The 70,504-nt window shown below is 37.4% G+C and overlaps 1 long non-coding RNA gene across 1 annotated transcript; it reads left to right on the top strand.

The window, feature by feature from the left end:
• Positions 1-55,907: 55,907 nt before the first annotated feature.
• Positions 55,908-56,593, top strand: LOC134744768 (uncharacterized). The gene is made up of 2 exons (XR_010128116.1): positions 55,908-56,177; positions 56,476-56,593. It is a non-coding gene; the product is annotated as an uncharacterized LOC134744768 (long non-coding RNA).
• Positions 56,594-70,504: the final 13,911 nt, after the last annotated feature.

The following is a 70,504-nucleotide window of genomic DNA, read 5'->3' as shown; positions in this document are numbered from 1 at the left end:
TATTCTCTCTTTCTAGCGGCTGTATCTCTCTGCCTTTTCACGTGGGAGGTAGGTGATAAATAGGGCGTACGTGGGGTATAGTAGATGCCGAACTTTATTTTATGACAGGGGAACGGCCTCCAAGAAGTATTAGTTTTATACCTTCACCTACTTATATCATATTTGGACATTCAGTCGCACTATGGAATAGAACATTATATTAAAAGTCATTTTAAATAGGGAATTCAAAAAATCCACCGGTGGTAAAATTAATGACAAAAATAATAATCGCTATATTTGCTACATTTATGCTCCAGGGGCGGATGTGAACCCCGACCTTTAGGCTCACATTCTTGCGTAGGTTCACCGCTACAGAGCTGGGAGAAGAGCGGCGGCAGAGTTCTCAGATGGAGAAGAAGTCCGAAATATCCGGGCATCAGCACAAGTGGAAACACTTCGCCGATGGAAGGGCAGAGCTCGAAGATGCAAAATATGGGCTGATAACGGTAGACGCAGTACTGCCGCATCTGGAACGCTAGGTGGAAAGGAGGCATGATACGCTAACTTTCCATATGCATATAGTGCAGATAATTACTGAGTACCTGCGCCGCATAGAAAGCTACTCATTCTCGAGTAATAACTAAATATCTAAATACCGCCAAAACCAGCAGTACAAAGTTTCTGCATTTTTCGACATTTAATATGTAAACATATCTCAAAAAGAAAATACTGTTATGATATCGATACGACTATTTGTTTAGGCGCGAGCTATCATGACTCCGCCATTTTGGAAAATTTCCAAAAACCGGACCGACAAAAAAAATCTATTTAATCATAGAATATGGTCACAAAATTTCACGAGAATCGGTTGAGAATTGCGACCTGCAGAGGAGAACATCCGGACATACAAAAGCAAAATGCCCGAGTCAAACCGTAGACCTTCGCTACGCTTCGGTCAATAACATCAATTTTGTCTTATAGGGCCTCTGCTCTGTCGGCCCCACGCACGCCTCCTGAAGGTCTGGAACTACAGGGTTCCGGACCATAGGGTCCCAAGATATGGCAAGACAATTCATTATTCAAATAATGGTGGTAAAATTTGATTTGTTCCCTAGTTGTAAGTTGTTAGGTAACAACTACCTAACAACTAGTAGGTACTCTACGAAACTAACCTCATTAAAAAGTAATATTTGCCTTCGGTTACCGCGATACTTACTCATGAAATAAAACTATGAAAACGGATTATTTCGCGTAGCCCATAGCGATAGCGCGTAGCGATTGTAGCGTAATCCGTTTTCAGTTTTATCTCATTAAAAAGTGCCATAGAAGCTCAAATAGATATCATACACTAAAGAAAAAGTGACCAAGTGCACCGGTGGTAAAATTAATAATATCCGGTTTTTGATCCCATAGCTCAGTACTTAGTCCATCGTTTTCACCCAATAACCTAGTTCATTTTAGATTCCATTAACTCTCAATACCCTTACACCCTGACGGGTGCTGCCTCTGCGTGCGTCCCATGACACGGGCATGGGCAGCATCCGCTTGGTGTACCCCTTACATTTCATTAAAGTGTCAAAAGGGCCACTACGTGTTGGCTTCAGATCCGCGTACGCCTCCCAAAGGTGCGGAACACCATTGTTCCGTGATGAAAAAGACGTATAAATAATAATGTGGTTATAATTTTATTTGTTTCCTAGTTGCAAATTATTACATATTCGACGAAACTAACCTTATTAAAAAGTGTCATAGAAGCTGTCGCCTTTAGGATTCAACTGAATGAAAATCGAATTGAAAATCTAACAGATTACGATTTATTCCAGAATTTTACCGTAAGTTTGCCGTGACCCTTTCGGTTAGTGGCAGCCAAGAGATCAAAAGACGCCAAATAGTTTCCCTGTCAGCAATGCAGGGGCAGTTTCGTTCATACCTGACAAGCGTGAAAAATAGGCCCATGGGTAAACAATAGTTATTTGTTATACAAGGGTGCAAAGTTGTATTTTACCCGCGAGTGTAGAATTGAAACACGAGCAAGCGAAAGGATTCTATAGGTGAACCACGAGCGAAGCGAGTGGTTCTAAAATAGAATCCTGAGCGTAGCGAGTGTTTCAACACACGAGAAGTAAAATACATTTGCGCCCGTGTATAACACAAAACTTTTCACCTCACTATAGCGAGGAAAATGCAACATCCACAGGCGTTAGATCATCTTCATCACTGGAATCACTCATTTCTCTACGATATTATAACAGAAAACTCTGGAAGTTGTGTATTTTTACGCGAGTTGGTGAGAAAAGATTTTTAGTAAAAAAATTGTTGACAATGTTGACATTTTTGACGTATGAAATGTCAACGATGCGTTTTGAAATTGCATCGACTCAACTTGTGCGTTCAGAATTATATTTAACATCATTATAAAAAAAACAAACGTTTCTTATGGAATTTTAAGGTTTATGACTTAAAATCATTAAATAAAGCTAAATTTGGTATTTTTCATTAGATTCTCAAACCATTTATTTAATGATAATTAATATCGAACGAATTATTACCATAAACGATTTACGTTTTGTTATCTGTCAAGCTACTTAAACACGCTACATCCAAGGTCAAATTACTTTCCCCACTAGTGGATAAAACGCGTTTTTCCCCGCTTGTATTGAAGGATAAAAGACAACTTTCCGAGCTAGTGAGGGGAAAAAGCATTTTTTTGCAAACAAAAACTTTTAAATTTGTCCAGGTTTCATATTTTTTACGTAAATAGTTTTGCGTCCATAAACTGAATGATGGTTTACTAAATTTTCAATAAAAACATAGGAAACCGTAAAAACCCTTTTCCTGCTTAATACTTCTAAAATAACTTAAATAACCTTTCCACATTTTCTGGCGAAAGATGGCGGATGGCTTTGTATGTTTATTCCAGCAGCCGCGTTAGCAACACATATCTCTTTATAAACGTAACAGTTTGCTTGACGAAGACATATTACAGTTACAAGATGACTGCATGACAGGTATTTTCTAATGCTTAGGATGTTGTAGTGTTATTTTATTGCTTTGGAATTTTAACTTACATATTGAAATTACAACCATTTCATAGTAATTGTCATTTAAATAAAGATAAATCACTTCCTCACTATAGTTCTATTCATAGTCGTCATGGACCTTTTGTCAACCGACCCTCCATTTTGTATTAAAAATAATAGTTGCATTTAAATTCCTTATTTCGTTAATTTACTTCGCCTTTTTGTAATCTCCGTATCTGAATTGTGAACTTCCACGGCAACACAAATACTATAGTGATTTCCTTCTTGCCGCTGGTGTTCACAAAGGCAAAGCTGAGGGTTATTTTCTAACCCTCATTTTTGTTGAAATTTTCCTTTCACATAAGAGAAAACCTGTTAGGCAAGAAAAATGTATAGGATACATATGTATGTTTTGGAAAGTTGTCTGACGTTCCATTTCAAAAACTTTCAAACGATTTGAGATGCAGACATGTTAGATGTAAAATACTTTGTACTTAACGAAAACTTGATAAATAAATACCTATACCGAAAAACCAATAGCAATGTTATATTAGTTTCATTATATTGCCTTGATAACTAATTGCAGTCTTTTCCTAGAATGTTTTTTCGCGGTTAAGGTAGGCGGATATGAGTAATGGATAGCCAGGACAGTCTTTTGCTCGGGAAATTGATTATTCTTCCAACAACGAGTAAGGTCTAGTGGCCGAGGAATAAAGTTATATATAAGACAAACTGTTATAGTTCTATTACTCGCCACCATCTTATCATCATTTACATAAATGTATGCGGCCACGATATGTTTTTAAAGTCTTCGTCGAAGGAATTTGATTTAGTTATCAGAACCCTTCACTACTTTATGGGCACTATTGTCATCGTGGATTACGGTTGGATTTATGTACCCTTTTCAATGGAGGCTTAAGCACTCGAGTTAAGAAGCTCAGCGATGGCTTAAAAACAAATTTACTGTTTACTTTGTGTAACGAAATTTATTTATTTATTACGCATGTCCAGTTATAATAATAAAAAAACCTGGACTTACGTAATAAATAAATTTTTTTGCTCAATATCCTAAAACAGATTCTGTTACAGGTAACACGTGGTTCGCATGTCCGATTTTTTATATATGTAGTAACAAAATATTTTGTGAATGAAATGCAAACATTTGAAATGAAATAAATTTCTTCGCGTTTTCAGGGTTGGCCCTGAAGTAAAAGCAGTGTTACTTTTTAGTTTCCCGTTGTTGCCACGGCGTAGAAACCGCGCATCGGCTTTGCGATTATCGAGCGACGATCTTTATTTATATATGTAACCACTTTATCAAGGCCCTATAGGTTGGGTGAGATCTGACGTAGCGATCTTTGAAACGATAATGTTATATAGAGATTTAAGATTTCGTGAAGCAATCTGTTTAGAATTCCGTACCTGTACCAAGACTGCGTTATATCTGTGCGACCGCCCGTCCAACCTTTACGAGGCTGTATCTTGGAAACCATAGTACCTCCTCGGATGGAGCAAACTCTGATTACACGCATTTAGGACCAAATAAAGGTATTAAAACGATTTACCGCTTGCTGGGAATAAATCTTCGAAAAAATCTAATTTATCTAAATATAGATATAGAAGTGTCAGAGGAACACAGACACCTGGGGCCCTATTCGAGATGCACAACTGTCAGTTTCGGCTTCAACATCAGTTCAACAGTGGAATGAATCATTTGTTCATCAACCGTGGAAAGTATCATTTGGTACAACCAAAACTCATTCATTGAAAAAATTATTCAACAAAAATCAACTTTGTTTTCTTACTACTATACGGTTTAAAATGGCTCTGAACTCGTCGTGGTTCGGTTTGGTTTCGTTGTCACCTAACTGTGGATTGCTAATGTCAAATTTACCTATTCGACAACACACGATTTCTTCCATTCAACTGAAGTTCAACACGTAACGTCACTTAACGCATGTCGAATACCGCTCCTGATGTATATGTCGGCGGCAGATCGTAAAATCGGGCATATCGAGATATTCCTAGGCATATCATGAAACACCGTCATTTCATCCCTTGAGGTGTGCACGATATGGCTGGTGGTCGCTAGGCAGATCATGAAACGCCGGCATTTCATGATCTGGCTGTTAGCAACCACTAGGCATATCGTGCAAACTTCAAAGGGTTTCAAGTGGAAAGATAAATATTAATTATAAATTAGAATTACATTGTATTAGGCGGCTATATTTTACGATTTTACAACAAAACAAAATGCGAAATCACGTATGATGCCGTAGATAACTAACAGTTAAACTCAATCAGCTGACTCTTTTCCGCCATCTTGCCGCAAACCAAACTTACAACGACTAATTTGGTCCTATCGATCTGCCGCCTCTTTTATAAGGCATATCGTGATATGCCTGGGTTAATCTTAGTGAGATCATGAAATGGCGGCGTTTCATGATATGCCTAGGCATATCTCGATCAAGTTATTTACGATATGCCCGATTTTACGATCTGCCGCCGACATATACATACATAATTTTGTACCAATGTGACCGCCTGAAAATTTAATTATATACCAATACCAATTAATCTCCGAATTAATATATGTATGATTTTCCACCTGGAAACGTTCGTAAATATTATAGGCCACTAGAGAATTAATTTCACTTGAGTGTAGAAGACCCATGACATGACCTTGACACAACTCACAGTGCATCTCACGCGCACTAACAAGTGCGAGCGAAATGCTTATGATATGACACAACTAGAGGCGCGCGCGCGTGGGGACCAATTACGCGAGCGATTGCCAAGTTCGTGTCAAAAGTTCAAAACTTCAATAAATTGTTAAATCAGAAACGGCTTCCAGGTGGCTGATTTTGATTTAACACAATTTGATAAGATTTTGATTTTTTTTAGATTCGACCTTGTGTCGTCAGGCAACTCACGCACATAAAAAAGTGCGAGCGAGATGCCTTTTGCGACGACACCTGATTGCATTTCATGAGCACCAATCAGATTACATCACGATTACTGTAATATTGCATTACTGCCAACTGCATTGCTGCCGCCAATGTCAAAAACCCGGATATGCACATCGATTTTGAAATTTGCGGCAACATTCATGTAGTCTGAAGTAATATCGCGTTGCATTACTACAGCCGTAATATGCAGGCGTAAGCTGCATTCGAACGGTACTTGCTCGGTAGCGGCTCACTCTAATTAGTACAGCGATGCACGCTGACTCAAAGTCGAATCAAATTCACTAAATTTGTAAGGAAACAGCCCTGCTTTATACATAATCATAAACAAAAGAAAATTATCTTTCAAATAAAATATATAAATATGGACAATAACAAAAATATCCACAATTTCATCATGTGGAGATTTAAAAGTTGATTCACTCTTACTCACTTTGAAAGAGTGATATAGGTATTCTAGAATTTAAAATATATAATTGCTGTGCGCAAAATTAAAATCATGCAAAATATCACAACGTAAAATTACCTACTTACAAAAGTCAATCACGTTAAGTCGATTTCAAGAAAAAGTATCTCATTATAGATTGTTAATGTACCTAACGTTTATTGAACAACCGACAATTTATATAATTTAAATCAGCTAACATCTATTTATCAAACCAAAGATAGATATAACTCCGTAATAGATGGATACAGTCTAAGGAAAAAACGTGCCTCGAAAATCAAGAAAATTTGATTCTAGTTCAGAGGGCGCTACTAGTTTTGGCCTACATTCGTATAGATGGCGTTGACGGTTTCGTTTGTTATTTAACAATTTTAACGCATATCAGTGAAAGAACATGGGTCAAAATCATCAAAATAATTAATGCAAATAAAAAAAATCATTTATCTATACTATTTAAATACATTTTATCGTATTTTTACAAATCTTCAATTTTAGTTTTAAAGTGTGTCGACAGATGGCAGTGAATTTACTGGGGTTACAAAATTTACTATGACAGTACCGCTCTAGTATAAGTTACTCTATGATCAAACCAAAGCGCTGTAAAGGTAACTAGCCGGGTATTTACCAACCTAATTACCTACCCCTGAAATCTGTACGCAGCCAAAGTTTGCGCTCAACCTACAAAAAGTCCGCAAACATCGATATGCGGGAAGTTTCACTCGAAGAACATGGCTTGCAGATAAAGTTAGAGATGCGCGGCGTTTTGCGGAGTCATCGTAACTCGCTTCCCCACAGCTGCGCCCGTATGTACGATTACAACTCGCATACTTAGACACATTGTACTAGAGTTAGTGATGTGCTGTTTTCGGTATCATTCCCATGATGGAAATATTGACGACAAGATAATAAACATGACATTCCGTTGACGTTAACGACTGCAGGAATGACACTGCACAACGTTACTGTAGCAGCATTGACGCGGGCGATGTTGCTGTTGTTGCTGCAGTTATGATCCTAAGTGTGTAATTTTTCATGTTTTTAATGTGTACATAATTTTAACTTTGTTTTGCTGTTCTCATTATTTTCTCTTTATCTAACTTCTTTCATCGTATTGTCCTGTGTACATATTATGTGTGCTTTATGGAATAAATGTCTTTCTTCTTCTTCTCAATATCACCTTTTTAATAAATTTAGATTTGAAATAAAACTATGAAAACGGATTATATCGCGTATATTGAATTTATAATACATCCCGACGTTTCGACGGTTCGTGTGGGTACCTTATGAACCGATTTTGCATGTACAACTAGCCTTAAAGTTTGTAGTCTATGATTGTTCATTATTTTAGTATGTGGGTATTTTTGCACTTTGTAATTTTTCCTCAGTCACCCGTTGACCACGAACGCTGTAAAGGGTTCGAAACGTCGGGATGTATTATAAATTCAATATACGCGATATAATCGGTTTTCATAGTTTTATTTCATGAGTAACTATCGCTGTAACCGAAGACAATATTAAATTTAGATTTTTCATATGTAAGGTTTTTAAAAATTCAATGTATCCATATGTATCCTTAAAACTTAATGTCAAGTGAATGTATCTAGGGAGTATATTTATTGCGATAAAATTGACAAAGTTTTACAACGCCTAATTTTCAAATTACATTATCTAAAATAAATAATGTAATAAAAACATAAAAATAAATATCTATTATATACCGATAGTATTACCATCATATTTTGATTATATACATGTAACTTATTTTACCTAAAATTCAATGTTATGTTTAGTATTGGTTTAGTACTTATTAAACGCTAAAGCTATGCTATCTCATTTTTAAATAGCGTGGATACCAACTAGCCGCGCGGATTCTGACATGAAAGGAAATTCAGCTGACAACTAACAGTTTCATTACGTCCTCTCGAAGATACTATGTAACTAATTGTATAAATCAAATATAAGTTTTCGACAAATCGTAAGAATTAAGTTTTATATCATTGAACTCAAAGTGAAAATTAGGTGTTTATTAGTTTTACCTAAACCGCACTAAGTCTTGCCAAACGGTTATAAATTCTTTAAAAAAGTCGCTTCGCCATATGATACGAAACGTCCCCTATAATCTCTATTAGTTTTTTATTTGTTTTATATTGTGAAGTAGAGATGCACCGGATATTCGGTTACTATCCGGTATCCGGCCTATCCGGTATCCGGCCTATCCGGCCTTTATTTGAATATCCGACCGGATACCAGATAGTAACTGCTTGATTTTGGGGTAAACAAATTGAATCTACAAACAGTCACGGTCATAATTGAAGTGATTATACTTTAAAAATTCACACGTAACGTAACATTTGCGTAACACATCTAACGTATTATTTGTTTATAGCAAAATACGCGAGCGCACGTGTACTAATAAACGAAGTAAACGAAGAAAACTTTTTTCATTGTTTCAAACCTAGAAATGAGTCCGCGCGAACGTTCACTACGAAATAAGTCTAAACCTGCACGACGCGCACCTGCACAACTCAAAACTCAAACTCGGCTGGATAACGAATATTCGGCCGACGATCAGGCCGAATATCCGGGTCCGGTATCCGGCCAAACAACTTGGTATCCGTTGCATCTCTATTGTGAAATATAAAAGAAAACAGGTAAGTAACTAGCGAACGTATCTGCACTTCGGCAGCTAATCGCCACTACGGTAAGCCTAAATATTTACCCGTATTCTGGTACTGCATGGATTCTTCCTTATTAGCAATAAAGATATTGAATATTGAGTATAGCATAGTAATTCCAGAGTAACTTCCGATTTCACCTCGAGTAGGTAAAATACAGGTTTTCTCCACTCTGGTCGGAATTCGTACAAGTCACGCACGTCACTAGTTGTGGTCGTGGAGTCGAATTAATTAGAAATAGAGGTTTAGTGGCGAGCTTTTTACACCATCGTGAAATCGAAGATGTAACCCGGATGCAATTTAACTTGATAATTTAATAAATCATTGTTACACTATGTTTTTTAAATTAAAGTGTAGGGAGTAACGTAAACAGAGGATATTGTTAGCTGAGCCCCTTCTCAGATTTGAGAATTTTAGGTCTAATCTAATCTTATAATCATAGAACCTACGGCCAACTTACCACACAAATATATAGAGGTAATACGAGTACTTAGGCTACCAAAATTCAAACGCAACTTAGTAGACAAATAGGTAGAAATAGAGTCTAGCAAATTAAATAAGTCCCAAACAAAGTCATTCATAGCATAATTAATTACCTGGAGGTATCTAATGGATGCTCCTGAATCACTTTTTAAATTAATGAATTCAATTTTAATTAATGTAGGTAAGATGACGTATCTGATAGGCTCACCTCACGAACCGCACCCAGGAAAGTAGCGATAAGGAATGTGCCAGTCATATTTAAAAATAAAAGCAAAAAAATGGCTCTAATCTCTATTTAGGCGACCGCGACCCTAAATTTACTCGACAGACGTACAAAAATGTAATCAGACTTTAATAATCGACGTCGTATCATTAAGGGTCATCTATCAAGAACATTGACCAAATTAATTCTGCTTTTACATTGCACTGTGAGACTCGGGTTCAGCATATTCTTTGCCATTGTAATAAGACTTAGTATTGTCTGAACAAATCAAGTGGCATTAGACGCTGAGCTCGTGCTTCGAGGTGCTATTGTCATGGATCTTACGGCAAATTGGATGTGCCAAGCCTTGAGACGTGACGAAGACAAGTGTTTCTTAGTCCAAAACACGTTATCACGGTAATAGACTGTACTGGACTGTACCTATTGCTCTTTAGAAGCTCAAATATTTTTCTCATAATAAAGTTTGTTGAGCAGTCTGAGTAGGTACATGTAGGACTAACCAACTGTAAAGTGCGGATGAATGGCCATTTAATAATAATAATGGAATGAGTGCCGGGGGGGGGATATGATGACATAGTAGGTATGAAATAAAACTATGAAAACGGATTATATCGCGTATATTGAATTTATAATACATCCCGACGTTTCGAACTCTTTACAGCGTTCGTGGTCAACGGGTGACTGAGGAAAAATTACAAAGTGCAAAAATACCGACATACTAAAATAATGAACAATCATAGACTACAAACTTTAAGGCTGGTTGTACACGCAAAATCGGTTCATAAGGCTAGTTATACACAACAATTATTTTAAGTAAATATATATATATATATATATATACGCGATCAAAAAACTACGCCGGCTCCAACCCACACCACGGACCCGACATTACGTGGCATTACGTGGTAACACTAGCACGCATACAAAGGATTCTTACCATTTCATCGGTGAGATTAAAGACCTAACATTGACTGATGATGAGATCATGGTCAGTTTTGACGTTCAGTCGCTATTTACAAGCCTACCGGTACAAGACTGCATTGAAATTGTCAAGAAGAGGTTATGTGAGCAGAACATGTCAGAGGAATATGTTAAGCTGTTGGAACATTGCCTTACATCTGGCTACTTGCTATGGAATGGTGAATTCTACCTTCAAGTCGACGGCGTGGCCATGGGGTCTCCGGTGTCTCCAGTAGTCGCTGACATTTTTATGGAGGACTTCGAGGAGAGGGCACTCTCATTGGCTCCTGTGCGACCGAAGATATTTAAAAGATACGTAGATGACACTTTTACGATACTTCCAAAAAGTAGTGTTTCAACTTTCTTGGATCACCTAAATTCCATCCATAGCAAAATAAAATTTACTATGGAGTTGGAAAAAGACTGTTCTCTCCCCTTCTTAGATGTATTGTTAAAAAGAAATCCTGATAACACCCTAGGTCGCACTGTGTATAGGAAACCTACTCATACTGATAGGTACTTAAATGGCAAATCGCATCACCATCCCAGTCAACTTGTTACAGTAGGCAAATCTTTGTTTCAGAGAGCCCAGAGGATATGTGATGACCAGCATCTGGCCGTGAAGCTCCAGCATGCCAGGCGCGCGCTCCAGGCAAACGAGCTCAGGATACCGCGGGTCAACCAGAGGTCCCACATTAAGATCCCCACAGTCGAGCGCAGGCCTGCCATTCTGCCTTTTGTCAGGGGGGTCACGGACAGGATCAGCCACATCTTGAAGCGTGCTTCTATAAAAACATATTTCAAGCCAATGAAGAAGATGTCACAATTCCTGAGGCCTGTAAAATGCAATACCCCTCTACAGACTGCAGGAGTGTACAGGCTGGACTGTGAGGGTGGCCTATCATATGTCGGGCAGACGACACGGAGCATTTCCACTCGGGTGAAGGAACACATAGCTGATGTCAAGCACCGTCGACCTAGGTCTGCTGTCTGTGAGCATGTCATGGATAAAGCCAATCACTCAATCAAGTTTGATAAGCCTCTGGTTCTTGCCAAGGAGAAGCGTTACATACCCAGAATGCTGCGCGAGGCCATTGAGATTAAGAAATATCCAAACTTTAATAGGGAAGATGGCTTTTCTCTACCACCAGCTTGGGATCCTGTAGTCCATCTGATAAAGGAGCAAGCGAGACATAGACTGTGAGACCTTAGTGTTGGATGATGCTGGACATTCTGATGTTTTGAAAAGATGTGTCCCGCCGAGTTTGTTGCCGGTCCCATATTGGGATACCCTCCTACAATTTAGGAGGGAATTAAATCTTCTCGGGTCCGTGGTGTAGGGTTGGAGCCGGCGTAGTTTTTTGATCGCGTATATATATATATATATATCTTTACTTAAAATAATTGTTGTGTATAACTAGCCTTATGAACCGATTTTGCGTGTACAACCAGCCTTAAAGTTTGTAGTCTATGATTGTTCATTATTTTAGTATGTGGGTATTTTTGCACTTTGTAATTTTTCCTCAGTCACCCGTTGACCACGAACGCTGTAAAGAGTTCGAAACGTCGGGATGTATTATAAATTCAATATACGCGATATAATCCGTTTTCATAGTTTTATTTCATGAGTAACTATCGCGGTAACCGAAGACAATATGACATAGTAGGTACTTAAACGAGAAACACCAAACGTTAAACTTTATTGCAGAAATTTACACAAAAAGATTACAAAATGGCGGGCATAACGCCTTGAACCAGTGTTGGCCGAAACGTTAATGCAATCAACAATTAACCGGTATAAATTGAACCGTAAACTGTAACCGTCCGTTACGGTTTACGGTTCAATTTGTACTGGTTAATGGTTAATTGCAATTAACGTTCGGCCAACACTGCTTGAGGCATTATTTACCTGTCAACCATTGGGCTAAACAGAGAGCTAAACAGAAAGGCAGAATGCTCAAGGTCACAATATGTTTTTTAAACTTCAACCGCCGTATATTGTTCAACTGTCATAGGTATATTTTTGAAATTTTTAGGGTTACCCAAACGGTAAAAACGGGACCCTATTACTAGTGGCTCTGTGAGCTGTAGACCTCGCGAGCATAGCTTAAGATGGATGTGTGATTGTGCACAATTTGCGAATTTTCACCATCGTTTCCAAAACTCGAACATTTTCTAAGACGTGTTGATATTTACGTATTATGCAACAAAAATATGACGTCTAAATCGAAATATATTTACACTCAACAGTAGAGACTGTCACACTTCATCAAAATTGTGTAAATACTCCAAAATACAGCAATAACTTGCATTCACATACACATACGTACTTAAAGACAAATGTCAGTAAATTCGTAATGTTAGTAAAGTAACCTAGAGGGCGCAGCGGATGGAATGTTTATTGCTAAAAAAAAACAGAAATTTCGAGTTATTTTAAGCGTATGTTATTCTTATTATCAATTGAGTGTCGCGAATTCTTCTACCGATAACTACAAAAACGCTAATAATTGATAGCCTAGTGCTGTTGGCGTGCGAGTCACATTTTTGATTAGGTAATAAAAGTTTACATTTACTAATGGAGAAAACGTAAAATTTTATTCACATTTTTCTATCTCTCCAATCAGTCCTGTTACGTTTAAGAGGGTAGAATAGCTACAGACAACAGGTACTTTTTTCATACAATTTCCATTTAGGGAGAAAACGGTTTCCACTAACTAAATCTTAACAAATCACTTTGATTTTGATGTTGATCGTTTTAGCATAATATATTCTAGGTTTGTAAATTTCGCTTTAAAAATAATTGTGGCTTTTTAGTAGGTACCCTATGAAACTATTGATACTGGATAGGATTGGAATCGATTGCCATAAAAAATAGCATGTAAAAAATTTAAGTTTTTATTTTCATACAAACCGTATGGGAAAAGTTTTCCTCGATTTGTGGCTTTTCTAGGCGGAAGTTTTTTTGGTACCATACAAGCTTTTGATCGTGGATAGGAATGGGATCGATTGGCATAAAAAAAAACATGGTGATAGGCTGTGTCAGGGATACAGCCGCAGTGGTTGATGTGAAACGTGGCGTGGAAGTTATTGCGAAGACCGCATAGGGACCTCATAGCGTAAAGCAAGCGCCCTGTATGTAAGACTTGAATGTTGGGCTTTGCCCTACCCTACAGTGAAAAGGTTGAAGGTAAGGAAAAAAGGCGCCGCAAGCGCCCTGTACGTAATCTTTACAGTGTAAAAGGCGCGGCAGGCGCCCTTTGCGTAAGGCGCGCTTCGCGCGCTTGAATCGCCCGACTCTACTGTGTAAAGCCTGTGTATAAGAGCGCGCTTTGCACGCTTGAATGTCGACCTTACAGTGTAAAGGGCGCCCCAGGAGCCATGTATATCGTTTGAATATCGGGCTTTACCCGACCCTATATTATAAAGCCATTATTATTATATTTAGGTATGAGCGCATTTAAGCGTTTTATGCCTTAATTTTCGCACACGGTGGCCTCAAACACACGTAGTCGTGAAATTTCTGTAAAAATGCCACATTTTAACTTTTCCAGCTTTTTATAATACCGCGTATTTTATTTTAATAATATTTCACTTCACCATCTTGTTTGACATCGATAGTGTTAAGGTCACTCACACAAACAGGCGTTGAGTAAAATTTTCTCAATTTTTTATTGAATTTTTCAATAATATTATTGAATAATTGGCTCCATAAACCCGCTCAGACAAACGAAGTTTATGGTGCAAGAAATCTACGTATTTTAAAAGAAAAACTGTAAATAAAATTGTATGTAAATATAATTAATTAATCGATTGCTTTTTCAAATGGTTTTTAAATTTTGTATTGTTTTTGTATAATTATATTAATTATAATCAATTGTTATTTTCCACTTGACGATCATAATATAAATTCGTATAGATTAGTGTAAAAATAATTTATATTTAAATTTAATATTATGAAATAAATAAATCTTAATTTTAAAAATGTAAATCTAAATCTATGAAATTCGGAATAAGGAGAACCACTTAAAGCTAACTAAACGTATGGCTCCGCCGTTCAGAACACTTTAGAAAATTATAATAACGTAAAAAAAAAACATATTTTTAGGGCTAGTTAAATAAAAGCTTGTAAAAATGAAACGAATACGCTTAGCCCGCGCTTGATCAATCAATTTAGAATTAGAAAAAAAAAACAATATGAAATTTAAGTGTAAAAAAATATAAAAATTAATGTAGCAGCGTGTTTCTGGGATCGAACCAGGGACCACCCGGTGCAATCGAAAAAAGCGAATGTTTGCAAAACACGCCATTATAGTGCTTACCTAAGCTGACGAAATTCAGCTACTCATTCTCGAGTAATAACTAAATATCTAAATACCGCCAAAACCAGCAGTACAAAGTTTCTGCATTTTTCGACATTTAATCTGTAAACATATCTCAAAAAGAAAATACTGTTATGATATTGATACGACTATTTGTTTAGGCGCGAGCTATCACGACTCCGCCATTTTGGAAAATTTCCAAAAACCGGATCGACAAAAAATTCTATTTAATCATGGAATTTGGTCACAAAATTTCACGAGAATTGGTTGAGAATTGCGACCCGTAGAGGAGAACATCCGGACATACAAAAGCAAAATGCCCGAGTCAAACCGTAGACCTTCGCTACGCTTCGGTCAACTAAGACTCCGCTGTCCGTCTGTCTGTCCGTCTGTCTGTCACCAAGCTGAATCTCATGAACCTTGATAGCTAATAGACAATTGAAATTTTCACAGATGATGTATTGTATTTCAACAAATACTAAAAAGTACGGAACCCTCGGTGGGCGAGTCCGACTTGCACTTGTCCGGTTTTTGCTTTAATTCCATAACCTTTAATTTTTTATACAACACGGAAGTATTTCCTAAAATGTGAACGAATCGCGAGAGGTGAATTCTTGTTGGGACATGGGTTGATTGTTTTTTTACTTTTTACAAGCTTATTTCTATTAATTAATACAAGCGTGCGTGCAAGTTACACACTTTTAATTAAAACTTTGCAGTCTTCACCGGTAGCTTGTGCATAAAGCGTCTTCTATCATACGGACTTTATAATTAACTGTTGTAAATTTCTAATTAGATAGGTAAAGTATACAGCAAACTTTTTATTTATAAAATAAGTCCACCTGTATATTTTTTCAATCTTTACTAAAGGTCTAGTGACAATCATTAAACGTTATTTACGAAGATATCCTACATGCATGTTGCAGATAAATTCTTCATTTGAATAAAAAAAAAACATTCCTCACACTTATTTATTAACCGCCTTCATTTTATTCTTAAACTTAAATATAGGTTACCTACACAATATTTTTAAGTAGGTAATTTATTTGCTTATTTTCATTTTAACAAAATAATATATTGCGAAACATACTAGTCGCTCCTAGCATGTTTCTGAAAATAATTCAGCTTTTAACAAAGGACGAAACTCTTGAGAAGTGAAGCGTCGTCGGCTAGCCTGCCCGCAATAACGTGCCTCAACAAGTTTCGACGCTGACATAACGGGAACGTGTCGAACGACGCCTCTTTGTGATACACTAGGCTACAATAGGTCAGAATTGCGGCAAACATACGTCGAGAAACTTGCTTTATGCAATCTCAAATATGCACTACTTACCAATTTTACCCGTCGGCTTAAATATGACGTGGGGTTTTATTAGGGCCCTATTTCTCGGAACGTATTTATTGATCTGATAATAATATTACACCATGAGAATATTTTTTACAAGTTTACAAATCTGGGTTTCTATTACCTATGTTTGTTGATTAAATTAGTTATTTAACTAATAAATATTATCTAATAATTACAATTGTAAACCACACGCATAAAGCTATTTTAGTCTCAGAAAGCTAGTAAATAATAGTTCCCATAAAAATATATTGTTGAAAATTATTAATAAAAAGTAATAAAATGAGGTCATATTCGAATAGTACCATCGTGATCATGATTATTTAATAAACACACAAAAAATAAGATAACAACAACTCAAACAGCCAGGTAGCGTAGCATCTTGAAAATCAGAAATCAAAACTGAAATTAAAAGATAAAAAGAAAATTGTAGATATAAGAAACAGAACAAGTCAGACACCTTACAATAAACTAAAGTCGAAATGGGCCGGCCGGCCATATTTCACGTATGAAAAACGATAGGTGGACCAAAAAGATAACCGCATGGACCGGCCCAACCGGCAAGAGAGAGCAAGGGAAGCCACTGAAGCCAGCGCAGAGATGGGCTGACGAAAATGTAAATAGAGCGGGAAACAATTGGATGGAAAAGGCCTGATGAGACCTGTGGAGAAAAATGGAGGCCTTTACTCTGTAGAGACTGTAGAAAGGTCCTTAATAATGGTTATAAATACTCGTAATAATGTTTGCATGCATAATAAATTAACTTTTATTAATTAAATTATGTAAAATATGATTATAATTGAAATGTCTTTTTTTATTATTAAAGAATAAACAAGGCTTAATTATTATTATTATAATCTGTTTTCGTCGTTTACCCGGACACATCTATGTCTACCCAACACTGGCTGGGTAATGTTAGGTATTGCATCATCACTTCTGACATTACCCTTCCAGTTTCGCCAGTATAAACTTGAGTTTAATTAACTTTCTAACATTACCCGTAGTAATAGAAAATGATAAATATGAATTGGAGCGGCGTTAATAATAGCGTAAGCGCCGACCGCCATAAGGTACATTTACCCGTGGGACGTCACATATCTTTACTATTTCATATCTAGTGAATCTCTAATTCATTTTCCGAATCGCGCCGTTAGTAACAAATATTGAAAAAAATTAAAATAAAAACTTACTTGATAATTGAAGCCATGCAATTTTATTCTTATTGTTAGCCTGCTGATATTTTCACAGAAATCGCGGGGAACGTGGAGACAAAAAACAAGCAACATCTCGAGGGCTATTGTTGCCAGAATAGTGATGCGTAATGAAAAAGTACGCAGAATGACTGGCAGGATCATACTTCACGCTTACTTTCATATGCGCGAATGAAAAATTCTTGGCAGATTGAAGCGGCTTCTAGAAAATAGGACTTTTATCCATAAAAAAATTTTCGTAACTAAAATATAAACTTTACCTATCGTTGTGACTCAAATTCTATGGTTTGGTTACTTGCCCTTCGGGTAAGTTTTATGCTATAAATATAGGTAAACGCATGTCTGTGAGGTTTAAAACTGACACTATGGATCTGCCCAGAAATACTTATCCATTTAAACGAGTTATACGAATATTAAACACAAAATTTTCATCAAATAAAAGTCTACCAATCTCCATTACAAAGTATCTAAAGACTGAGCAACTACTTAACTCCATTTAAAACACTGGGAGCAGACTGCAAGTGTTTTGCAAATTAAGGCAAATCGTACATAGGTGTCAACATCGCGAGTTAAATAAAAACTTTCCTTGTATTATTTGCACTTAAAATTTACCTCTTTCCTGTAAAAATACCGAAAGTTATGGGGTTAAGCTTGATTTTCTGGTTAAACTCTAATGAAGGTTTCCTTTTATATTAACTTATGTCATAAAATCATTACTTATATAAGGTATGCTAACGTCCAAGTCGATAGAGGTAACAGTAGATGACACCCTGCTGTTACCTCTATCGACAGATAACATTACCTACTAAGGCAGTGACTAGCACTCGGACATTTACCTTTCCAATACATATAAAAAAGAATGAAGAGAAAATCGGTTAATATTTTAAAATTAATATTTTAAAACATATTTTATATGCACTGTACACAGCTCACAGTATTTTGAACCGTGAGTTTAACGAACAAAAGAACTAAATCGCCTGAGGAGTGTTTCTACTAGACACGTTGCTAGGTACGAGTATGTACTACATCACTGCGGCGTGAACTAGTAGAGTAGTCCCATGCGGCTGACGGCAATTTTCTATATGGTAGATATAGAACACAGTGTCAGTAACAGGTATCGAAGTTTATTATAACTTTGTTTGTGACGACAGTAACGATACATACACTGAATAATGACTCGTGCTAGAATGATCCGGGTCGGGGCCGAGGCGTCAAACACTTCGTTTTCTATAGAAATCATCACGTGATCACTGATCACCCGTCACTTCGTTTTCTATGACACATCCGTAACTGTGGCAATACATTTCACATAAATAAAAATAGATATGAACGCATGGGAGATAAGGTCCCGTAGCTATTTCTATCGAGTATGAATGGAAAAATGGTGAAGGGTCGGAAGGGGTTACAGCGAGCTGAGGAAACAGAAGGTGGATAGTCATAGCATATACCCGCACCTCGAAGACATCTATTTTATCCGCACCAAATATGGGAAAGACTAAGGACTGAACTACTCAGATCTTTTTATATTGTCTTCGAATGTGATATTGCAGATATTGCCTTGCCTTTGTAAAAACTTGTTGAATGCGGAACTCTAAAAACTAACTTACATGAAAAGCCACGTTTTATAATAAAAAGGAAATAAGAGTAAAAAAGTCAATTTTAATAAAAACTGCAAAACTGCGGTTACAATTCTTAATTGCTCACGGACAAAGTGGTAGGTACTTACTGTTTAATAATGTCACACAAAATTATTCAAATTTAATTCAAATTATTATTAGCACTCGTAAACTGAAACCGGCCCCTATTTTCGAGCCTTTTCTTTCTCGTGTTAAATTTCACAGCATTTCATGAAATAAAACTGAAAACGGGTTATATCGCGTATATTGAATTTATAATACATCCCGACGTTTCGAACTCTTTACAGCGTTCGTGGTCAACGGGTGACGGGTGACGGGTGTCACCCGTTGACCACGAACGCTGTAAAGAGTTCGAAACGTCGGGATGTATTATAAATTCAATATACGCGATATAATCCGTTTTCATAGTTTTATTTCATGAGTAACTATCGCGGTAACCGAAGACAATATTATTCACAGCATTTCGTTGCACTTGGTTTGTGTCATATACCGCTATAAGTACTTTTATGAAGCATTTACTAATTATTTATAGATGCTCTCATATTTATAACATGCAGTTTTTTTTAATTAACATTATAAAATTAAATTTCCCGGAACATTAACTACGAACATCGATATACCTACTATAATGTTAACGTATTAAGTAGCCCCGATAAACCTGCGCAAGAATAAGAGGATTACCTACCCGAAAGTCACTTAGTAGGGCATTGTGCCGGAAAGTCCTTGTGCACAACAACGCGGCAACAATGGGGACGGGCCATTGTTTGCCGGCCGGGCTCTTATTAATGACCTAGCAAACGTTTAAAGCTTAAGCGTGAAATCTGCTCGTGTACTAGACAATACAATGCTACACTGCGAAAGGATTTGTTGAACTATTTTAATCGTGGATGTTGCAAAAGTGCACCCCATACAAAACTATACATTACAAAACTTCAAAATTATGGGCATTTTTGAAAGAATTCGGAAAGTTCGACTGAGTTTGACGAAGCTCATTCTTCTTAAACCCCCAAAGAGAGGAGTGATCTGATCACAATGCTACTTAGCCAAAAACAATTGTATTATAATTATATGAGGAAAGTAGTATTTTCCTCATACATAATACAAGTGCGAAAAATAGGAAATTCGAAACGAGTGGCGATAAATTAAAACATGGCCGAAGGGAGTGTTTTAAATCGACACGAGTTGGGAATTACTACCTGTTCGCAGATGTATCGGACAGCGTTTTACAGTACATAGGTATATACCTAAAGGGCCATATGGCACTTTCAATTTTCGTCAACTCGTAATGTACTAATATTGCACTAGTGAACTGTAATAGTTATTTGTTATACAAGGGTGCAAAGTTGTATTTTACCCGCGAGTGTGGAATTGAAACACGAGCAAGCGAAAGGATTCTATAGTTGAACCACGAGCGAAGCGAGTGGTTCTAAAATAGAATCCTGAGCGTAGCAAGTGTTTCAACACACGAGAAGTAAAATACATTTGCACCCGTGTGTAACACAAAACTTTTCACCTCACTATAGCGAGGAAAGTGCAACATCCACAGGCGTTAGATCATCTTCATCACTGAAATCACTCATTTTTTTACGATATTATAACAAAAAACTGGAAATTCTGTATTTTTACGTGAGAAGTTTTTAAGTAAAAATTTTGTTGACAATGTTGACATTTCTGACGTATGAAATTTCAATGATGCGTTTTGAAATTGCATCGACTCAACTTGTGCGTTCAGAATTATATTCAACATCATTATTAAAAAACCAACTTTCTTATGGAACTTTAAGGTTTATGACATAAAATCATTAAATAAAGCTAAATTTGGTATTTTTTATTAGATTCTCAATCTCAAACCATTTATTTAATGATAATTAATATCAAACGAATCATTATTATGAGCGTTTTACGTTTTGTTATCTGTCAAGCTACTTAAACATGCTCCATCCAAGGTCAAATTACTTTCCCCACTAGTGGATAAAATGCGTTTTTCCCCACTTGTTTTAAAGGATAAAAGACAACTTTCCGAGCTAGTGTGGGGAAAAATACTTTTTTACGTGTCACTACACAACCAACGGTAATCCCAAAAAAGAGCTGATACTGCTGATAGTTAATTTAAAGAGAAAAGGTAAACGACTTGAGCTTAACCACTTCGTAAATATTTATTTTATTACAGGACGACGAGAAGATAAGTGTAACGTCTTCCGGATTCATGGGCACAAAATAGTGAGTTTTGTAACTATATCGTCTTTTTGGAGGTAAAAGCGAGCTACAATTGAATTGCTAGTGCAGGCTGCACCATGCATAATCAACGAACTGTGTTAAATCAATATACTTTTCATCCATATTAAGTATTATTAGTATTATTTCCATTTTCATAAACTATTTTTCGCTCCACGTGCCCGTTATTCAGTTATATTTATAATTATAGGTATTCTTTTTTCTTTTAAAAAGCGGAGGCGTGAGTATCATAATAACATTATCCCACACTTACTGTTTACGCTAACACGATCAATGTATTTATATTCTTAAATGAAAGAGTGCCGGCCATTTTCCCATACAAACTTAAGTTGTCCCATATGAACTCATGTTAAAAATAGTATTGCACTTATTTGTACACAAACGACATATTTTTTAGACGCATAGGTACATACTTTTACATGTAAATAAAGATGATCATAAGAACATGCAAAGAAATAACTTTCACTCACATCGATACTAGACGGGTAATAAATCATTGCCAAGCGTGGTCATAATTATAAAATGCCAACAAAAGAGAAATATTAAGCGCCGATATCCGGAAATCTAGGAGACAAATTAGTTTGAACAGAAACTAGTATTACTCGTAGATTGTTCAGTCATGTTTTATTGTTCACTTCCCAATGTCCCCAGATAATATGTAGATGTATTATTGCGACGTCCACTAGAAATAGGAATCTAAAGGTGACTGTCCATTTCTGACTGCCGCTGCACTGCAGTTGCGACGTTACCGCGGTGCAGCCCTACTGTTACTGTAGCAGCACGACTGCGGCTGTTGGGGCGTGCAGTCGCGACAGCGTTCGTTGATGGCTTGTCAATGTCAAGTCATATAATGTCAGACGTACAAATAAAATACTAATTTACTTTTGTATTTTTTACGAGAAGAAGCGAGTGACGATAACGCTACATGCTACATGAAAAAGAAGACCAGTTTGCCTTTCTACAATAGTCATTCCGACGAAGGCAGCTAAGCAATATTAATAAAAAATCTGATATTTAATGGTGATCGCTTATTCAGGGAATATTGCCGATTAAATGAAAAGCAATTCAACATTGAATGAGACTTAATAATTGACGAAATACAATCAAATTACTCAAATGAAATTAATGCAGAGGAAAAATTATTCTTAACATTAAGGTAAGTTCACATTGTGTAATTTTCTTCCCCATCTCTTGCCTAAATGCGTGACCACCGCACACAGCAATCCTACGCAAACGAGACTCATGTAGCTCGTGATAAATACGGCAGGGGGGGGGGGGCGCACTTGATCCACCTGCATCACGTATAGGTACCTACTCGGCCGTCATAAACGTGGATCCGCGGCTGGATTTAGAAGCCTGTAATAAACGTCCCCTCAAAACCATGCCAGGTAGGCTCTTTTATTAGGTCTTATATCTTTTTAAGTATCCATATTAAGCCAATATTACTTTTTTAGGTACCTAACAGTGAAGTATGATGAATAAAATAAGAGCTATAAGTAATTGCGCAATTTACACTTCATATTGTCCAGTTTCCTATTTGAAACTGAAACATAAATTAAAATCCCTCTTGTGTTGCAGGTGTCCATGGGCGGCACGACACTCTTTATGATATGACCGCAGAATCCAAATAAAACTTGACGGGCGAGACAAGAAATCCTTTATGAAGAAAGCTTTTTCCCTCACCTTGGCCGATAGAAAGAACTTTTAATAAATTAATTTGAATAATAAATGGTTTCCTCGTGTTGGTGTGATGAAAATTTACGGGTTGCACTGTAACAAAGTTTGTTTAACCCTCATGCCTTAAGACCCCCGCAACTGTCAATATTCTAAATTTTAAACCATTCGCTTCTCTCGTGGTTCAATTTTGTATCCTTTCGTATGTTTGGATATCAATATGTTACCAGGAGGTATTAAGCAACATCTTTGCCCCTTGTAATAAAAAATAATGATTGCTTCGTTTATTTAGCTCAGGAATGGCTTTGCAAATTTTGCAATGACACAATTAGAAAGTGATACCATAAACGACATTATATAATATGATATTACGACTAGAGTTGCCAGGAATATTCGGCAAGTATTCGGCCTATTCGGCCACTTTGCCGAATATTCGGTATTCTATTTGCCTCTCTATCGCTCGTTCCCTGTCGAGTATAGCTCGCCTCGCAAAACTACGAAAAAATAAAAGAAAAGTTTATTTAATGAATTTATCATGAAATGATAAAAAAAATCACGTAGGAAAATATAGCTTGGCCAGGATTAGGGAATATTACGTGAAGCCGGTGTCGGTCAGTTTTTGCGTATTTAGTGTATTATTGCAACTGCGGCTGCAGACCGCACGTCAAATCTGTCACCTGCACTGAAATGTCTTTGGGTCACAGATATTAGTAGTTCTAAGCGAGTAGGTACCTATACGTGATGCAGGTGGATCAAGTGCGCCCCCCCCCCCCCCCTCCCGTATTTATCACGAGCTACATGAGTCCCGTTTGCGTCGGATTGCTGTGTGCGGTGGTCACGCATTTAGGCAAGAGATGGGGAAGAAAATTACACAATGTGAACTTACCTTAATGTTAAGAATCATTTTTCCTCTGCATTAATTTCATCATTTGAGTAATTTGATTGTCATTTCGTCAATTATTAAGTCTCATTCAATGTTGAATTGCTTTTCATTTAATCGGCAATATTCCCTGAATAAGCGATCACCATTAAATATCAGATTTTTTATTAATATTGCTTAGCTGCCTTCGTCGGAATGACTATTGTAGCGTTATCGTCACTCGCTTCTTCTCGTAAAAAATACAAAAGTAAATTAGTATTTAATTTTTCAATCAATCAATCAATCTTTGGGTATTATGGCTCCATCGATATTGTCGATGATTCCGCCAACGTCAAGGTTTAGGAAGGCACGTGCTTTATGAAGACAATTGGCCGGTGAATATCCACGACGCAGTTCACTCAGATGAGAATCGAATGTAGATCTACCAGGACAAAACAATTTAATTTAATTTTTATTTGTACGTCTGACATTATATGACTTGACATTGACAAGCCATCAACGAACGCTGTCGCGACTGCACGCCGCAACAGCCGCAGTCGTGCTGCTACACAGTAGTGCTGCACCGCGGTAACGTCGCAACTGCAGTGCAGCGGCAGTCAGAAATGGACAGTCACCTTTAAAAAACCATATTACATGCAGTCGATATCGTCATTCATTTTACTATGGAAATTCAGGCCGCTGCAGTAGTGTCGGAGCAGTAATGCAGCTGCGGTTGGAAATGGACTGTCACCTTAATGCTTGTGAGAGACCCCTATTTCATACTACTCGCGTCGTCTGACGTCAGCGTCAACATTCCGTTGGCGCGAGTAGTCACATGTGTAATTTTGTAATATTCGACGTTTCAACAATTTTTTACGGTTTTTTAGGATTCCGTACCTCAAAAGGAAAAACGGAACCCTTATAGGATCACTCGTGCGTCTGTCTGTCTGTCTGTCTGTCCGTCTGTCACAGCCTATTTTCTCCGAAACTACTGGACCAATTAAGTTGAAATTTGGTATATATATGTAAGTTTGTGTCCCAAAGATGGACATGTAACTTAAACAAATAAAATTTAAACATGGGGACCCCACTTTTGGGGGGAAAATCGGAAAATTAAAAAATAAAGTTTTTTAAACTACATCGTGTTTATCAAATTAAAGAGCTCATTTTGAGAAACTCAAACATATTTGTTTTTATAATTTTATGATAAACAGTTTAGAAGTTATTCAAGAAAATATACAAAAAATGACCATTCCCCTTTATCTCCGAAACTACTGGGTTTAAAATAAAAAAAAATTCACAAAATAGTTCTTTACCTATAGATCACAGGAAAACCTATTAGAAATGTGTAGTCAAGCGTGAGTCGGACTTAATTACTAAATTTTTGATACCGGGTTTTTTAAAGACATTTCACTTACATTTCACATAAAAAATACATTGTTTAAATTGTGTAATGTACGGAACCCTTAGAACGCGAGTCCGATTCGCGCTTGGCCGGTTTTTTTTTTGTTAAGGCGGTTCCCTGAGCCAGAAGGCGAAAAATCTCCTTATATGATCATGTTTTTCTAAGAGGCGTTGATATTCGTAGACGTGGAATAAATATATGTAGATCTTGACTATGGTATCTTTAACAACATAGCTTCCGATACACGAATTATGACACTTCGCTCTATACAATTAATTCCCAAATTCACCTCTAACTCGGACTTTTAATCCTACTTTACTCGGTTATTTATTATGTGATACTATAAACAAAAAAAGGAAGAAAAAACAATCTTAAAATAAATAGTAATTTCATAGCGTTAGAATTTCGATATTGTAAGGCAGGGGTCGGCAACCGGCGGCCTGCGAGCCTCCGGGTTACATCAGTCCTATGTCACTAAAGTGATCGAGTGAAAAAGAAAAGTCTTTCATTTCAATTAATTTTTTTTGGAGTTGGGACCCATTATCACAAGATCTACATTAAATGTACTGATCACTCAATATGCACAGACGTGTGCCAATATGAGTGTCTGCCTATCGCAATGTAAGAGCGCGCGAAGCGCGCTGAATGTCGGGTTTCGCCCGACCTTTAAGTGTGAGGGGCGCCGCAGGCGCCCTGCATGTAAAGAGCGCGCGAAGGGCGCTGAATAACTGTAAGCGGCGCTGCAGGCACTCTGCATGTAAGAGCGCGAAGGGCGCTGAATAACTGTGTGGGACGCCGCAGGCGCCCTGCATGTAAGAGCGCGCCAAGCGCGATGAATGTCGGGCTCCGCCCGACGTTTAAGTGTGAGGGGCGCCGCCTGTATGTAAGAGCGCGCGAAGGGCGCTGAATAACTGTGAGGGACGCCGCGGGCGCCCTGCATGTAAGAGCGCTCCAAGCGCGCTAAATAACTGTGAGGGACGCCGCAGGAGCCCTGCATGTAAGATGAATAACTGTGAGGGGCGCCCTGTATGTAAGAGCGCGCGAAGCACGCTGAATGTAAGCCCGACCTTTAAGTGTGAAGGGCGCCGCTGGCACCCTGCATGTAAGAGCGGGCGTAGCGCGCTCTGAATTTCGACACTTGACAAACGACAATGTAGTACCTTTTGTCTAATAAATTCACGAAATATTAACAGTGTGCGGCCCGCTGCAATTTTGCTAACCGCTATGTGGCCCTTGGCTGCTAAAAGGTTGCCGACCCCTATTGTAAGGTAACGTTTTTAAAATAAATAAAAACCGACAAAATTCGATCAAAATTGACACTTTGCGCGTTCTTTCCCGTTCTTTCTTGCGAAATGTGACAAAGACAGCGGCAAACCGATGGAACGGCCTTAATGGAAGAAGGTGCACGATGACTGTATACGAAGTATTACTTACTATTTTAAGTAAAATATTTGATGCCGTGCTGCCTTTACTTTACTTCGGAAGTAAAGTAAAGGCAGCACGGCATCAAATATGTTTGAAGAGGGAAGAAAAAGATGTTTCAAGATTTTCATAAAAAAACTTAAAAGAGAACAATTCAAAATTTACTGAATATCTTCGTGTTAATCAAGCAAGAGCAATTTAAATATATTGTAGGTAGGTTTGGTTTAGGGAGATATAACAAAATTGTCATCAAAAAACATTCTACTCATATCAGTTGAAAAAAACGCCATTTTTTATGTGACGCTAAACACGACCTCGACGCTGTAATGGTTCAAAACACCTAGAGACGCGAATCTAAGCGTTTGAATGCTGCATACGACGTCAAAACGCCAACGTTGACGTGTTAAAGAGACCACAAGAGTAGCTCTCTATAGCAAGCATTGTGACCCATTAACCTGGATAGAAACCTCAGACACTAACATATATATCTACATCAACTCAGACAGCCAGGCTGCTCTGCTGACACTAGAATCCCTTGAGTCAAACTCTAAACTAGTCCAGAACTGTAAAACAAACCTAAATGCACTGGCTAACTCTAACTCCAACGTCGTTAGATGGATAATAGGGCACTCGGACTTTAACGGAAACGAAGAAGCGGACGAAATTGCTAGAAAGGGGGCAGACACTGGTCGGCCCAGAACCGTTCTGTGGAATTCCGAAACGGGATGCATATTCTCTGCTCAGCAACTTAGAAAAAACGAGAGCAATCGATTGGTGGAAGTTCGTCAAAGGACAAGAACACTCGAAAGCTTCAAAGGGTTTAACAGCAAAACTGCTAAGGAGCTTCTAGTGCTAAAAAACACAAAACCTGAGCGGTGACTGACTGGACACTGTAAGTCTCATGTCACAGGATTTGCGATATTATCAGCAGAAAAAAAATATAAAGAAAAAAAGTATACCTACTGAAAGATTTAAGATTTTGGACCCGGGTATGTCCTTAAACTGCGTCCGGACCCGGATATGTCCTTAAACTACGTCCACAAGAGAGGTATGGGCACTGTGAATGACATCTCGCTTTGTGTGGTAGGGCACAGGACAGCGGATGTCATTCCAGATCTAGAGCAGAGCCCAACTGGGGAAGTACCTCCACCTTACAGAAAACCGCAGCCAAATAACACTAGACCCTACTCATAGTGTTGTGTTCCTGCAGGTAAGTAAGGTTGCCAGAGTTCGAGGGAGAGGAGTGTTAGGGTCGGCAACGCGCGTGTAATATCTTCGGTGTTGCAGGCGTCCATAGGCTACGGTAACTGCTTACCATCAGGCGGGCCGTATGCTTGATTGCCACCGACGTGGTATAAAAAAAAAAAAAGTGTTCCCCATAATAAAATCCCTTTGCAGGCTTCAAAATTCAAATCTTAAGTAAAAATGTTACATCTCAGATTCTTTTTTTTCCCTTTGCTGAAACACTGTAGAAACAAATATAATGAGATTCAAATGAGATCGCTTTTCGTGAATAATAAAATAAGTCTTTAACAATCGTAATTCAAGATTTTGAGCAATAAGCGACTTCGACTTCTAAAGTGACAAAATGCCAGGGACAAACGATTAGTATTGAGATTAGCCAATAACTTATTCATTGTATTCAAGTACCTACTGTCTTTTTTAATCCTTAGTGCTGGCGAGTGGTCGCCAGGAGGCCAATTCCGAACTTGCTAATTTACTTCACATTGATTTTGACATCACCCCTGCTTCTGTGATTGTTTTATGTAATCATTTTATATGCAGGCATGAATGAATTCGACACAATGTATATTGTTAAGAAATTAAATAAATAAATATATAGGTACATTAAATTAAAAGATGTTTACATATAAACAGTGAGAGCAACGAGTTTTGCCATTTTCGACAAGCCAGTTTGAATCACCTAGTTTATTGTTCAACTTAAGCTTATTGTAGAGCGAGTGTGTACAGACTGCTCTCAACTTAACACTTTAATTTAAACTCGTGTTTTGTACACATAATTAATGTCCCTTTTTCCGGCGTTTCAACTGGGTTGCACTACTACCACAACTACCACCACCACACCACAGCTAGTGCAACCTAGTTGAAATGTCGGAAAAAAGGTAAAACCATGTATTGTCAGTGGTAGCGTGAACACGGCCGATTCGATGGTTCAGGCGAACCAGTGTAACCTTACCTCTACAACCCTAGCAATATGTACAATCAGAGAGCGCTCTTAGGTATAGGTAACAGGTTCCCTCGAGTCTTCAACTAACCAAGTAATTGTATTAACACCCCCGGGCTGTTAAGCATAGAGCACAGCGCGGGCATCGTCACAGGCCTGACTGTTATGACGGTTAACTGCGATTACTAGAAGTAAAATTACCAATGTAGAAGGCAACTTTATACCGAAAATGAACCCAGTCGGGGCACAAGAGTGAGGACTGCTATTCAACTCGGGAAAGCAGTTGCACCCAATCGGGGGCGGTTTTTTAGTTGTAGTATTTTAAAATTTGTATTTTTTTATAAAATTTGTATGGTGAAATATGCAGGCAGCGTAAAACGCTGCGCTGTGACGTATAGACGGCCTCTTTGTATGTAGGTATTTCCGAACTGCGAACAAATTGGATTGCGTCTATGAATTACGAGCGTTAGCCCAGGACGGGATTTAGCTTTTGAACTGCAACAACACTGACAACCAATTTGAGGCTCTTTTATACAGGTGAGGCTAGGAATAAATTTAAGTTTTATGATATCTCCGAAAAATATCGTAATGTGTATCGCTGCCGTTGATAAAAAAATAATTAGGTACACGTACACCATTTATTATTTTAGGTATCTTTTGCGTTCAGTAAAAACTAATGAAATAAAATCCTATCGGCCCCACTCATGGATAAAATTTGAATGCACGAAAATGACGATAAGAGGTTATCGGTATTTATAAATAAGCGGATCGCGCAGTCTTAATAAAATTGTAAGCAAATCATGACAATAAAAGCCATTTTTATGTACCCTTCTTAGTTTATTATAATTATAATCATAAAACAATCTATGTACCTAATCAACTAAGGTACTAAGGTAGAAAATATATTTGTAGATTTGAAATGTAGTTCCAAGTTCTCAATAGAAATTCAACGCACTGGGGCCGTTGAATTGAAGTGCTGCGAATGTTGCTAAAAAGGTATAAAGGAAGATGGGTTCAAATCCAGGTAAGGGCATTTTTACAATACAATACAAATATTCTAGCACACTTCAATAAAACAAAATAATACAAAGAAACAGCAACTTGTAAAGGTAAACAACGTAGAGAGACCTATCCCTTGTGGGTACATAGTTCAGAGCCGCTACCAACTTTTAATATGTTGTAGGGCATAGGGTATATGGGGCATATGGTATTGGGACTAAGAACCGCAAAACTGCCGGGAGACACTAGTTTTTCCTTCTATCCTTTATCATGGTGGTTTGTGAAGGAGACTAGGGTTAGAATAATGTTTTTTGTGCACAATTCGCCTCATAGTCAGATCAGGGCCGGAGTACTTTACCTACTACTGCCGGCAAGAGACAATTGAGATTTTGAGAGGCTCCGATTTGATGCCAACATATTTCCATTTCTTTTAACATTTCAAATTGTTCAAGCTACCCATGCTAGGTTACTTAGTTGACCGGTTAAATACATACCTACCATTTAAAAAAGTTTTGCAAGCTATCGAAATCGTGTGTCATGTCAAAAGAAAAGGCTTGTTGTGAAGACATCAAATATACGTACTTATATCTTGTAAAATAGGCGAAAATTTACTAGTTTGCGCCTTGCACTTGGCCGGTTTTTGTCTATTTAAAAGTATGTTGTATGGTCGCCTCGTACAGTCAGCATCAAAAGTAACGGGTCAGACTACGCGTCAAGAGTACCTATCTCTGATAGCTTAACATAAAGATACACGTATGTCTCTGTATAGTGGACAATTAGATGGTACGGCCGTGCCTCTTTGTTTTGCTCGACTTGGCGAACAGATTGTGGGAAGTACTTTTATGTACGCGACTTTTGGTGTGTTTTATTTACATCCGCTGCTTTTGATGCTGACTGTACTATAACTTTATCAAATGCACTTTAATTAATTCATCGAGCAAAACAACGATTTTGATATATGAATAAAATGTTTCAATTACAAAAATTCAATCCCAATCTTTCTGCTTCATCAACCAGATCTAAAGATAATTAAAACTCATATTTTTTGTCGGGATTAAACAAAACCGAAACACCTTCGCAAATTAATTGAAAACAGATTCCATTTTGTGAACAAATTAAAAGAAAAATAGGCTGTTCTCATTTTACCTTTTTATAAAAACCAGAAAATTGCAAGCTAATCTTTATTCGGTATTAGGATTATAATTTCACTTAAGGTTTGCATTGAAATAAGCTCGACGAAATCAGCTCGAGGGGTTCATTATTTTTGTATTATGATTTCGTCTACACTGTAGCGTCACAACTACTTAGCCGATTTTGATGAATGAGGAGTCAATCGATTAATTTTTTAAATGCTGGTAAACAGATTTCATTTTACCGATTCCAGAAATGAGGATATACTTACAATTTTTTCACTTTTAGAAAACAAATAAATAAACCAATTAGCAGTAACAATATTTCGATAATTGGCATACATCGTTATCGCGCGGGAGCAAAAACAAGCCTGTCAAAAAACACATGTCAACAACAACAGGACGTCTGTTTTGTAAAAGTGGAATATTCTGCCTACACATTTTAAACCTCTAAGATTCTTCATATCTAGCATTTGCTAGCATGAAGTTTTCGCTGGAAAAGGTCGATTAAACTCGTATTTCACTATGTAAATGTGTAAGTCAATGTGTCAACTTGAAAAATAATGTATTTAATTAATTATATCAGTATTTACTTCTTGACGTATTTTAAGTGATTTTACCATGATTTTACTAATAAATATGACCAAAATTGTATCTAAATTCGATTTTTGTACATTTTGAACACATAGGTACATATAAAAGTAAAGTAAAGTAAAGTTACTCAATAGAATAATTGTCATTCTGTTATTATTTATTTGTCAGTTGTTGGCTTGTTGCTCCCGCGATAACGATGTATGATAATTGGTGCTATAATTGTGTTGCATGGGTCGTTCCTATAGGAAAAGACGCGGAAGATTTGATTCCATGAAAAGGTGCTTGCGAGTAGTACGAAGTAGTAGTACGAAGAGTAATTGCGTATGCGTATGTGCTTAATCATTACGCATTTCACTACATTTCTCTTGAGAATACATTAGCTACAACTGTCATAGATATTTTAAAATCCATGATAATGGGCCACTTGGTAAAGAGTCCAGACAAAGCGGCCCATTTGATATGCTCATGAATGTGTCAAATTACTAGCAAATGGAAGTAGAAATTTGGATATAAATCTTGAATTCCCGTAAGATGTTGCTGGTAAACGCTCAATCATGGCACCCAAATTAAACCCGCTCGGAGCGTTAATGGCGAAACTATGTCAAGGTGACAAATATTACGGCAAATTAAGAGTGAGTGCTTGTGAGTGGGGCCTATTTTCGTAAATCTGTTGTTGTCTGTCATTAAACATGAATAAAAGTTTGCTTACCAGAGGGTTAACCCTTAAACAGGCCTGACGCATTATTTACTTTTGGTTACTGATTCCGATAGATAATAACGTTAAAAGAAAACGAACTTCTTGTTTTTTATTTTATTTATCATTATTTCAATAAAAAAACCCTGTGGTTTTTATATGCCCACTGTCCGTTACGGACGATGGTATGTGGTACATATACAGCCACTGCACTGCTTGCCATATATGTATACAATAGAGTAGTTTTAAGGGTTAGTCACGTCTTTACTTATAATCGATGAAATAATAAAACCACAATGTAAATAAGAAAATAGTGCCATTTATTCGTGTTTACATTAGTAAACAGCAAAAATAAAGTCTGAAAGTAAACGTTACTAAAAAACAAATACCTGTTTAAAGAGGGGTTTATTCATCCTTACCCCTACCTTACCTTCATAATCTTATGTACCATGTAAACTCCCTGCAAGGCGGTGCTCACATACAGACCACTTGTATGTGCCCCAAACAAGCAGAGGTTACATATGAACCACAAACTTTTAGATCGAATATTTTACCAAAAAAAAAACTAATAAATTATGACTACATATAATTAATCATGACTTTAATTATGACACATAAGTACATTATCTAATATTCAACCAAAAAAATACAACACATATCACTTACCGTTTTATTATCGATTTCAATTTGACAATTAAAACGTCAAAGAAATTTGTTTTGACACCTCCCATTTTTTGCGTTCGGAAATCGCCCACTTTATAGACTTTACGGTAATGACATTTTATGCTCGTTGTCCTATCATGCTTGTACAAAAAAAATAATTTGCTATGTGGTAGCTATTAAGCTTTGAACCGTTATTTGAAGCCTAACATAAATAAATAATTTGAGAGTAGCGAACTTGATTTCCTGTAACTGATCGGTCGCACCACGAATACTCCCCACTTCATCCCTACCTTGTGACGTCAGGTTTTGTGCACCAGGTGGGGCAACGAGGCAGGTACAGGTAGCGTTCGGAGCCTTCGTCATTGGCGTTTTTTTTTGCCGAAGCAATCGGTAATTTTATAAAACATTAAAATTATTTTGTGGTTTTAAACGTTAGATATTAACATAGGTTCTCCATCTTTGTCTGTTGTAAACCATCTCACCGTCAAAACTTTTAACAAGACTTTGTTCGAAAAATCTCGATTTGTTTTGAGTTCGAGAAATCTCGAGCACAAACCCTAACTGTAAGTGACACAATAGGGAGTTAAGTATGTTTTGCGATACAAGGAGCTACAAAATACTTTTTATCGCCTATTTAGAACCTTAAGTGCAGCTGCTTATAACTCATATAGATGTTAAAGTTATAAAATTCACTTTTAGTTATAACACTATCTCCTTAACATGCATTATCGCTGTCAAAACAGCTACTGTGAATCTTAAAGCTATAGCTGAACCTCTTAAACACTATCTCCCTCTTAAGACTATGCAGCTATTGCACAGCAGCCGTTCTATGTCTAAAGGTTATAAAATAGGTGCTAAGTGTCGCCTTGTTGTTTGTTGGGTATGACCTGATCTATTTACATTTACAAGCATGTCGGTTGACGGTTGTTATTTTTTCATAGTAAATATGTTTACCTTTTGCCGCTATAACACCTGATAATAAAAACAAATTGAAAGAAAAAACCTCCGGAGCTTCTAAATGTCTAACTCCAACTTTTTTACACTCAGTACGAGTATTAATTATTTCATATATGTATAGACTGTGGCTGTTATTAAGTCTACAATAATGTTAGAAAATTAAGTAATTTATCTGAAGGTTTTGGCTAATCTCCAGGAAGAATTCTTATCTCTATTCCTGTCTCTGGCACAATGCCACTCCGAAAAAATTCAAGCAAGGAGCCGTTTTAAACTAAGAATAAGGTCAAGCAATAGGAAGGTATAGAGGGAAATGCTTGGAACACAATTTTTGACTCCGTAACTTAATTAGGACTAGTTAGGAGGTGAACATATCAAAATTCCCCAGCCGTAGCCTTTGAGCATTGGTCCTGCTGCTAAACCCATTTTTTGCCATTCAAATTCCAATTAAAGCTGTAAAGAAGAAAGGGCACTATATATTCGATTAGGTATTGCTCTCATTTTAAAACGACGTTCTGAAATAACATTAAATTTGACATAAACATTCAAGTAACATATTAGTCTGTCCGTCTGTCACCCGGCTGTATCTCATTAACCGTGATAAGATATAGCTAGACAGTTGAAATTTTCACAGATGTATTTCTGTTGCTGCTCTAACAACAAATACTAAAAACAAAATAAAATAAATATTTAAGTAGGGCTCCCATACAACAAACGTGATTTTTTTGCCGTTTTTTGCGTAATGTTACGCCTTCGTAAGCGAGTCCGACTCGCACTTGGCCGGTTTTTTCTTTTGATTGACAGAACAAGATACGAGTTTTTTGCAAAGTAGTGCCGATATATCTATATCTGGTACTATATTTCGCTGATAAAAATGTTATAACAAATCAATCAATCTTTAGGTAGTATGGCTCCATCGATACTGTCGATAATTCGCCAACGTCAAAGTGGGATCCACGTGGGATCGAATTAATGTTTCTTGATTAAAACTTCAGCCAGTGTACGGTAAACAATAACATTATGCCCGACACGGTTAGAGGTAGAAATACCAAATGCTCTTAGAGCACCACGTTGTTCGGTGGATGTTGTAGTTGTCTCGTAAAACCGATAGCTGGATTTTACGAGAAGCACGTGGACTACCGGCCGTTGACTCCAAAATGGTGGTTAAAAATGAGAGCGCAACTGATTATTTTGAGCGGCTTATTGGCCGCGGGTTTATGTGACTCTTAATGGCGTTATTCATAAACGCGTTACTGGCCTGAATTAGCTATGAATCGTTTATTTTTCAATTTGACATGTATTTGTAAGAAAGGTATAAAACATAGTTTTACTAAATCAGACATTGATTTTCATCACACTTGAGAAGAAAAAACTAAATTTTAAGCGATATAATTATTAAATACGGTAACATTTCAAACATTCGTCCGCCATGTTGTCATTCCTTGAGAGGTTCGGCATTCAGCCACGATTGAAAAATTGTGTAAAAATATTTTAAACGGCTATTAAATTAATCAAATTATAAACGACAGTATTTTAAGAGTAAAACTCCCTTATAAAATAAAATAAAATAAAAAAGCCTTTTATCCTAAGCACTGAATACCTAGCCTAGTTACATAATATTGTATAAAAAACATTTATTTGATATTAAACTTAAGTTTTTATATATAAGAATATTTCTGTGCGTTAGACCCCTTCTGGGTGAAGGCCTCCTTCATCGATTTGGACTTCTCTGTCCTTTAGCCATTTGGATCCAGTTTATTCCAGACTTTTTTTTGATGTCTTCGTCCCATCTTGTACATGGTTTGCCACTAAGGTTTGACACATGGATAAGGATAAGGATGAGGATGTGGATGAGGATGAGGATGAGGATAAGGTTAAGGATAAAGATATGGATAAGGATAAATATAAGGAAAAGATAGTTTATTATTCAAGTAGGCATATTACAATGCGCTTATGAACGTCAAATAAAGCTACACATATTTATGTAAGTTGGGTGATAATGCAATATTATGGTTCCATCCTTGGTGCCATCGAGCTGATCTGAAGCTGGATCGAAGTGGCGATCGGTGCTCTGTGATAAAACATCGCAACCCATTGTGTTTCGGGTTTGTTAGAATTGTCTTAGTATTAGTTGAATGTTGAATGAAAAGTACCTATTACAGCCAGCAATAAAAGCGTGTAGGTATTAAAAATGGAATTTTTAGCAAAAAACTTACTTATTTAGACTTCGATGTGGTTAATCTTTAGCACAAGTAAGTAATTTATTTCTTTACAAAGATAATCGCCCTATGTCTATTAAACAATTCACTTATCAAAATTTCCACAAATTATGTCCGTATAAAGGGCCTTTTGTATCCAGCAGACGGTAAAAGGAAATTCCTTCTGAACGTTACGTACTTAAATTTCCCTTTGTCTGCGCTACTTGGTTAACTGTAGAAATCATTTAAAAACATTTTGGCCGTGAATTAATTCTATAACAATGCATTAAAATTGGCAGCAGTTACTAATTTGATTAAATTCTGTAAAGTTATATTAAGGTTCCGGAGTGAAGAAACAACTGTAATCTTATGAAAAGTTAAGGTGAGAATAATATTGCAACAGACAGCTGCAGTGGACATACGAATGTCACTTTTATGGCTCCTCTACACGATGGTCCATCATACTAGCCCACTAAGATGGGCCAGCGTGTAGAGAGGGTAGTGGTGTCGGATGGCTTATGGCGCGGCGGGATGGCGATGGGATGGCCACGGTGTCGGTTTTTCATCCGCACATCAAAGGTAGTGAGTAGTGAGCCAACGCTGGCGCCTGGGCGACTTCTTTCTCGTAGGGGTCACGCACACTACAATAAACATTGTGCCTAGAAATACGCACACAAACAAACATTATCGGTCCGACAGCTGACGGGGGGCTCTGACATGGCTCAATTTATCGGAAGCGCCTTTCCGATATCGGATGTCGGAAGGCGCCTATGAGAAAAACAGCTGCAGAAGAGTGCCATATGGCATCAAGTCCGCCTTTTTGCGTTATCTATCGTTCTTGAGTAATAACTATTTATTAAATGAATAAATAAATATAGAAAAACACATATGCCTCACCTTGCCTCGCATTTTACTTTCATCCGACATCCGATATCGGATCGGGCAATGTGAAAACGCTCTTATACGGACAATAAAGCTGCGTCTAAGCTGTGACTTAGGAATGCCGCTATTATTATAGGTCAAATGAAAAGGGCGAAAAAAAAACAGATTTGAAGTAAAGTACTTTCCTCAAAATATTATGTATGAGTTCGGCGTCTTGAATTGGGTAGTTGACAATTTTTTTATGGTATCCGTCGATCAGTTTTGTTTTGAGTATCAAATGTCTCTATGGGACAATGTCTTAAAGCAATACAAAAGTCACAAATGATGGTCAAAGTCTGGCACGCGCACTTTACTGAGCAAACGCTCTTACAAAATGGCAACACATCGTGAAGTCACTGTGTCACTTTGCTTAGAAGCCGTTTTGCTTAGAAGCCGTTTCGATGTATGGAAAACAAGGAAATTTCGATTATAGATGCGTATGGCAATTAGGTTTATAATATTCTAAAATACCGTTTTCTTGTAAGTATTCACAATGTGGCGGTAACTTCTGAAAAATAACAGCTAATTTATTAGCTACTAATTCGCAACGTCATCATGTTATTATACAGTCGCTTAAAAGCTAATTTCCCTCATTCAAATACAAACAAATAATGTTATCAAACTGTTAACGCACCGTAAAAATTGTGTAAAAGCCTTAAGGATACGCTTTTTTTTGTCCAAATTGAGAGAAAGATAATTTTTTTCCGCTTGTTGGTAAGGGTGGTAGATAAGAGCCATCCGTGCCTCAAGGCAAGTCACTGGAAAATGATAAATCGTGCGGATATCCCCATTTTAACTAGTGAGCATTTTCACCCCAACAAAAGCATTTAATATATGCCTAAAAAGGTTTTCCTTCATACAAGCGGCAAGCCAAAGTTTTAATGGGCGACCTACGACCAAAATTTATTTGACGTCGTCAGTGCGATAGTCCAGTCATTCCAGTGTACACACATAATAAATGTGTTTAGGTTACGAGATATACAGCCGTTTTATAAGGGAAAGTTAGATCTAACTTTGATTTAATTCTTGCTAAACGAAAAATAAAGATGAGTTTAGTTATTAGGAAGAAAAGACTAAGAAAATATCCATTGTATCAAACAGCTTAGTTAGTTAGTTTTGCTGGGCATTTTCCGCAACTCGACATCCAATGTGCCTATTTTGCGTGAAACGAGGTAGCGCTACTCTAACCACCCCAGCTCCTCCACGAAGCCTAGCAAAGTCTTCAGGTTGCTAGTTGCCTCCTTTAGTGTGCATGGATTCCCTAGGTATTTGCTCCTATATACTTCTACCTGTTTACAGTCTAGGAGAATATAAAATAGAATAGAATAGAAAAGAAAACGTTTGTAAAAATCTACAAACAGCACCATACAAGTTTAAAAAGAAGAAGATCTTATACACTAACACGTAAAATTACAAGTAGCTTATACTAACATGCAATGATTACAATATTGATGCTGCTATAGAGGCTACAAATGGACACCACTCAGCATATGCTCTAACATATAGGTATATGCTACAGCGCTGGTCTTCCGTGGAGCCCAGGGCAAGAAGATAGCTCAGAACAGTAAAGGCAGTAGCTAATAATTAAGACAAATTAGAAACAATATACAAGGAAAAATTTGAAAGTGGATGTGGAAGTGAGTGGTTTGGGAATATGTAAAAATATATATAAAGAGGTGTAAGTCAAGCATGTATTTAGTTTAATATATAGTGGAGCATATATGCCTTAAGGCATTAGATCTGCCATTTGTACCATCATGTATTGAGCAAAAAAATATTAAATAAACATATATATATATAGGTACATAAAATCGAATAAATAAATAATGATTAAATTTATAAAATACAATAACTAATAAATATTTGTGAGTTGGTACTTGGTAGTTAGTTGTAAATAGGTTTTTAGAGAAGGCATCGATCGACGATTTAAACTAACAGAAAAATATCCGTTATGTTCAATATCACTCACGCAAATAAGTAAGACACCTATGGAATAATCTAGCTAAGATGCATGGAACGCGAGGAACACGGCAGTTGCAAGCTGAAAAGATATCGTTTAAATTTAAGTTTAAAAGTGAATAATGTTTTAGAGTTACGTATTGGAGGGGGTATGTTGTTCCAGCATTTCGTAGCAGAGTAGCGAAAACTGCCACGAAACGCTGCTGAACTGCCGTGTCTCGGACAGATTAGTCGAATAGCATCTCTCATAGGGCGGGTGGAGTACGACAACTTGTTAAAAAGGTATTGGGGCTGTTGAAAATTTACTACACCGAAAAGTAAGGTCGCAAAGTGCAACGATCGACGTGCTTCCATTTTCAACATCTTACCAGTGTTAAGATAAGGGGTGACATGAGTACGTGGAGGTATGGGGAAACAGAAACGGGCACAGGCATTCTGGATGCGTTGAAGGAGTGCCTTTGAACGAGCCAGTAAGCAGTAACCGTTGATCACAGTATCGACATAGTTGAGTTTGGATAATATTAAGGTGTCGCATAATTTTATTCTAAGGTCGACACTGAGATATTGACGAACCTGGTATAGTACTTTCAATCTATAGTAGCAATTTTTAGCGACATTGATCACATGTTGTTCAAAACGCAAGCGCTCGTCTAAGAGTAGGCCAAGGTTCCGGGCTGCAGAGACTGCTATAATAATATGTTTTGTTGTTTCTTCTTTTGCCATGCACGCTCTGCACATGGGGCTGTCCGTTTTACCCATAATATGTAGGTGTTTGTTTAGTGTGTTATATCCTGTTATTAATCCTACTATTTTACGTAGTTGGCTTCTTGGTGTTTTCAGTAATATTTTGGTAAGCTTGTGGATCAGTTCCGGTAGAATTTCTTTGGTTTGTCTGCATGTCTTCATTTCATTCCAGTACTTATTGTGCAGTTGTCTGTGATGTTGTTCTAGCTGGTTGTGTATGTAGGATATTGGTAGGGGCATGATTGGCTCGGGTCCATATGCCGGTGTTTCTGAACCTTTCCTGGCCAGTTCATCCGCTGCATCGTTTCCTCTTGATCCACTATGCCCCTTTATCCATTGTACTGTTACTTTGTTGCCTTCTTTGCTCACTTCAGTGAGGCTCCGATGACATTCAAGTATAAGCTCTAAAGTAAGTTTGTCGCTGCATAGCGCTTGTAGTACCGATTTACTGTCTGACAGTATTAGTATGGTTTCGTGTTTCACTTGTCGTCTTGTAATAGCATTGCAAGCTTCTATTAATCCTACACATTCAGCTTGGAATACCATATTGTGTTCACCAAGGGATTTTGTGATGTGTATGTGCAGGTCCTCTGAGAAGACACCACATCCTGTCCCATCGTTTGTTTTTGAGCCATCTTTAGGTTTATTTGGTTTAGTCCTTCTTTCGGATCTTCTGTTAACGATATGGCCTAATCTTTCCCGAAGATCATAGTTTTTGGTATTTTGTCGATGGGCGCTTCCAGCATGGGCAGTTTTGAGATCGTATTTTCATAGATCTTCTTGTGCGATACCACCGCGCCGTAGCCGTAGCCGTATCAAACAGCTTTTGGGCGACATACAATTTTATTGTGCCTATTTAATTCTTGCATTTTGTGTAATATGAAATAAATTCTAGTGAAATATCAAAAACTTGGCATAATAAATTCACTATAAGTACGTATCAATACTCAAAACATGATTTATACGTATTGATAAATATCATTCCCAATTTGTCGAACACGTAACAGAAACTAGATTTTTTATGATTTTGACTATTCATTTTTAAAACGCATAAAATTTATAATGGTACCGGGACTTCACGCATCGCAGCGGAACACAGCCAACCTGTCAATGTTTTGTCGCATTTTATTTACACATTTTCTATAGACGATTGTTGCCTTGGCTCTCAAACATGCTTTGTAATTTACCTTTGGACATTGTCAATGCCTGCATTCGTAATGCCGGGCACAGCCGAGCTAACGTAATTAGGGGCGGGATCCCGACGGACTAAACGTTGCCAGCATTGCTGCATTAATGATGAGGAGACCACTATAAAACCCCCAGAAATTAATGGACGCTTCTCGATAGTAAACTTGCGTGGGTTTCCATTCATTTTGATCTCAGATTAAAGCTTTAGACCCGAATAAATTTCATAGGAAATTTTAGTTTCTGAAGTCATGAAGTGATTGGTTCGTTGGAATTAAAAATGTGTTTTGCAATAGGTTTTTGAGATGTTACATAAGTAACATAACTATCAGACAGATGTTCTATAGAGATACTAAGGACGCTAGAGCTTTAGAGCGCGGAAGTAGAGAATTCTGGTACAAAATGGCTTTCATTACATAGATTCACTTTTGAAATGGAAATAAAATATAACGGGATTTTACCGAAGTACCTACACTATTACACCCGTACATCAAAATTGACGGGAAACGTCCGTCTAGGCGTCCCAGATACCACTGGAGTGATGAAGCCCTAAAAGACCTGTCCGCCCTCGGAATTCCCAACTGGCGTGAAGTGGCGCAGGATAGGGCAGAGTGGCGCTCTCTTGTGTCAGAGGCCAAGATCCTTTTTGGATCACTAAGCCAGTGAAGTTCCTACAGTCGCCATCAGATATATCGGAGTGAGTGGCCAAGGCGCTCACAAATATTTGAACACGCCTCTATTGTCAAGGAGGAGTGCGTGTTCAGATATTTTTGAGCACCTTGGCCGCTCCAATATACCTGATGGCGACTGTACACTATTATTCGTTTATTTCATAAATCTCGTCTTTAATAGAGTTAAAAAAAAACCTTTATGCCTGGTTCTCTTTATTATGTATATGTATAAATGTAATCCATTGAAACATACGCAATTTTAATTAAGATACAAAATGTTTTTAAACCTGATTTAAATATTAAACCGGAGATTTACACGGTTCTGGCCTTAAAGTGCCATATTGCTGTTTGCTCTTACTCAGTTAAAGGATTATAAATCAACAATTTTTATGGAATAGTTGTTTCTGTATTGTTTTCTTGTGCCTCAACCAGACTATTAATTAAGTCAGTGTTAATTCAAGCTGCTTGAGTGGTGTGGACATGAAAAGATTCACGCACGCCTCACTCTATGCGACATGCATATATAGTCTAAAATCTGTAAGAATGAACTTTTGACACATCGCAACGCCCGTAGAACGTAAACACGCAAGACGCTTTGGAATTATAAACATTCCGATTCATATAACATTTCCGAAAGTCAATAAAATTGATTATGTAATCAATAGGCAATGTAATAAAAACCAAAACAAAACGAAAATAAAATGAAGTGCGATGTGAAAAAAGATTATTTGAAATACGACAAACAAACCATAAACGTTCTTTATCTTATTTTAAGAATAAAATAGTTATTGATTTCTGAACGAAACTAAGATGACGGAAGAAATATTTGTGATACTAAATATATAGGCATATAACAAGAAAAAATCGGTTCGAACAATTCATAAATAATCGCCAAATTTGACAAACGATACGTCTTATTTAGCCCCATCACTAATTACGTCAATACTCAAGTGTCAAAAGTTCATTCTTACAGATTTTAGACGATACCTACTTTTCTGGACCAGGAAGGTGCTTGTTTAGATATTTAAAATAATATGTATAATTACAACAGTATCCGGTCTTATATTCCGTAAATATTTTTAGTTTTTCCGTATCAGTTAGCAATGTGTAGGCGCAATAAGTGCTGTATATTACAAATGGAACTTCACCTTACAGGTGAGTTCGTTTAATTTTGTAATTATACGATACTGCCTGCGCCATCAATCGTTCCGTAATTCTTTTAATTTTGCTGTTACAAGTCGAGAGCAATGAGCTGGTTTGGCTGTTCCTAGGGAGTAAACGCGGCAGCCGTCTTGCCGATAATTTTTTCATACCTTATTTTTGTTCTAAAATGTTTGTACCTCCTTGATAGCAACATTGACAATGTCAACGATTTCCCGAAATTTTATTTGGCAGGCGGCTAGTATACAATATTTTCGTTAAACATATTCTGATCGTTGTTATGGAAGAAGAACAGTCGTTATGAACAATCCGCAACCTTACTCTTATATCTTCATAAGGTTTTCTTTCTAATAAACCGGCCGAGTGCGAGTCGGACTCACGTTCCAAGGGTTCCGTACATTACACAATTTTTAACACTGACATGAGTGAATTGTCCCACCCCACTAACACCACCCCCAAAGAACTATCCTACCAAAAACATTTCATGTAAAGTGTTGCCAAGACTAGGCGCATAAAGCTTTTACACTCAAAAGCTATCAGATCCCGTAGTAGGTACCAAGACTTTTACTCTGGACTGTAAGTCCTAACTTTATTAGCTCTAACTGTATAAAGCCAACATCTTGGTCAAACGTACAGTGCGGCTTGGCCGTTTCGTTGCTGTCAAATGAACAAATTGGACAATCCCTTAATGACACTCAGAATTTGAAAGACTTGTGTAACTACTTTGTACAACAAGTCCACCGAGTGAGTGTTTATGTGACTGCAACGAAACGGCCAAGCCGTACTATACGTTTGACCAAGATGTTGGCTTTATACAGTTAGAGCTAATAAAGTTAGGACTTAAAGTAAAAGTCTTGGTACCTACTACGGGATCTAATAGCTATTGAGTGTAAAAGCTTTATGCGCCTAGTCTTGGCAACACTTTACATGAAATGTTTTTGGTGGGATTTCATTCATTTTTGTAAGAGTTGATATACCAGATAGAAATGACTTATTCGTTTATAGAATCTACGATAATACGGGATCGTATATAAGCAGGCATAATTCTAAAATATTTTAACATTAGATTTTATAAAAGTTACGTATTGCTAGCGCCATTTATGTAGAGCCATTATTAAACTATAAGTCAGGAATTTTATGTATTATAAATTGTAAGTTTCTAGAAATTTTAAAGCATTATTATCATAATCGGAATTGTTTTTAATGACCTAAGCGTTAGTTAAGGTCTCCGATTCAGCTCACTCAACCGATTTTTGTGAATTTTGTGTTCACATGTTTTTCGACTAAGTACATATATTTGGAGAATATTCATCACGGAGTCATTGTAGATCAGCGCCTAAAAAGTAGCGGTTTCGATATCATTAGGCATTTTTTTCTTTTTGAGACATGTACTTAATGCAGAAATTTCATCTATTTAGATATTTAATTCTTAATGGAGAATAAGTAGCCAAATTTCACCTAAGAGATGTAGATACCTTGGTGTGGGTACATACCTATGTGCTATAGCAGCGCTGTTGGAAAACCGCGGCTTTGTAGTGCGACGATTCGAGTTTGATCCCCAGACATGTATTTTTTAAATTAAAATTTGAATTTAGCGAGTGCGAAGTGCGAGCTAAGCGTAGGTATTCGTTACAGTTGGGCAAAAATATTTTCTAGTCTCCGGCTGTTCTTCTGTATAAGTCGTACGTATTACTCAACTTATTTTCGGGAAATTTTGTGAGCAGAATTTATTTAAAAAATATAAAAATAGCTCACTTATCACACGCGAGTCAAGAGGTAAAGAAACCGGTATATAAATGAGCTCTCCGAATATGCATACATTGTTACGGATCTTACGGTCGCGTTACTCTGGTGTTTTGAGATCTCTACACGCATGCGAGTTTCTAAATCGTTGGGAACTATTTGATGGTACTGTGACATCCGAAAACAAAAAGTCGTATGTGCCTGCAAACTTCCTATTATGATATGACTACATATATTCACCTTTCGCTGAATACTGCACAAATAAATTGTGCAGCACCATACATGACAATACGGCAAATTTAATTTAATTAACAATATTTTGTTACGTGAGAATACGAGTCACATGAACGTCGTCAGTCGAGTATGTAATGTAGTTTATAAAACAACTGATCATAGTCTGCTCACAAAATACACATATGTTCCAAAATGGCTGTCACATATGGACAGACAGACGGAAGACCGGACGGACAGACGGACTAAACAAAACTGTAAGGATTCCATTTTTGCCATTTTGGTTACTGAAGGCCGAATGCCCGGAGCGTATGACAGGTACACGCTACTCGCAACGTCTCCAAGTATCTTCATGGCGGACGGTTTGGCCGAAGGTCGAGCTCCGCGAAGATATTGAGGTCAGAAGTGACCAAGAGAGGCGCGCTTCTGTAGTGTTCAAACACAAAACTTTATAGTACCTACAAGTATGCATGCATGGTTCTAGCAACTTCCACAAACACCTACTTGCGAAGTGCTCGCGTTCAGACAATTTAACTGCTAATCAAGTTCGATAAAATAATTTTTGTATCAATACAGTTTTGTTTTTTTTAGGCTTTGGTCGCGAGGTTCTACAGCTCACAGAACCTCCCTTGTGCTTAAAGTTCATCATCTTCCTTGCGTTATCCCGGCATTTTTAGCCACGCCACGGCTCATGGGAGCCTGGGGTCCGCTTGACAACTAATATCAAGGCACAAATTTTTACGAAAGCGACTGCCATTATTAGGATTAGTCCCGTTTCCTCGCGATGTTTTCTTTTCCGGAAAAGCGACTGTTAAGACCTATCTTAACAAGGTACAATAAGTAGGTATTAGTCCATACAATTGCAAGTACCTACTTACCTAATCTAGATAGATTGTCTCTCAATTCTATGATATAATAATTAAACTAATTAAGGTGACATCTACCGAAACTCTTGTGTACATGCAGAAGTACTTTAAGCTTTTTATTTATTTCATAATATTACATTGCATTATAAATTATTATGTCAATATAGATATAAGAATTAATATTATGATCGTCATTTACCCCCCAAAAGTGGCCCATGTTTAAAATTCATTTGTTTACGTTACATGTCCATCTTTGGGTCCAAGTCCGCTATGGTGTACCTATATGTCTATCTTTTAAGGATAACTTACTATACCCATTTTTATCTTCTACAAAAAGATTTAATAATATATGGTATTTGCAAAGCTATTTACACGGATAAAGTGTTAATAATGAATAAATTAAATATGTTAATTACATTAACAGATTACTGTAATTAGTTAGTTACAGATTACAATGGTCCCTTACACCATACAATTTAAATGAATATCTCAGCAATAATCGTAAATTAAATTTCCATTTCGAGCCATATAACTTGTATGAAATGATAAGCACGCTTCAGACTACGCGGCGCGAAGCCGCGAACGCGAGTGTCAAGTCGATTTCGTTGATTAGCGAACTAGACTCCACACTCGCATTCTCGGCTTCGCGCCGCAATTCACGCACGAGTGCGGAGGGCCCTTTAGAGACGCTAACTTCCGTTAGTGCCAATTTTTACACCTCATGCGCTGCGATCGCTTTATTTACCCCCACCATCTTAGAGCATTTATATTAATAAACCATGTGTGATATGTTTGTGTGCATGAAAATGAGAATGTGTTACTTTTTTATCAAAATGTGCGTATGTAATGACACAGATCTTACTTGCATTTGTGAGTATACTTTTGTATGTGTTATTTCCTCACACCCCGCAAAAATCGGCAGAAGTTATGTATGGTCTAAGACTTCCCACGGTGCCAATACCTACATAAATTTACTTCTTTTAGACTATGACACCATTTTTACATTTTAACAACCATGTTTACTCACAGATTAAAATGAACTTTTTAAATACATTAAATCCAAAAAGTTTTTATGATCGTACCTAGATTTGTTGCTATCCATAAAATTCTAAATGAAAATAAAAGAGACACAGTAAAACCAGTTAACTTTCCGCATATTTCTCAAAAATACCAGCACTTCTATCCAAACTCCGGGATTCGTACATAAAAGTGATTTACACGTTGCAGGTGCTTATCATGATTTTATTTAGGATGTTTTTGTGCTAAAGCATGCCACAAATTAAGCAGATGATCCAATGTGAAACGCCAATATTTTTTCCATCTCTCATGCTCTAGAAGTAATTGTTGTTCTAAAAAGTGTGCGTTACTGCACAGTTGCACACATGATACGTTTCTGCACTCATTTTATTTTCCAACTACGATTATAACTATGTGTGTACCTATTATGTACCTACCCAATTTTGTAAATGAATTATATCAAATTGTATATACTTATGAAACTTGACATGTAAAATACTATGTTTTATGAATAAATGCTTGAATCCTGAATCTTGAATCTTGAAGGCATCATTTCAGTCTCGGACTATTGGCAAACTACCTCGGCAGAAATGAGTGCCTTTCATCTCTTGGTTAACAATCTACTATTTCTTGTCTATACACAGCTACAGTGCTTTTAAGAAGGGGAACAGATACGGATTTATTATTTGCGAAATAATGAATTCGAGTACCGGAGTCGATAGCTGCTTGCTCTTTCTTTGATTTTTTGGTTAAGGGGCTATCAACACCTAATGTCCTTGAAATTGATGTTACTTAATCAGCTTTTCGAACCCTTTACAGCGTAGCCTTCGTGTTAGTTTATAGTTTATTATGGTTCATTATTTTTGTATGTTTGTATTTTTGCACATTGTAGCTTTCCCTCATGGGCTTTGTTTGACATAATTATTGAAGGTCATAATGTAATGATTGTCATATTATCATTATTCATAATTCTGAAACCGTTAACATTTTAGGATTTTCCTCAGGTTACCCTATAGATAGGTTAGGTTAGGTTTGTTTTATGGCAATCCTGAAAAGTTACGCGTTTCTGAGAAAAACCAAATTATGACTAACGAAAATGTGGACAAACATTACATTATGACTTAAAACTATATGGGAAACAATAGAGACCCTTTCCTCAGTCACCCGTTGACCACGAACGCTGTAAAGGGTTCGAAACGTCGGGATGTATTATAATATAATGTAATTCAATATACGCGATATAATCCGTTTTCATAAATAGTTTTATTTCATGAGTAACTATCGCGGTAACCGAAGACAATATTAAGTTTACTCTTAGCCCAAAATACCTTATTCGTATCGAGATTGCCGATTGTAAACACAGGGTGGCCGTTATGATTGAATTTTAAAACAAAGTGTGAGGTCATGAAACGGCTGCCGCTAACGACCGCGTCCGCTCACATACCAGTTTTTATTAATCCTAGGTACCTTATTCGGACCATGTGATGAGTCAGTATTAGATTAGTATCGTATCGAATTGTGCGCACCACCTACTTCCACTAACGAACAACCAAATTTGTGCGAATGAGACGTACCAAAAAACAATCTTAATAATTTTATTGAAACTGAAATGGGGTTAAACGAAGACAAACTGAATGAAGTGTTCTGAAAAACAAACTGCGGGCGTAGGTAACCAACGTTATATGCAGTTTTCATAACACTAGCGTTTGTTGGCTATTTCAAAAATATAAGTAAAAACTTGTACGTAAGAGGACATAAAATCGAGCGTTCTTACTCAGACTATTCTAATTAAGCTTGTTGTGGGATGAGGCCGATTTGTACAAGAATGTCCTACAATAATCACAATATCTACTTTTTATAGGAAATATAATATAATTATTGATAAATACGGAAAATTGGGCACATAAACACAGCTTAAAATATAACAAAATTGCATCTAAAATAAATACATAACATTCAATAAATAAACTAAAATAGAGTATACCCCGCGGTATGGTAACGTAGATGCTGGCAGCATTTCCGCGCTGTATTGCAATACCAATGCGTTGAGCAAGGAAGCTGGCAGCTCTACACTGGTTTCGTCCACAAACCTCTTAGATCCCGAGGACTGAGGATCGAGGATCTTGACGCCGCACGAAAAGAAGATATATTCGGTGCCATGGCCTATAAGTAACTTTTCGTTTCTCATGCTCTGAAAGAGGGTCATTGTTAGTTATATTGACCGGGATATAGACTGTGATTACCTTTTGTATTATTTGTGAGCTCCCGATATTTCGACGCAGTTACATGCATCATGTTCACAGGTGACTGAAGGGACGGGACGGGGAGACGGGAGGGTCATTGTTGTTCCAAAAGGTGTGCAGAAAATGATACATGTCTGCACTAGAGCGTTTTACGTTCGAAGTACGATTTTTTTAATTTTTTTCCAATAAGCAATTGAAATTTGAGTTTAAATGGATTTGTTATACAATTTCCATTCTGATATTTGACACTCAATTCCATAAATAACGATACTTTTGCCTAAATTGTTAATTAAAAGAAATACTATGAAAATGTATACTTAGTCATGTTATAAAAAAACACATGTATTTTACTTTCCTCGTATTCGAAATGAAAAGTAGTGTTTAACGGGTGAAAGGCAACATTTCATTCCTTGGTTAACAATCTACAATTTCGGCCACCTTTGCAGCCGAGCCGCGCTGACATGGTTAGATGAAGGGTGAGTCATAATATATAATTTTACATTTTATGTCCTTTGACGTTTCATATTGTCAGGAAATAGTACATTTCAATGCTAGTGCGAAAAGTATGTCATTACTTCACGAGTACCGAGATATCGGGACGAGTGAAGAATGACATTTCCGCACGTGTATCGAACGACGTTTTTTAATACAGTTGCGAAAAAATAGGAAAAGCAACAAGTAAGGAACGGAATTCGAAACTTTTATATTATTAATTCTGTGACATCATTGACATTATGAAGAAGTGTTTTTCTAGCTTTTATTCGACTAGAATAGATTTTGTTATTATTATTGAACCCACTTCAATGAAAGTTTTTTTTTTCAAATGCATGTTCTATAAGACAGAAACAATTGTAAATATTAAAACATTGTACTATTATTACCTACATATCGTTATTTGTGATTATTTGTGTATCGTATATTTATAAAAACAATATCGAATGTTGCCTTTGGAAACTTAAAACATTCTTGTAGTAAGAAAATACGCCTCTTGTTTGACAGGCGTTCCGTTCCATTCAGACAACTTATTAAGAACGGTTTTTCAACATTAAAAAAAAACGTGTTATAATACTTATAATGATGAAGAGGTAAGTAATAAAATATGAAATATGCATATTTTCGTATTCTTACATTAACAGTAGGTTTTTATGTTGATTATGACGTTTAAATGAGACTAATATTAACACTCATCAATAAGTAGTCATGAATTGGAACAAGTAAAAATTTAAAAAAAATTGGAAAAGTAAAAAGCACTAGTTCGCGAAAACCAACTTTCCGCACGCTAAACAGCCACGAAAAGTAGCACTTTTTGAGCAACTGTATTAAAAAAATATTTTAAGAAAACCAGAGATAAGTAAATGATATGATAAGTTCATGGCAAAACTAATTTTGGCAGGAGTTCAGATGCCGCAGGTATGTATCTATGAGTACATATTTATCAACCATATTTTAGAAGTTCCCAGCGATCCTACCCGCGCCCATAGATTAGTATATGTTATTACTGTAATAGATAAGAAACTCTCGGACATTTCACGTTCACGTCTCTACTAGTGCTGCCCCTAGCGGTCCTGCTCTCAACTAATGAGACTGTATATGCAGTAAACACGCACACATGTACACACACACACACACACACACACACACACACACACACGTACTTATGGGTTCTTTACCTACATGTAACAACTTTAATATTGGAAACTGATTTATGTAGTAATCTTTGTCGTACCAATTTCCATTTGCTTAGAAAACTACATAAATCAGTTTTTCAGAATAAATAAATGAAAACTTATGTTGAATCAAGTACAATATATTATTTATAAGTACCTACTTATTTACATACGTTCCATTCCAAGTAACTAAGACACATGCAAATACAGCGACGCTTTAAGCGCACTTCCGTGAAAATAACTTAACAGCAAGTATGTAACAATTTATTTCCTGACTATGTTTTAAACAATAATTAGAGGCAACCTAATTCATTTACAGTACATATGGTGCTACTTTCTCGCACTAGTGCGTCAAATAGCACTTTTCGTTCATATGTCGAAAGTTTAAAGGGCCATATGTACTGTAAAACGTTGTACGATACACGTGCAAATAGGTAATTCGCAACTCGTGTCGATTTAAAACACTCCCTGCGGTCGTGTTTTAATTTATCGCCACTCGTTTCGAATTTCCTCTTTTCCGCACTTGTATCGTAAATAACTATTCTTCTTCTTGATCCCAAAATAACTTGGAAAGCTTCAATAGTTTGATCCAACTTTTTTTGATTTAATTTAGATCCATTTTTGTCGCATATTTCATAGTTTTGAGAACATTCAAGCATTTTATCCACAATTTGTGGTGCGGTGATCTGGGTGTTACAGCGCATTAGATTAGGTAGATTTTCCTTTTTTAGGTTCACTGAAATTGCCATTGACAACATCGAAAAACTTATCGAAGAAAAGCACGATACCTGCCGTGTCGCAACTTTATTCTGAAAGCTTTTTAATACCTGAAAATATATTAACAGTTAAGATGTTATCAAAAGTATAAAAAGGTTATTTTACAGCGAAACAGGACAAGTGTTGAGCATGCATTTTAAGGGTGTGCTATTGTCACATTTAATGTTAGGTAACAAGAAATGAGTGAATCGGGATATTATTCATGTAAAATGTCGACAAAGGTAACGTATTGTGGTTGGATTTTATCAGTAGATGTATGTCTTTCTAATTTTGGCAGGTTGTAGTTGATTTATCAGATTAAGACCTAGGCACGGAAAATAGTATCTTAATTATGATAATCAGAGCAACGTGTATGACGGGCCTTACGGACACTAAGAATGGTGCTAGTTCAACGGCTGTTATTTGAAATGTTACAATGTTCCATGTTCCATCGCCAACATTTCATAAATATGCTTTACCCGAAGCCTCTATCAAAGCTTTTGATAAAGATGAAATAATAAATAAATGTTCAGGAGGTATATATATATTATAAACTCGAAAATTTACTTACCTTGCCCTTATACCGATGTACATACAAGAAGGTACACAGATTCGGCGCGGCCCGGCCGGCATTGCTTTTCATCTTGCCTGCGTTGGTTTGGTTGAATGAGTAAGAGCACAACTCAACACAACTTACAAGGTTGGTTGTGATATAAAGAAACGCTGTTTGTTAATATCTTAACATAAATCTGACCAAAAATATGTTTAAACGGAATTTATATTAAAAAACAATTTAGAAATAATTTCAAAATTTCCCGTCAAACCAAACGTCATTTGGTTTTTTTATTCGTCTAAATACGTCAGTCTGTCATTGTACGGTGTTTGCACTACATATTAAAAAAACTACTTTTACGTTTCAAATTTATTTTGTTTCCTAGTTCATTTGCAACGTAAGGTTAGTAACACTATCAAAAAATTTTTTATTAAAATATATTCTTCTAGATTTAATTAAATACGATTAAGTTACCTGCTTAAATATTTGTTTTGGTATATTTTGTTTTCTACTATCTACACACAAGAATTATATCTAGCCACACTCAGCCCTCCTTATGCTAAAGGCGGTATCTCAAAAACGAATGAACTGGAAATGGAACGTTATGATTCAAATTTAAGGTACTTATTTGCATGCAATCTTCAATTGAGATACCGCTTTTTAGCTCAGCAGGGCACCACGGCTGAGGAATATATGTCCAGCATAACCCAGAGATGGCATTATTATCAGCATTACATTACTCCTCTTCAGAGATACTATACCATGCCCGCGCCTCTGCTTTCTAAAATAATTTATTCTAGACCCTACTTTTGGCTTGTTTTTTTACAATTTTTCACTCAACAATACATTTTCATATCGTTTCTTCTACATACATATAATACATTTGTGTCTGTACGTGTAACAATAATACGTGTAATAGTTTAGTTAATAATTTTCAAGATTCGTAAGCCCTAGAAAATGTATGTACTTAATAATATTCGAATGTCTGTCTATGTGTAGGCATACTATCCATATAAAACCTAATCGAATCTATGATTAAAATTTATCGGGTTTTTCATCACCATGGTAAAAGAAATTAATTATAGGACAGAAGAAAATTCATTTTTATCTCGCAAAATACATACAAAAATATGAAACTATTATCGTTATTCTTTCAGGCAGAACAATTAGAATAAGGTAGAACAGAACGTTAAATAAAATCCAATCCAATTCGGTTTTTTTTTATCTGTGTACTCCGTTGATCCAATTAAGCGACAAAGAAAGATTTCTTCAATCAAATTAAATGGCGAGCTTTTATCGGGCGGTCTCCGCAGACACCAAAGACATTTGTATTTTTTTCTTCAACATTGACAATAACAACCGGGTAACTTATACCTACCTATAAATGCCTAAATGTTATAGTCTAAAGAAGAGTTCAATAGAAAATACTAAATAATGTATACAAATATGACAGATTTTGTTAGCATTTGATTTTGTTGGCGATGGATAAAATCAGGTTGTCTACAAAAAGTGCGAGATTACGAAGAAATGAAGGTAAATTGGTTTGTTTCCATTAAATATTTGTCTTTCTATTAAACTCCACTTTAGTTTAGATTCATTGTTCTTTACACGATCACGTCTTTTGGACACATTGACAACGGCTATTGTATATTCTATTTTCTTTCTAATTAAAGGAGTTTCTATTCTAGATGGCTGCATGTGGTCAGCAATTATACTTGCGTCTTGCTCGTAGCTGCTAGAGCAAAACGACCTTTATATGCTCTTATTGTACCTGGCAACATACCCCAAAAATACATAATGTCCCGTTTAGATACAGTCATCATAAAGAAAGTTACAGAAAAAAACTTGAATTTCATTTCATTTCATTTATTTATTCTCTCATATAAGCTTACACTAATATACCAAATGGCTTACACGGTACACACTATGCATAATTAACAAATACAAAATTTTGACAAAAATAACACCATAGAATTACAAACTACATAGAAGAACAACAAAACACTAATTATATGGTTAAACAAGCAAGTCAAAAAAATAATAATAAAACAGCGTAGTCAATGAACAATACAATTATTAATTAATTACTAAGTTGGGTGCACTTCAAAGCCGTAATGGCTTTAATGAACTTCCCCGGCCTATCTGCATTATATGTCGGCATCCGGGACCTGTGTATCATTTATAAGGGAGATGGCCCGGGCGGTGGGTGCGTACGCAGCGTGGACACTGCGTGTGCGTGTGTCAGGACGCACCAGGAGGCGCCGGCAACGCCGATGGTAATGCACTATTAACATTAATTTGCGTCTGAGCTCCAGTGTCAAGGCCGACCATTCCCAGGACAAAGCGGGTTCGTTTATAACTAATCTAGGAAATTTTCCTTGAATTCGCTTGAGCATGAGCACATACTTTGTCTCGTGCGGGTCCCACACGACGGCGGCGTACTTTAACCGGCTCCGAACGTACGCGTAATAAAGTTTTAAGGCTTTTCTGGTACTCGAGAACTGCGAGGCGATCCTCATAACAAAACCTTTACAGGCCTTTTTACACGTCATAGTCATGTGTTGTCGAAAGTCAAGTTGTGTATCTAATGTAAAGGTCGCGTATGTCATGTACTCTGTGCAGCTCCGTGTTATTGAGATGGTAAGTCGAAAAAATTGGGTTTTTGGCTGTAGTAAAACTGATCACCTTACATTTTCACTTTAATGAAGCCGATTGTCCTCACTCCATTTGGCCACTGCGTCAATATCATATTGTAGAAGTTCGGAGACGGCATTAGGTAGATTTGATAATTATCAAGAAACAGTTTCAAGATCTGCAAACATTAGGCATTTAGCATAGCGTTAGCATTAGTATTCATGGAACATAGCGAGATGGAACAAGTGAAAGAACCAAATTATATTACCCCGCTTCAACTTGGCTGCTAGGCACAGGACAGTGTGCAGTGAGCTGGGCTATGGTGCCGGAAATATTACCGTAAGCCATGCCGTCGCATTATTTAGAGCAGCGAGTGTTCACACTTAGCTCATTGCTCACGCTAGCGGCATGCTGCCGGCAAATTGCGGGCGCGCGCGGAGTGCACACGCAGATTGGTTTTGATGTCATATTTTAATAATAAATGTACGATTCGGAGACCTCTTCGGAGAAATAGAGGGTTTTGCGTGTGCAATTGCAGACGAAGTTATCATGACGAATAACTAGGTACCGGAGATTTATCCTGAAGGACGTTACGGTCGACATTTGTGGGGAATGTCGCCATCCCGGAGAGTTACTCGGGCATATTAACTCCGGTTGTTCTCATCTTGCTAACGGCGTGTACTTGCACAGACATAATCTCGTACCCAGAATTATTCACCAGCAACTTGCTCTCCTATACACGGCCTTGTGGACCGCGAAGTGCCGTACTACAACAAGTACTCACCTGCGCCAGACTGTCGAAAATGGTCGTCCCACGCTCTATTAGGATCGATCTATCATCACTGACAGGACTATTATTGCCTATAAGCCTGACCTCGTGCTGATGGACTGATCGCAGCGCCGGACCGTGCTCGTTGACGTTTGACGTCACCATCCCCCATGGTGAGAATCAAGCCGAGAAGGACAAATACCTAATAGACTTGGCTCACGAGATTACCGCCATGTGGGATGTTGACTTGACGATCATTGTTCCGATGTTTAGTCGCGTCAGCGAACGGTCTCATAACGAAGAATCTCGACCAACACCTAGAGAGACTCTCGCTGGGTGATTGCATCAAGGGTCAGATGCAAAAGGCAGTAATTTGGGACATGGCGCGTATAGTATTACCTACGTCGGTTCCTCACTGCGGTTCTGACCACCGGCAGCTTGAGCTCTGCCCCGCTGCTGGCGGCACGTTAGGTTAGGTTTCTTATAATGTGTTTATATATTTTTTATAAAAGTATGTTCTCAATTTATGTCATTCATTCAAATTGCTCGCGGTTTAATAAGGGGTTTATTTCAAATAATATTAATAATGACTATACCGAGTGAGGTCCGCAAACTAATTTAAGCTCGTAAATAATTTTGACAATGTGCGAAGTCGATGTGAAGCGTTGTATAACGAAAAACTGTTTACAAGTCGTAAACAATTTATTAGCTTAGATTGGTGCTCTATTAATATTTTAATACTTTGAGTACTAGTTCTAACATTTGCCTATAACTTTGATTAAGTACTTACTTCGCTGGCTCAGCGACCCGAAGTGGATCTTGGCCTCCGATACTAGGTTTCGCCATTCGTTCCTATCCTGTGCGATCCGACGCCCTTCAGCCGCCTGGATGTCACATAGGTCCTTCTGGACCTCATCGATCCACCGGTACCTAGGCCTTCCGACCGGACGTCTCCCAGTTAGTCGCCCCAGATAAGCTCTCTTGGCCGCACGATCCTCTCCCATCCTCTCCACGTGGCCGAGCGAGCGAAGCCGAGCAGACTTACTCTCGCCGATGATGTTGATGATGTTGTTAAGTAAGTACGTCAATTTATTAATACATGACTCTCATAAACAGGACAAGTGTGTAAAGAAACGGATAAACTAGAAGTTCTGGAAAATATAAATAAACTCAAAACATTGGAAGGTAAGGAGTTACTTACTGAAAACCAATATTTAGAAGAAATTTGTGGAGTGACTGGTCTGGTCAGTAGTATAATTTGATATAAAAATATAAAATATAGGTCGGGAATCGTAGGCGTATCATACTATGGGCAGCACATCAGAACCTTCAATCGTGAATGACGAGGGCTTTCAATGAAATACGATATTCAACTCACAGTCTTTACTGCACAAAACTGTTTACAAATCACAGCACATGTTACATTTCTTATCCACAGCAAACCAGTGAATTAGACCCAGGAACCGCCACTGACGTCATCTTATCCCGTTCGTTCTCTTCTGAAGACTGATTGACAGCGTAACTTCAATTGTTCTGGATTCTATTGTTTAGACAGCGCACTCTATATGACGCCTTGGCGGAACAGCGTCGAACGCCACTCAGGACAGGTGTACTGTAACACCCTAGTTTGCTCTATTTGTCAAAAATTGCATGGTAAAACGATAGATGGCACAATTCAGCCATTCTCCGACATATATAAAAATATCTTGGCGATACATGTGTATATATATGAGCGGCCAATGTGTCGATGTAATCTCTATCTACCTACTTAACCTAACCACAGACTTAAGCTAAAGTAACGTACCTAACTCAATCAATGGTCACAAAGACATATGTTTGAAACTCACAAAATCTTGTTTACACTACATTTCATTTTTCGCCTTGTTGCAGTGGTATATGGTGAGAAAGTGTAAACATATGTGTTTGTCGTTGACTGTACTCTACTATATAGGTATAATAGTGGTAAAAATTATGTGAGCTGACTTTAAGTGCACGTCAACGTATATTTAACTTATTTCCTTAGGTAAGTACCTTACGTGTGCACAGAAAATCAAAAATATTTTTTAGTTTCGAAACTATAATTCCTAGCTACTACACAAAGTGTGACCAGCCCAAGATTTTTTAAATTTCTCGCCAAAGATTTGTGTAAAATTTCACTAGCCAGACTATATCACTCTTACAACACAACTGACACGAATCAAAATGTTAACACACCTCATTAGTGAAATCTGCCCAATAGTGCAGTTGCAGGATGTGTTAAAATCGAACTATAAGGTAATCATTCATCATCCACCCTCCTTCGACAATGAATAGAAAGACACCTCTAGTCTAGACTGACCCTTACTAGCTTAACTACATTTCAAAACCGTGTTGATTTAAATAAATATTAGCGCTAAGTCGCTAACAAACCGTCGACAGTTTAGATTAAAATTTCGTATAAATTCAAATGAAGACAGAATTCTTTTAACTTTCTATGAAGTTTAGATAGTACCCTGATTCAAGTCCAGCTTCGTCTGATCCCAGAATTGCAATTTTCAATTAGATTTGGACCAATCCAGTCTTATTTTAATCGCTTCCCGAGGCTTAAGGAACGGATATTAGATTTCACTTCCGCGTCTCAAAAAGAAAATTTCATCATGATCCTTTTATATATTAAATGAAAAATTAGGGCTCTTAAGAATAGGGTTTATAAGGATGTCATGTTTGATTATAATTTATTTTCAAGTGCCATTAACTTCTATTTAAATAAAAATATAAAATTGTTCGATAGGACAGGAAAAAATTGGTCTTTTCCATACTGATATCCACGTCAATTTTCTACCTATGTTATATATTAGAAAATCAGTCAGAACTTGGAATTTATTACGCGAGAGTACGGGAAATAATAAAATGTGTTTTCGATTGACACTTACGCTTGATATGTGTTATGTAGTAATAACTAAGCCAGTGGGACGTTTGATTTTGAAATCTAGTTGCTATCATAATTTTACTTTCTACGACGGGCGGCTGAAATGTTCCCGGCATTCATCTTCCTCGCGTTATCCCTGCTTTTTGCCACGGCTCATAGGAGCCTGGAGTCCGCTTGGCAACTAATTCTGAGAATTAGCGTAGGCACTAGTTTTTACGAAAGCGACTGCCATCTGACTTGCCAACCCAGAAGGGAAACTAGGCCTTGTTTTGATTAGTCCGGTTTGCTCACGATGTTTTGCTTCTCCGAAAAGCGACTGGTATAAGTAAATATCTAATGATATTTCATACATGAGTTTCTGGACTGGAAAGGACGAGGCATCAATGTAAATGGCGAGTACATCACTCACCTTTGGTTTGCCGATGATATCGTAGTCATGGCTGAGACCATGGAGGACCTCAGTGCGATGCTCGCTGATCTCAGCAGAGTATCTGAACGAGTTGGTCTGAAAATGAACATGGACAAGACGAAGATCATGTCTAACGTCCATGTTGTGCCAACTCCCGTATTAATCGGAGGCTCTGCGCTCGAAGTTGTTGACGATTATATATACCTAGGACAAACAGTCCAGTTAGGTAGGTCCAACTTCGGGAAAGAGGTCACTCGTCGAATCCGACTCGGTTGGGCAGCGTTCGGGAAGCTCCACAGTATCTTTTCGTCCAAATTGCCGCAGTGTCTTAAGTCAAAAGTCTTTGACCAGTGTGTGTTGCCAGTGATGACATACGGATCTGAGACGTGGGCGCTAACGATGGGCCTCATAAGAAGGCTCAAGGTCACGCAAAGGGCAATGGAGCGAGCTATGCTCGGGGTTTCTCTGCGTGATAGTCAGAAATGATGATATCCGCAGTAGAACTAGGGTCACCGACATAGCTCGCAGAATTGCAAACCTTAAGTGGCAGTGGGCGGGGCACATTGCTCGCGGAACTGATGGCCGGTGGGGCCGGAAGGTTCTGGAGTGGCGTCCGCGTACCGGAAGACGAACTGCTGGTAGGCCTCCAACGAGATGGAGCGACGACCTGGTGAAGGTCGCGGGAATTCGGTGGATTCGAGCGGCACAGGATCGGTCGGAGTGGCGAGCCTTGGGGAGGCCTATGTCCAGCAGTGGACGTCTATCGGCTGACATGATGATGATGATGACATGAGTTTCAAAAAAGTCATTGGTACGAGCCGGGGTTTGAACCCGCGACCTACGGATTGAATGTCATACGCTCTTACCGCTAGGCCACCAGCGCATTTAAGCGCAAAGACAGTACCTATTAAAGTAAATACTTTTGCGATATGCAGCTCTTACTTTGGGTAAATGACCCTTTAATATCGTAAAAAAAAATACTTTCTCTTGAAAACAGCTTACCTCACCGGCTGACTTAAATCCATTGTCTTCACCAAGGAGGAGTTTTGGCCGAACGGTGTCAAGTGCCGGCGGTTCCGCGGCCGACTCCCTGGTGACACTGCGGGGCTGCGTAATGCATCGCAACCATAATGTGATTTGTAAATAGTGTCTTTAAATAGTTTGAAATAGTTATTTACGATACAAGTGCGGAAAAGAGAAAATTCAAAACGAGTGGCGATAAATTAAAACACGACCGCAGGGAGTGTTTTAAATCGACACGAGTTGCGAATTACCTTTTCGCACGTGTATCGTACAACGTTTTACAGTACATATGACCCTTTAAACTTTCGATATATGCACGAAAAGTGCTCTTTACTAGTGCGAAAAAGTAGCACCATATATGTATGCTAGTTTTAAGGTATCGGTTTATGGGCCACTAGTTGCCTGAAATAAAGATTTTCATTTCATTTCATTGTCGTCGACAAAACGTCGGCCCCGTAATTATTTTTTCACATTTGAAAAATGGTAAAATATATTCGTTCGGAGCCAGGTCTGATTTTTATTTTTATAATGACGACCATATTCAAACTACAGAAAGATGATACATTAGTGGTATGCTTTAATTTTAACTTATTTTCCAACTTTCAGTCTTAGGCCGCGAACTTATCAGCCGCCCCTCGTACAATGTACGCCACCAGACACAGTACCTAATCCTAAGCGTAAGCTAAACAAGAAGAGATACTAATATATCTCCGCCTACCCAACAGGGTGGTAGGGGTTGTTACTTGATTTATCATCTACTCTTACTTAATACTACAAAGTTCCAACCGACCGTATAACAAGTTAGTGAAACTCATTTATATCAAAACTAGTTCGGTCACGCGATTCCCCGTGGAAATTGTGAGCGATTAGAAATCGATCTTGAACAGCATAACTATACAATCCCGTAACAAATAAAGGCACTCACACGAAACTTATCGAAAAACGGTTATTAAATTTTGCTTCGTGTGAGAGCGGTCATTTAAATGAACGTAGGTATTTGGTCGCGTTGCTGAAGAAGTGTAGACAACTGTCATTAACACGCTTTTATTAGGTCGACCTGTATGTAGCTAACTATGTAATGGAATCTAAGGTACCTAATTTAACCCAAACACATAAACATGCTAAATCACTCCCCATTTTTAAGGCTCAGCTCAAAATACACCATCTGTCCCTTCCTCAAACTCGTTAATTATTAGATTCTGTCTGTCTGTCTGTGTTGTGTGATATGTTTAAATATATGTCAAACAAAAATACAAAATATTCAAAGATAATGTAAACATTAAATTATAAAGTTACATATTTATATATTTATTTTATATATTACATTTATACATGTATTGATATTGTTATACATTTAGTTGTGCTGATTTTTTTTCCCTGTACTTGTTCTCCATTTATTTTTGCTACCCTTATACATATTTCTTCCTTGCGCTTATTTCTACTACCTGAAGGTTATCTGGAAGAGATCGCTTTTTAGCGATAAGACCGCCTGTTGCTGCTTAGTTTTTTATGTTAATTTATTCTCCAGTAAAAACTACATATCTAAATACCGCCTGCACCAGCGATACAAATTTTCTGCATTGTTTACCGTTTTCTCTGTAAACATGTTTCAAAAAAAAATAACTTATGATATCGATACGACTATTTGTTTAGGCGCGAGCTATCATTGTCTCACATGGATCTACAAAAAAATCTATTTAATTAATGATTAAACGAACTTACCTGAAGTGAAGTTCTATCATAATTATACGAAGCGCCTCGTCCGAAGAGATTAGTAACTGAAGATATATATACACTTGTAGTTACGCCGGTAGGTGTCACCACTCTGCACTTAGTTTGGAGTTATTTTTAAATTTTTATTTTTTAACTAGTGGGTATGCCTAGATTCCACCTCCCGGCCGCCATCGCTCTGTCCGTTCATTAAGTTGAGAGAAATATTTTACATATACTATGGTAGTACATTGATTGATGTATTTTGTATAACATTGTAAGGGGATGAGCGAAGCGATGGGTGGGAGGGAGCTATGTTACTAATCTCTTCGGACGAGGCGCTTCGTATAATTATGATAGAACTTCACTTCAGGTAAGTTCGTTTAATCATTAATTATACTTCGCGCCTCGTCCTCGAGATTAGTAACTGAAGATATATATACACTTGTAGACTTTGAGAGTAATATTTTCTGAAGGATCATCAATCAATGACGATATTCTTATATATTATTAGACAGTTTATACTATATTAATCGGCCGTGATAAAATATAATTTTATTTATACATATGATACTCAAAAAATCTACTGATATGTAGATATGTTACTATCAGCTAGGATCGGGCACTATAGGTAGGAATGGCAGGATGTCAATCTTAAACACCTTAAATACCATTATATTACAATAATTTATTGCATGAAATAGAAATAAATTACATAAGTAAAAACTGAAGTCGCAATAAGTCATTATACTAATTGGTACAATTTTCTTACAACATCAAGGACTATGTAAAAATTTGTTTCTTAAATTAAACAAATTTATCATCCTCTAATTAGGTAGGTACCTACTACAATTTTTTGGTAATTAATAAGATCTGTGATGAATGATCTTTAAATATGATTCTTATTTATTAATCATATTCTCAAAAGCTTAGCAGATCAACCGATACGGGATGAGTTTGATATCTTATTCATTATTTATTTATTTACAACAGATAGCGCCAGAGACAGACAGTCTTCGTTGCTTAAAATTGGCCTTTAGTAAAACTTTTCAAAAGTATTGGACTGTCCGCTCCACCCTGCGGTGTTGCGAATGGCGTCGACGCTGACGCCTCTCGCGTGCGCGTGCGACACGGCGGCGTGCCGCGTGCTGTGCCCGCTGAACGCCGCCGTGTCGACCCCGCACTCGCTCAGTGTGCGCTTGATCCATCGGCTGAGCGTCTGCGAGCCTACTGGTTTATTAGGCTGTCAGATATTCTTAAGGGCTTTGTTTTATTCAAGTAGCAAGAAAGCGCTTCCGCTGGACATATGGAAGGGTTTTCGCGGAAAAAGGGTAGATATATAATAGGTTGTTTACAGCCAAGTCTCGATGTTTTTAAAATATCTGGAATTTTAATAGATATACATTCGGAAGTGATTTCAATGTTTTTTATATTAATTTTTGATATAGTTTGGACTCTGTGAGCCGTAGTGAGAGCCAGCAATGTAATCGTTTTGTTTGAAAGCCTATCGAGGTTTAATGTATCGTTAGGAAACCAATCGCTCAAATGATTTAATACAAGATTGGTCTCCCAAGTTGCATTGTACTTAGGCGTCGGAGGTCGTAGACGAAAAACGCCTTTGAAGAATCTCTGAAGCCTGTCATCATGTGATATAGTTGGACCTAAGACTAAAGATAAGGCCGATCTACAGGCGTTTAATGTACCATATTGACTACCTTCATTAAACAAATTGGTCCAGAAATAGACAACTGTCGGAATAGACGCGTCATATACGTCGACTGAATTATTTTTACAAAAGTGCCACCACTTTTTAAGGCAAACATCATATTATTTTATCGTGTTTGGTGATAAAGATGCTAACATTATGTCCATTGAGGATGGTGGTAGGCTTCTTCTCGATAGCGCGACCCGCACAATATCCCTGCAACCAGGGTAATCGAGTTGTGTATTCATTGGGAACTGGAATGAGAAATTAAAGCATTGCTGCATGGCTGAAAAGTTATGACTTCGCTAACAAGGAGACTTCAAAAGACAGGGTACCATGGTTGTGTTGGCCACAAAGGTACGACCATGATACCCGTAGCTTTATCTGAAATAATCTTTCGAAGAGCTTTCAGCACAACCGAAAAAGGTGGGAAAGCGTAAAAGAACATGCCTGTCCAGGCTACAGTAAACGAGTCTACCGCATAGGCATCAGGGTCTTTGTGCCAGGAAATGTATTTTGCACATTTCTTATTTATACGACTTGCGAATAAATAAATTAACGGTAAATCAAATTTGTACACTATCTCATTAAACGCCCAATCAGCCAATTCCCATTCTATATCCGGATGTGATCTCCTTGATTCGTAATCAGGCATAACATTATCGCGGGATCTTATATAAGATGCAAACACAAACAACTTTCTTTGTTCGCACCATTGCCAGAACTCTCTCGTAACCTGGGTAAGATGAGGGTATTGTATACCACCCATTCTGTTAATGTACGCTATCGCGGTAGTATTATCTAGTCGTAGGAGTATCTGGCAATTGTACAAATTACATGCGTAAATTTTTAAAGCAATAAATTCGGCAAGCAGCTCTAAATAGTTTATATGATTTTCTCGTTCAGTACTAGACCATTGGCCGCTTGCCGTATCACCCCCACAGGCTGCCCCCCACCCCGTAGTTGAGGCGTCAGAAAATATCTGAATTGGGTAATTATCTGTGCGAATGCGACTATGGGAATTATCGATATTCATTAACCACCAATGTATGTCAGGTAGGATGGACTCGGGTATACTCATTGCACGATTATAATTATCGTGGCCTTGTAGGTTGAGGAACTTGCACCGTTTCAGTTCCTTCGTATAGAGCCATCCGTACTCGATAGCCGGGCACGCTGAGACTAGTAGGCCGGTTAGTTTTGCTAGCTGTCTAATTTTGCATTGCTTAATTTTTAAAAACAGTTCTAACTCAGATTTTATGCGCACTCGTTTTTCAGAAGGTAAACTAAGTCGAAAACGACGTGAATCGATAATCATTCCTAGGAATTTGCACGACGTCATAGGTGTAAGTATACTTTTCTCTTGATTGATAATAAAGCCTAACGAAATTAATAATTGTGTTGTTAATTTTACGTTTTCTAGACATTGTTCGTACCTTTGACCGAAAAGTAACCAATCGAGATACAGGTAGAGAGGAGGTAGTAGTTTTACAATAGGCTTTTCGTGAATTTTTATTAAAAATTACGCATCTTTCAAATCAAGCGTAGCCATAAAGCAATCCGGAGATAAAAGCTTAACGGCTGTTCGCAAATCCTCGAGCTTGAAATGAACAGTTTTTATAAATTTATTTAACTGTTTTAGATTGAGTATAAAACGCATTTTTCCGTTCGGCTTCGGCACAAGAAAAATACCGGACACAAATTGTCCTTCACAAGGATTACACTCGGATCGGACCTACTTGCAAAAGTTTGTTAATGGCATCTACAAAATGTGACCTCTCTACATCAGAATATTCTGGCGCTGAGGGCAAAGAATGTTGGACAACAGGGCTAGAGAATTTGATTTTATAGCCAGCTATCCATGAAAGTATGGTGCGGTCACTAGTAATGAGTGCCCACTGTTTATGAAATAGTGATAAACGGCCGGCATACTTAACTGTGTCTAGTAGTAGTGGCCGTAGTGGCGCGGCGGCGGCGGGGGCTGGTGCGTGTACGACGGTCTGTAGTAGCGCGCGGGCGGCGCCGGGGGAGCCGGGGGCGGCGGCGCGCGGGGAGCAGGCGCGCGACCCCTCGGAGTCGGAGCCGGCGGTGGCGGGCCCGGCGGCGGCCTGCGCGGCGCTGGGCCTCGGCGGTTTAAAGGCCGCGATACATTGAATTTCATCCGCCTGTATTGCGCTACGGGCTGCTTAGGAACAGGAGCTTTTAGCTCTCCGCCGGAATTAATCATGGCTTTCGCTGATTTAAGCGTTTCCGTCAAGTTTTCGCCAAATAGGAAAGTGTCTATCTTGGTATTCGCCAGATGGTCTTTGAGATCTTTTTTCAATGAGAAAAGTATAAAATTGCGTCTGGTCACGCTGTCTGCGTATTGTAAGTCGCACAGAATACGACCGAGGTCTATAAGTTTTTGTAACAGGTCGTTATTTTTCTCTTTCGAATTTAATTGCGATGTAATTATTTCGCTAAGACATGATATCGCGCAAGCCATTTCCTTTTGCTTGGACTCGATGCCCTTGTCTCGTTTAGCAAAATTTTCTGAAATGGCAGCTTTGATCTCAGGGTTTAACTTTGGCGCGCCTATTTTCACGCAATTAACAGGGATTAGATATTTACTAAGGAGGTCTTTACGGATTTCTTTAGTTATACCCTCTATGGCTACATGTGTAAAACGGGTAGCTATTTCTGCACGTACCTCTTTGCCATATATTGTGGCCGACGAGGGGTCATCTCCCAGAATTTGCAATACATCATCGTCCAAATCGATTGTGTCAGCGACTTTATTATCGTCAGCCTGCTCAACAGTGGACGTGCTTGTGCCTGGTATGGCAGTGGCGCTTGCGCCGGGCATGGCGCTGGAGCTGGTGCCGGCTATGGCGTTGGAGCTCGTGTCGGGTACGGCATTGCCGCTTGTATCTGTCACGGCCTGTGTGTTAGTCTGTGTAGCGCTTTGCTGAGCCTCAGTAGGCTTTATCACATTTTCAACAGAATTCTGAGGTTCCTCGATAGGACAATTATCGGCCTCAATAGGGTCTTCCAGATACTCAGCGCCATTATATTGGTCATTTTGACTGTATGGATCGTAGTTCAGTTCATAATCCGGGTATTCCGGAAACCAATCGTCTGGTCGTAAAACCGGTGATGCTAAGAACAAAAAGCAATACTTAGTTTGCTTTTATATTTATATACTTACTCCTTTATTTAAAAAGCAAAATGAATTAAATAAGAAAATCATCACGACTATATTTAAGGTAAACGTACTGATATATTAACTTTAAATAAATTACTATTTTTTACTCATAAACTCAAATATATTATTACTGAATAGTGAATAGTAATATTCTAATCATCTGAACTGAACCAGATAACGCATGTTATCCCATCTTAAAGTTAGGTTACAATTCCCAATGAATTGTACGCCAACCGTCATACTATGCGTCGACTTAGCCCCAACGGCTAATCGGAGTGCATTGATGTATGTACAAGTATGAACTCGTACTGTGGTTCTATACAGTCAATAGATACGTATCATTTAGTTAGGTATCAGTTCCCAATGAACTGAACGCCAACCGATACAATTTATGCTTTGATTTATCCCCAATGGCTAAATCTGAATGCACGTATACCTAGGTATAATAACCTTGGCCAACTTAAAATTTGCACAAGCGAAAATTAAAAAGACTTACCTGTTTCTTGTGGTAAAAATTCCTCATCGGAACCACTGTGTGACGAAGCACTTTCACTATTCCGTATTTTACGTTTTAATTTTCGAACTTTATGCAGTAGATGATTAATGTCATCTTCGTATTTCTTAACACGTTTACGTTTCGGCATTATGCGAGACTCCACGAACAAGAAACTTAGTTAAATTTATAAGAAGTGACTTGAGTGGTCGAGCACTAGAAAGCGTATGGACGGACAGAGCGATGGCGGCCGGGAGGTGGAATCTAGGCATACCCACTAGTTAAAAAATAAAAATTTAAAAATAACTCCAAACTAAGTGCAGAGTGGTGACACCTACCGGCGTAACTACAAGTGTATATATATCTTCAGTTACTAATCTCGAGGACGAGGCGCGAAGTATAATCATACAATCTGGTCATAAAATTTCACGAGAATCGGTTGAGAATTGCGACCTGTAGAGAACATCCGGACATAAAAGCAAAATGCCCGAGTCAAAACATAGATCTTCGTTGGTCAAACATACATACCTAATAACCGTCGTACATTTACATTCGTTTGTTGACATTATTTTTGTATTGTATTTTAATTTTGCTTTTATTATTATTTCATTATGTCATTGTATCGTCATGTATTATGGGCTAAAAGTACGCTAAAAGCCTGAAATAAACAATATTTTATTTATTTATTTAGTTACAGGTAGTTAAGTCCCCGGCAAGGTCGGCCGAATTTCACCTTCCCATACAAACGGAGTTTCGTTCTCATTTTAAAACTCCTTCTTGGATTGTAATGAAACTTTACATACAATGACATGGGGTATATATATGCCTGTAATTAGTTTATATAGCTCCAGTTTATAAAGCAAATGAAATCAGGCAAAAACAAGTTTTGTATGAAAAACTTAAATTGGCTGTATTTTTTTAACTATGGTATCTGAAGCTACATAAAGTAATAACAGGCATATATATATACCTTAATCTTATTGTAAATACAAAGTTTTAGATCAATCTCGCTAGTCGTTTTAAAATGAGAGCGTCACTACGTTTGTATGGAAAACCGAGCTTGCCGAGGACTTAATACTGAATTGCTAGATTTACGAAATCCTGTTTTTGCCAACGGGATAAATAAAAATATGTTCGTTTAAAAGAGTAATCTATTATTTCTGAGAGTTTTATTGGACTTCTACAAAATCCGGATTTAAAAGTTTGTACAAATTGATCTATTCACATCGTTACCATAACTAACACGGAGACTGCACGCGCTTACGAAAAACTGTTGTCACCAACGTGATTTACGAGGCAGAAGTATTTACAGTTCCAAGTTCCAAACGCTGAAAAGTGATAACGGATAGCCAAACTTTCGCTCCCAACTAAAGCTTGACGTCTATAAAACTCGCATGGTCGGATTGACACGGTTCGATTAATCTTAGTCTTAGGCCGAAAATAAATGAACGTAATTAAGTGAACTATACAAAAAAAATTAGATGGGCCACTCATGTAATAAGTAGATAGAAATTTTAAAATTAAAAGAGAAATGGGGACAAACTTATTTTTTTTACAAGTCGGTTGTGCTTGCATCGGATTTAGTACCGTACCATAATTAAGTTTTTAAATTTACCTCCGACGTTTCTAGCACGGCGCACTGTGGGCTGAGATTCGGCTCTTATTGAAAGAAACAGAAGTTGAAGAACTTTGGGAACAAATCAAATTATTTTATTAAATATTTTATTTGTGTTTTTCCGGCCTTCGCCACCACTGGAGGCCTTCGTCACATTTTCTTTCATATATGACATCTATTACAGTTTATAAGAAACAGAAGTTATTTTTTTTATTTAAATAGGTAATGCCCAGCATAGTTATGCTAAGATGGGCAAAAATTATTCGAATGATGAATAACGAATAAGAATAACCAAATTATTCGCGAATGACGAATAAAATTGTCGCATGATTATTCTTATTTAAATAAATTATTCGTTGACCTTGGCACAAATAATTGTTTATTGGAATACCTTATTAACTTTTTTCGAAAAAAAAAACAACTAAATCGTAAATTAAAGTTTCATTCAGCCATATAACTTGTATTATGAAGTGTTAAAGACGCTATCTTCCGTTAGTGCCTATTTTTACCACCTTATGCGCTGCGATCGCTTTACTTACCCCCCACCATGCACTTCGCACGGATCGCACGGTGCCACATACGAAGCAATAATAGTTCAATGTCCAAAGATAATATTTTTGCTCCGTGTCATTTTTACTGCAAAATGTCTCATCCATCACAATTGAAACCCTTCACAGCCATGCATGCATGCTGGTAGGCATTTCAAATCTTTTTTTTTATTTTTAGTTTTTCAAAAATATTGTCTTCGGTTACCGCGATAGTTACTCATGAAATAAAACTATGAAGACGGATTATATCGCGTATATTGAATTTATAATACATCCCGACGTTTCGAACTCTTTACAGCGTTCGTGGTCAACGGGTGACTGAGGAAAAACCACAAAATGCAAAAATACCCACATACTAAAAATAATGAACCATCATAAACTATAAACTTTAAGGCTGGTTGTACATGCAAAATCGGTTCATAAGGCTAGTTATACACTATAATTATTTTTAAGTAAAGATATATATAAACGCGATAAAAAGTTCGAAACGTCGGGATGTATTATAAATTCAATATACGCGATATAATCCGTCTTCATAGTTTTATTTCTTTAGTTTTTCAAGTTATTGTAGTCCTAGTAGTATATTTGTCATAGTTATAATGTTATAAATTGTTCTTAAAATTGTTAAAATTCAATTATGAAGTCTAAATTACTTGAAATAAAGCAACTAAATTCAAATAATATCCTTAAAAAAAGCCGGTTAGGTGCGAGTTGGACGCCGAGAGTTCAGACTCAGACAGTTACTTTCGCATTAATTATAATATTAGTAGGGATAGAGGATTCCAAATTTGGCAAATGAGGCCTCTTAAGAGAAAATTAATTTGGTAATATTGACAGTCGGCTGATAGCCAAATTGAGGTTAACGGGCAGGCTTAGATTAAATGATCATCGCATAAGCCTGAACTATTATTAAGTACAAGTTTGGGAACAAATCAAATTATTGTATTAAATATTTTGGTTTGTGTTTTTTAAGTAGTCACACTACTATATATAAATTAAAAACTGTAATAGATGTCAATGAATATTAAAGAAAAAGTGACGAAGCCCTCCAGTGGTGAAGGCCGGTGGACTTTTTCTTTAATATATGACATCTATTACAGTTTTTATTATTAAGTAATTTAAATGCTACGCCATGAAATGTACGTACATACTCTAGGCTTTTTAGACTCGACATTGGTACTTAAACTTCCATGACGACCGGTCTGGCCTAGTGGGTAGTGAGTAGTGACCCTGCCTATGAAGCCGATGGTCCTGGGTTTGAATCCCGGGATGGGCATTTATTTGTGTGATGAGTACAAATATTTGTTTCTGGGTCATGGGTGTTTCTATGTATTTAAGTATTTATATACTTATTATATATCGTTGTCTGAGTATCCACAACACAACACAAACTTGAGCTTATTGTGGGACTTAGTCAATCTGTGTAATTTTTAGTTTTAACCCTACCTAACCCCCGATCCCTCAACTCCTAACCCCTCACTTCTAACACCACCCTCTAATTTCAACTCTCACAC

Source organism: Cydia strobilella, chromosome 10 (genome assembly GCF_947568885.1).
Source record: "Cydia strobilella chromosome 10, ilCydStro3.1, whole genome shotgun sequence".
Lineage (NCBI taxonomy): Eukaryota > Metazoa > Arthropoda > Insecta > Lepidoptera > Tortricidae > Cydia > Cydia strobilella.
Note: the sequence above shows the minus strand (reverse complement) of the source record. Positions and strands in the feature narration are given on the sequence as shown.